This window comes from Neolamprologus brichardi, chromosome 1 (assembly GCF_056152115.1).
Source record: "Neolamprologus brichardi isolate AB-2024 chromosome 1, ASM5615211v1, whole genome shotgun sequence".
Lineage (NCBI taxonomy): Eukaryota > Metazoa > Chordata > Actinopteri > Cichliformes > Cichlidae > Neolamprologus > Neolamprologus brichardi.
In genome coordinates, this window is record NC_142104.1 from 23,326,059 (window position 1) to 23,392,574 (window position 66,516).

General features: G+C 39.8%; 4 protein-coding genes and 1 pseudogene across 4 annotated transcripts; 3 read left to right on the forward strand and 2 right to left on the reverse strand.

The window, feature by feature from the left end:
• The first annotated feature begins 1,164 nt into the window (after positions 1–1,164).
• On the forward strand, positions 1,165–4,491 carry LOC148106406 (sperm-associated antigen 4 protein-like). The gene is made up of 9 exons (XM_087844477.1): positions 1,165–1,346; positions 2,027–2,117; positions 2,240–2,472; positions 2,577–2,635; positions 2,746–2,881; positions 2,971–3,095; positions 3,210–3,383; positions 3,481–3,570; positions 3,759–4,491. The coding sequence occupies exons 1-9, from the start codon at positions 1,259–1,261 to the stop codon at positions 3,867–3,869; spliced, it is 1,107 nt and encodes a 368-aa protein (XP_087700603.1). The 5' UTR covers positions 1,165–1,258; the 3' UTR covers positions 3,870–4,491.
• Positions 4,492–14,159: 9,668 nt separating this feature from the next.
• Positions 14,160–17,213, forward strand: LOC102794698 (sperm-associated antigen 4 protein-like). The gene is made up of 9 exons (XM_087844480.1): positions 14,160–14,322; positions 15,010–15,100; positions 15,223–15,425; positions 15,530–15,588; positions 15,697–15,832; positions 15,922–16,046; positions 16,160–16,333; positions 16,431–16,520; positions 16,709–17,213. Exons 1-9 carry the CDS (start codon positions 14,160–14,162, stop codon positions 16,817–16,819), a joined length of 1,152 nt encoding a protein of 383 aa, XP_087700606.1. The 3' UTR covers positions 16,820–17,213.
• Positions 17,214–35,476: 18,263 nt separating this feature from the next.
• Positions 35,477–39,461, reverse strand: LOC148106407 (sperm-associated antigen 4 protein-like). The gene is made up of 9 exons (XM_087839555.1): positions 38,526–39,461; positions 37,818–37,908; positions 37,493–37,695; positions 37,330–37,388; positions 37,086–37,221; positions 36,872–36,996; positions 36,585–36,758; positions 36,398–36,487; positions 35,477–36,209 (listed from the first exon to the last, which is right to left on the reverse strand). Exons 1-9 carry the CDS (start codon positions 38,611–38,613, stop codon positions 36,099–36,101), a joined length of 1,077 nt encoding a protein of 358 aa, XP_087695681.1. The 5' UTR covers positions 38,614–39,461; the 3' UTR covers positions 35,477–36,098.
• Positions 39,462–45,216: 5,755 nt separating this feature from the next.
• Positions 45,217–47,976, forward strand: LOC148106408 (uncharacterized). Its single transcript, XM_087844488.1, has 2 exons — positions 45,217–45,372; positions 46,051–47,976. The coding sequence occupies exons 1-2, from the start codon at positions 45,217–45,219 to the stop codon at positions 47,974–47,976; spliced, it is 2,082 nt and encodes a 693-aa protein (XP_087700614.1).
• Positions 47,977–58,584: 10,608 nt separating this feature from the next.
• Positions 58,585–60,037, reverse strand: LOC148106409 (uncharacterized; annotated as a pseudogene).
• Between the last annotated feature and the right edge of the window lie 6,479 nt (positions 60,038–66,516).

A 66,516-nucleotide genomic window follows, 5' to 3' on the forward strand; every position in this document is an offset into this window, starting at 1 on the left:
CAGTGTAGGGGAGAAAGGTGCACGTGGAATACACATTATGGTATTCTACCAATTATGCAAGTGTTAAGAAAAAAAATGATATCTCTATGTTTTGATAATAGTTTTTCAACATCTAATATTTGAGATAATTCTGATCTTTTTGTCATTAATCTCTTTGATCACCCCCCGACTGTGCATGGCCCCCTGGGCAAGTGTCCAGCATGCCCTTGGGATGATCCCAGCCTGGATGGCAAAATGACTCTGGACCGGTGTTGTACCAAAAAGTGATTGTGGATTCATATTTAATCTGGTGTAAATGACTCGTTGAACAAAGAAAAAACAGTAATATTTCAGCAGATGGGGCGCCAAAATAATACCAGAAAATACCAGAAAATAACTTTCTCATAAAAATATGGTTATTTTCAATAATGACAATACAGTTTGTTGCCCTAATTTTACATGGGATTTTCAAGTGCTTTTAAACATTAAATTAGGAACATTTTAACGTGAATAAACAATGAAATTACCTATAAACAAGGTCAATGAATGCGGCAATATGAATAATAATACTTAAATGTACAGAAATATACAGTTAACAGTTGGTTTAAATAATAATAATGGATTGGCCATCACCAGTATGTGGTAGGTGAAGTGTCTTGCCCAAAGACACGACGACCGAGACTGTCGGAGCCGGGGCTCGAACCGGCAACCTTTGGATCGATTTGGATCGATCGCTTCCCAGCTCATCCGACCCGGATCCGCATTGGATCCGCTGTTGATTATAAGCTAGAATGATGCCCGCTAATGTTTGGCTCGAGTGTCCTAAAATCACACTTTCCCTCTGAGAAACAGTTTCATTACACTTTAATACCGTATTTAAATGACCGTGGTCTTCCCTCATTCTCATATACGTCACAATTTTCTCACAACAAAATCAAACAAATTAGTGACAGTGAATATGGAAAAGTTTTCTTCATTCACTGCAACACACCTTTGCACATGGGCTCGTGAGCGCATGTGTTGTGCTATATGAATCTGGACAATATGATGCGGTGTTTATAAAGGGACTGAGAAGGAAATAAGGTATTTAATTGAGAGCAAATTTGATTTTTTTTAAAAAAACAGAACTACACTCACACCTTTGCGCGTGCGCACACGAAGTGCTGCTCTTATGGAACGCGCGTGCGTCATATTCGATTTGTGCATGTATCTGTTTGTAACGTAACTGAAAAAGCTGCGGTTTGAAATTTTTCTTCTGCACCTAAATTGTCTGGTTCAGATGAGTTCAGTGAGAAGCGCTAAACGTCCAAATTTACGGAAAAGCACACTTAGTGATTCAGTTTCTTCAACTTTCGTTTTAAGTGAAGGTAAGTGCAATCTTTAGACTAAAAATCGACATGTTTTATCTTCACATTTTACATTTAATATATGTGTTTCAAATCTGAACATTTTAAAAATGATATCCAGTTGATTATGTCAGAAAAGCACTTTTTAGTGCATTCTACTGTAAAGGTGATTTTACTGCCTACCTGTTAGATGCAGCTTGTCTGATAAATATTGATTTCCTTTTGTATATTAACTATAAAAACAAAGAGTTTTTAATTCTTAAAACCTTTTGACAGGATTTTGGGCCAAATTCATTTAGTTGCTTTAAGCTTTTCTTTACTGCTGTGGTGATTTCCTCTTTTTCTGAATTTTAAAAACTACATTGTGAACAAACAAACTGACATGTGAAAGAGATTTTTTGCAAGAAAAGCAAGAAAATGTTGTGATCTGTTGCTATGATATGAATCATAACAATATGACGCTATGTTTTTGAAGACACTGGGAAAATAAAGTTCTTTATTAAGATTTTATAAATGGGTGTGATTCAAATATTATTCTGTTCATTAAAAACAAAACAAGCGTGAAGTTTATATATCAGAGAATCTGCACTGATTTGTACAGAGTTGCTTCTGATGGAAACATGCTCAAATCATAGTTATGAAGTCTGATAAGCTTTGTGTTAGAGACTCACTTAACCCCATGTTTCCCTTTCATTTTACAGCCATGTTGAGAAGAAGCCAAAGACTTCAGTCTAACGGCTATTACAGCAGCCAAGGAGAGCCGTTAATCTCCTACAAGGAGACTTTATACAGGTTAGTGCTGGTCTACATGTTCTTTGTTGTCATCCACTGACATAGATGCATGTTTTGTAATCATAATCCATTTGTTCTTCCATGTACATTTTTTCTTACATGATTTTGTTTTTTCTGTGCAGAGTTTTCAAAAGGCGACGGCCCCGTCCCCGTCCAGTCCCTGACAATATTGACCGAGACACAGTTGAATACAACACTGTTGACGGTGACACTGTGGACTACAACTACGATAACTGTGACACTGTGGACTACAATAACAATGATTTTGTTGACTACAGTAGTGGCAGCAGCAGAGGTCTCTTTAGAGCCATCAAGACATTGGGACTTTTGGTCCTCATGCTGGCCTTGTGTTTTGGTAAATGATCTCCTTCCACAAACAATTACAGTCTTTCTAGTACTATGTGCTTTTCTTCTGGATTAAGCTTCTCTTCTTATTCTGTGTTTCTCTTCATCCACCAGGATTGATTTTCAGTATTGGAGGGCAGAAAATGGACTTTTCCACCCCGTTAATGAGTGAGGTATGAAAAACATATGAGGCTCATAATATATTCCCTGAAAATTAATCAGATAATGAGAGTTTATTATTTTATATATATATTATAACATGAATGGTTCTTCTCAATTGCAGTACTTAATGAATGGACATGAACAGGTGGAAAGGAAGGTACAAGAGCTGCAAAGGGAGTTAATGGACTTAGGAAAAAGAATTGACTTCCTTCTTCCAGTTGGGGACAGGATGCCCAACTTTGCTCTGGAGGAACTGGGTAAGACATGAAATCGGATCAGAATTCACGTAAGAATTTCTTTGTTTTTTTTTTGCGATTCCTTTCTCACTCTGTGTTTTTGTCTACAGGAGCAAAGATTGTTAAAGAACAGTCTTCAGCATCCTACCTTTCAGAACAGGCTGGATTGAAGCTGTGGGGGTTTACACTGATACCCGCAAAACCACCCTGTGTAAGCCCAAGAGTCGTTATTCAGGTATAATCTACTTTCACAAAAAAAACAAGATACTATCTCACACATCTGCATGATTTAATAGTCAAACACTAGCGGTCCAAACTGAACTCTGTTTTTGTTTCTTTTTCTCTGTAGGGTCGAGCACCCATGGTCCCAGGAGTGTGTTGGAGTTTTGCGGGCTCCCAGGGACATTTAACCATTAAGCTGCCACACAGCATCGCCATCAGTCATGTGACACTGGGTCACATTTCTAAGATGATGTCACCATCGGGAAAGGTCTCCAGTGCTCCCAGGACGTTTTCAGTGTTTGTAAGTCACAGATTTCCACTGCACCACTGTTCAACTGTTGCATTTTACATGTGTATATAGAGAACAACTTTATCTGTATTTATTTCTGTCTTTTCAGGGAAAGAGAGCATTAGACGACAGTGGTGTCCACCTGGGAACATTCGTCTATGATGAAAATGGAGATCCACTCCAAACATTCAGGATACCCGTGAGTACTCTGTGCCATTAGACACATGCACATAGACTTTTCTATCCAGAGTACTTAGAGGTTAGCTCCCCTTGCTATCTGTATATCCTCCCTCATAATAATCACAGTATTCCTAAATTTACCATCCTTTCAAGAGTCAAGAAAACTATTATGCAACTAACCCATCTTGTTTTTGTTTTGTCTCTCAGGACGACAAAGTAGATGTCATCCGCTCCATTACGCTGCATGTGTTGAACAACTGGGGCAATCGTGAGTATTCCTGTTTGTACAAGTTCCGAGTTCATGGAAAGCTGGCATAACTAGCTTCCCATGAACTCCATCTATAAAAGAAAAGAGAGGAAAAATGTGAAAGTGAATCAGACTGCAACACATATTTAAATAATTGTATTTGAAAAAAATTGTCAATTTAACCCATGTTTTTTTCTCCAGCGAACCTCCATCCTACCAGGTAAGACATGTCTGATTAAGATGTTTGCAGTCTGATTCACCTCACCCCCAACCAGCCGTGGCAGAGGGCTTGCCCCTCCCTGAGCCTGGCTCTGCCAGAGGTTTCTTCCTGTTAAAAGGGAGTTTTTCCTCTCCACTGTTGCCAAGTGCTTGCTCAAAGGGGATCATCTGATTGTTGGGGTTTTTCTTCTCTTATATTGTAGGGTTTTTACTCTACATATACAGTGCTTAACAAATTTATTACATCACCTGTCATAGAAATAAGAACACCCCAAACGTCTTAAACCTGTCATTCTTACATTAGGTGATGTTCGACTAACTTTGTTAAGCACTGTGTTATTGTGAATTGGCCCTCAATTGGAACTCATTTGGACTGAATTAAATTTCTTGTAAAACATAAAAATTCTCTAAATTGTCTCCACTGGAAATTTAGAGATATTTTTAAAACAACAAGAATAAAATTTTAAGAAAATATTTTTCATGTCTTTTGGTATTCTTAATTGTCAGAGTATATTAAACAAGCGTGACAACACTATGGCCAGAGGATTTCAATTTTGAAAATGAACATTTAAACTCCCAAAAGTAAAGAAAGTAAAGTCCATGTTGCATGTGCTGTGATATGAGAAGCCTTCACTGTGATGCAGGCTTTGAGGTTTAGCGAGGTAACTTCAGGTTTAACCATGCGTTTGTAGTTGGGACACCAGCTGGACCAGGGGTCGGCAACCTGCGGCTCCGGAGCCGCATGCGGCTCTTTAGTCCTTTTAGTGCGGCTCCGTGTGGCTTGGGAAAATAAATTTGTTTTTTTTAAGTAATTAGCTGAAGTGTATTTTATTTATGTTAGTTATTTTTTAACTTGTAGTTCTAAATTGGAAGATTATTGTGATATTGAAATACAAACATAAAATTATATTCTATTATTTTTTGATCGCTCAAAATAAGCGTTACACTCGCGGAAGCCGGTGAACCCACCGAAACGCCGTGCATTTATCGAAACTTTCGACCCCAGGTAGGCCAATTATGGATCTTCGGATCCACATTATGTCAGCAGCTATTCTCTACCGTGAACTATGTTAAAAACAAACACCGCTTGCGCCTCATAGATGACAGCTTACAGTCCAGCGTAAAGATGAAAGTGACTTCATACAGCCCCGATTTCCAGACGCTGTGCGCAGAGGTTCAGGAGCAGAAGTCCCATTGTAAACATACCACGGCAGACTCGACGATGTTTCCATGAACATGCTTTTCAGCATCTCTTTATTGACCACTTTTCACACACAGTTGCTGTACAGCCGGCTGTAGCTTTTCAGCTCACAGCCCGACATACACCAACAACAACACAACAGCATAGATAGTACAGACGTTAAGGCGGCGAGGCATGATTGCAGGTGCCGCTCAGGTGCGTCCGCCTCCCCTGCAGCGGCGCTGCAGACCACGCCCCGCCACACACATTAACCAGGTAAAATACATATTTAGGCAGAATTTTGCAAATATCTATTTTTCATCTTTTAGCAGCATAGTGCTTTTTTTCCAATTATTTTTTTAAAAGTCAGGTCAAGGCTCCAAAAGCCCAAAGGCGATATAAGGGTGGCGACTCACAACAGTTTTTGTTTGCTACATGGATCATTTTAGTTCAGCTGGGTTCTTTCCTTTTGTTATATTTCTTTAAGAGTTCAAAATGTGTTAATTACATAAATAAAATGTAATTTTCTCTGTAGCACTTCATGGATTTCATAAGCAACACACCTTAGTTGTTCACACAAAGCATAAAGGTAAAAAAACAATATATAGACTGTTATCTTCATTTTAGATGTCAAAAAGTATTTGCGGCTCCCAGTGTTTTCTTTTGCGTGGAAATCGCGTCCAAAGGGCTCTTTGGGTGTTAAAGGTTGCTGACCCCTGAGATAGACCATTAAGCATATTGCATCTTGTTTTTTAACTTCATCAATTAGCAGATTTCACTGGAAATCTTTATTTAATAACCCCAAATTTGGACTTATTGATAACAGAAACAAGCTTCTACACTCATTTTATTTAGTTCTGTTAATTTCAAAACAAAGCTTATTTTCCTTTTTCTTGACTAATGGTGTCACCTCCTGTAAGTTGTCATGACTTTTGAGTCATGATATGTATAAATTCTAAATAAGTGAAAGTCAGGGACTGGGCCAGATCGGACGGTCTGAGGCAGCTTTGTTCTCGTCTCCACCTCTGTGTGGAGTTGCTTCCTTGAGCTCATCCACTCACATCTGCAGGTAGTTTGAAATCAAGAGGCTGTGCATTTAGGAGCTGTGGTGCTAGATCTCCACTAGTTTGTATTTCTGCCATGGTAGTAAATGGGCTCTGTCTCTTGTCTTCATTTCTCTGCGTTTACTCTTCAGTAACTTTTGTATATCATCTTCTCTGTAGAACTACACATCTGCTACTATATAACTCATCTGGAAATCTTACCTCTCCCATCTCGAGGAATTTCCATTTATTAGCAGGTTTTTGCCATTCTGCTTGCAGCTACGCCAGGGGTGTCCAACTCCAGGCCTCGAGGGCCGGTGTCCTGCAGGTTTTAGATCTCAACCTGGGTCAACACACCTGAACGAAATGATTAGTTCATTACCAGGCCTCTGAAGAACTTCAAGACATGTTGAGGAGGCCATTTAGCCATTTAAATCAGCTGTGCTGGATCAGGGACACATCGCAAACCTGCAGGACACCGGCCCTTAAGGCCTGGAGTTGGACACTCATGAGCTACGCCATGCCTCTCCAAAAAGCCCCCAAAATCACTGAAGACTCAGCTCCTCCCCCTCTACGCCACTGCCACACGCTTGGTTTGAAACCCGGCCAGCCCACTGATAACCACCCTCGCCATCATCACCAAGTGCATGCCAAGTAGGGCAAAGCAGAACAGTTATCCAAGCAACCATTCTCCATCTTCTCACCTACGAGTACTATCTTATATGATACCTGATATAGCTCATAGCTTCTGCCCACCCAGCTCCCCCTCTTCCCAGCAGCACTTTGAAAACAAATACTGAAAACACGAATCCCACCATCCGGCTCTGTTTTTGGGGCTCAGTAACAGTCGAATCATGGCACTGAAAATTCTTTTTTAATGGTATCCGTCATATTCTCTAGGAAGTGGTTGGAGAGCTCAACCTCACAGCTGTGTAAACTTTCATGTGCTCTTCTACTAAAAACACTTAAAGTGCTTTACACAACTTGCCTCATTCACCCAGAAGATCTATTAGAGCTGATTGAGGAGCATCAGGGTGCAGAAGTAAGCTTGACAGAAGGTGAGAAGGAGAAAAGACACAACAAACACGAACAAACTAGGGTCACACACAACTTTATACAAGTAAAGACACACATACATGTACAGTAGTGCAAAGAATATTATGTAAAGCCGCTCGACAATGTTCCTTCAGTGGGCTGGTTTCAGTCATTATGTAAATGTCCTGTTTATAAGATTGGGGAAACCTGCAGTCAGCTGAGACTGAAGAAGTCACTTGGATGAGTGACGAAACGTTTCTCCCAGAAAACGCTACGTCCAGATGAACAGAATCAACTTTTGGAGAGTGGAAAGAATACCAATAAAGTGTATCAATATGAGTCAAAGTGTGCATCTGCAGTTCAGCATCAACAAATGAAGTTAACAGGAGTTCATGTGACTAGTTCACATGACATAGAAATCAGCTTTTAAACAGAGTGCAGTTATGGGTTTCTTCAAATATCAACTAGGTGACAATAAATGTCACCCACAGATCCACCAATTAAACTGTAAACAAGACATGATCAGCGTTAATTGTTCACTGTTTCAAAAGAAAATAAAGTCCTTGTTATAACATGTCAGTGACACAGATGTTTTTGAAGCTGTTGTTAAAGTTGTTTACACCAACGTTTAAATGTAATACAACAGGAAGGAAGAACAAAAATGGTCACAACTATTACTAACAGTGTGACTCACAGTAGTAATTGCTTCATTCAATCTGCCACATCAGAGCACTCTACCTGAAAAGAGGACAGCAGGTGTGTTTTTGTAACTTTTTTTTTAAAGAAAAAAACTTAAATGAAATTAAACATGAATTGTTTTTGAGGTTTTTCAAAAAAAAAAAAAAAATAAAAAAAAAAAAATAAAAAAAAAAAAAAAAAAATCCATGTTATGCAAAAACACGCAGGCAGAAAATGCATTACTTCAAAAATCAATGAGGAGAGAAGCAGAGGCCCAGACTTCTGAATCAAAACAACAACACATGCAGATGTTTGACATCAACGCCAACAACAGCAGTGACTTAACAGCAGTGAATCTTTGCACTCTGATGTAGTAAATAACCGGATGCTTGGATGTGATCACTAATCTTACCACACATTTACAGATGATTAAATACACAACTTCCTAACCACAGAAATCTGTGTGAGGTGGCATACATGAGATAGTGGCTTCAGTCTTTCCTATTTGCTGTTTTTGTTACAGTGAAGGAGACACAGGGATGATGCCTTTGTTGTTTTGTCATAGATGATGTGAAGGTAATTATTTTCATCAAGGCCTCATTCTTAGAACAGATTACAAATGGTAAAGATGAATTACACTGGACTCACTGTTTCTTATACGAAGTAATTTTGATTGTTAATTACATTATTGATTAACAACTGACTGAAAATCAGTATCAGATAATTAAAGGTAATTACAGGTTTATCTGGCTTTTATACATCACATATACAGCTTCAGCCAAAGTGCCCACTAGAGGGCACACTTGTTCAAAAGTCTACAAATATTCAAAATCACAAAACGAATGAGTCATAATTCTGGTTTGTTTTTGTCAGATGTCAAACAAATCCAGATGCAGCCTGAGAAGGGAACATGAAAGAGCCTGTGCATCAATCATCCAGGGATGAGGGAAATCTCAGATGGTTGATTCTGTTTGTTGCGGCTCCTCCAACCAATGGCCGCGGCAGGCTAAACACGATGACACAGATGACGCGCAACAGTAAACGCATAAAATACACTTCTGTACCATTTGCTCCTTTTATTCCACATGCAGCTGTCCAATATACAAATCAGTGCCTGGGATTAACTATTAAACAAATGCACAGATTGCACAAACAAATAACTGCAATTCACCAATAACTGCACTAATTACAATGCCAACTTACAACTTGGCCTATGGCATCAATTATTGCACAAATATACATAAACCATCAAGTTCTTCACCCCCCCCCCCCCGTTCTCTACTAGCCATCGGGGCGGGGGGGCTGGGAGGAGATGTTGGCTGTCCGATTGGCCTCCCTGCTGCTGCAGAGCCTGGGACAGTCTGCTTGCCTCCACCCCGGAGGGAAGGGTAACATCTCTTGGGTCTGGGGGCGAGGGTACCTGGACCCGGGGTATAGAGTATGTTTGGGGAGTGTGATTGTGTGTACATGTCCATTTATGTCAATCCTTACGTTGGGTGAGTGCTGAGTGTTTGTATATGTGTGCATGAGGGTGGGAATGCATGTCTGTGTCTGTGTGTGCCTGTTTGTCTGTGTCTGTATGTCAGGTCAGGTCTTAGACTCCACCTGTCTGGGAACTCTCAGGCCCTCCAAAGTGTGGAGGCCTATCTCCCCTCACCACACTCCCTGCCGGTGACTGATGCCCTCAGGGGTCGGTGCATTGGTGGTTCTTGGTGTCCGGGGCTGGGCGCTCAGGTATGTACCAGCTCACTCCCGGTGGCTACTTGGCGGGGCCTGGCGCCTGTTGCTCGGTCAGGCCTCTTCCGGGGCGCGGGGGGCCCTCGGGCCTCTGTGCCTGCGGCTTGGTTCACTGTGGCACAGCTGGCTGCCGGCGGAGCCGGCGGGCACGCCGGTGCAGGCCCCTCTAGCTTCTGCTCGGTGGCTACTGGGTGACCCTTCGTCTGGGGATCCTCAGCCCTTCCCATGAGGGTGGCACGGATGCCCCTCCGGTGGTCCTCCTTGGGCTCTCGCACTCTGGGGCCTCTGGATGTCTGGGGCCTGGATCTCCTCCATGCCTGCTTCATGCCCTGGGGGACAGGGCTATGGCTCTCTACATCCTCTTGCAGACCATTACATGGGGAAACCATTTGGATACAAGCGCGCTGATCCACACAGGTGTGCACACCTGTGTTCACTGTTCGTAGACTTAAATCACACCTTTCTTGGCTGCTACTTCAAAGCACATTGTGCGCTGTCTGTCCTGCGTGCTGCACAACAACATTCAATATTTAGTATTTACTGCTGTTTACACTTTAGATTAATGCGATGGTGTTGTGTTTAGTATGTTGCTCTGTTTTTTTGCTTGTTTTCTATTCTTTTTCTCTCAACAGGTGATCCAGGAGATTTTTTCCCCCCCTTTCTCACTGTCCCTCTCCCCTTCTGTTTTTCTTTTCCTTCCTCTTTCTTTCTCCCTTTCCTATCCCTCACTCATGTCTGTCCCGTCTGTAACTACTGAAAATAAAATACAATAAATAATAAAAACAAAGGTCGATCAAATGGACCAATACGGCAATGCCATAATGATCCATTTGGCAAAATAAATCCATTGGGTATCCTTGTTGGTCTTCAGACAACAATTCTGACGGCTAAAGAACCAAATGGGACAGGCAAAAAAAAAAAAAAAAAAAAAAAACCCCATCAAGTTCCAGTCAAAATACATCAAAATAATTCAAGCTGCGCTCGAGCTGTGGTCAACAGAAAGTTTTGCCTCATGCTCACCCTACCTTTCTGCTCATCAACATCAGGTGCGGTGAACAGGTGAGTGCAACCACATTTATCATCTACCACACCCATGAGACACGCCCCACACCTGTGCACCAATACAGTGAGTCCATTTAAACCAACCCACTTAGTCAAAATAGGAACAACTCATATGGCTCCTACACTGTTCATCGTTACATTTATCACTGAGGCATAACTTTCAGCATACTGGTTACTTAACGGCCTTTTGGAAATGATTTTCATACTTTCATGTAACAGTAAAAAAGAAATAATCCCCCTTTTTGCAAATGCGTAGTATTAGATGGTGGGCTCAAGCCTGAAGCCATCAAATTGAAGAGGTGGAGGTGGAAGGACATCTGGTTGATGTACTACAACCCTCCTAGCTGGCTGTGGGTGCTGGGAGGAGACAGCACTGTCTTATGAAGCCAAGTCAACCAGTGATACATGCAAACTTGTATCCTGGTGATAATTGGAGCGATGTCTGCCAATAAGTCTTTTGTGCAATATGAGGACATCTGAATAAGCAGCTCCCCCTACAGCCTCCTGTAAGGTATACACCTTTAAAGGTCATGAGCTGCTAACCTCTGGATTAGCTCACATGTCATCGCACTGAAGATCTCAACAACTTTAACGTCAATGTTAATGTTTTCATCCTGAATTGATTGAATAAAAATGGCATTTTGATGCATTCTCAATCATCCAGGAAAATAAATCTCCAAAAGTTGATTCTGTTCATCTGGACGTAGCGTTTTTTGGGAGAAACTTCTTCAGTCTCTGAAGAAGTCACTTGGATGAGTGACGAAACTTCTTGTCACTTGGATGAGTGACGAAACGTTTCTCCCAAAAAATGCTACGTCCAGATGAACAGAATCAACTTTTGGAGGAATAAAAATGGCAGTTTTATAAAAGTTACACATCCCCATTTTTGCCGTTTCCTGTCTTGGCTGCTTCATTCATGTTGCAAATATCATATCCACTAGCAAGCTGACTCTGAGGGAGACCATCAGCCTCACCAGTGTAGGGGAGAAAGGTGCACGTGGAATACACATTATGGTATTCTACCAATTATGCAAGTGTTAAGGAAAAAAATGATATCTCTATGTTTTGATAATAGTTTTTCAACATCTAATATTTGAGATAATTCTGATCTTTTTGTCATTAATCTCTTTGATCAGCCCCCGACTGTGCATGGCTCCCTGGGCAAGTGTCCAGCATGCCCTTGGGATGATCCCAGCCTGGATGGCAAAATGACTCTGGACCGGTGTTGTACCAAAAAGTGATTGTGGATTCATATTTAATCTGGTGTAAATGACTCGTTGAACAAAGAAAAAACAGTAATATTTCGGCAGATGGGGCGCCAAAATAATACCAGAAAATACCAGAAAATAACTTTCTCATAAAAATATGGTTATTTTCAATAATGACAATACAGTTTGTTGCCCTAATTTTACATGGGATTTTCAAGTGCTTTTAAACATTAAATTAGGAACATTTTAACGTGAATAAACAATGAAATTACCTATAAACAAGGTCAATGAATGCGGCAATATGAATAATAATACTTAAATGTACAGAAATATACAGTTAACAGTTGGTTTAAATAATAATAATGGATTGCATTTATATAGCGCTATTCAAGACCCTCAAAGCACTTTACAATTCCACTATTCATTCACTCTGACATTCACACACTGGTGGAGGCAAGCTACAGTTGTAGCCACAGCTGCCCTGGGGCAGACTGACAGAGGCGAGGCTGCCATATCGCACCATCAGCCCCTCTGGCCATCACCAGTATGTGGTAGGTGAAGTGTCTTGCCCAAAGACACGACGACCGAGACTGTCGGAGCCGGGGCTCGAACCGGCAACCTTTGGATCGATTTGGATCGATCGCTTCCCAGCTCATCCGACCTGGATCCGCATTGGATCCGCTGTTGATTATAAGCTAGAATGATGCCCGCTAATGTTTGGCTCGAGTGTCCTAAAATCACACTTTCCCTCTGAGAAACAGTTTCATTTAGTGATGGGTCGTTAGCGAACGAAATGGCTCTTAGAGCCGGGTCTTTGACGTGAACGACGCGAGCCGGCTCCTTATCACGAGCCGTCACGTGGGTTTTTTTTTCTTTCTTTCTCTCAGCCGCTCTCTCGCGGTAGTTACACTCAGTAGCACAGGAACAGAGCCAGAGGGAGAGAAAGAAAGCCAGGGACAACAACGTCACATTAGAAAGGTATAGTAATCATCCAAAACTATTTTCAGTTGCAGATGATAAAGGATTCAGAAAGTTTATTCATGCGGGCCTATATGACAGAGAATATGCATCTTCTTTTTTTTCATGTTTTAATTTATATTTAATTGTGTTGTGGTTTGCAGTGTTTTGTGTTGTTTCACTTTAAATTTGTAAAAGGAAATAAATAAAAGTTTATTTACGGTGGTCCCTAGAGACAAAGCACATACAAACTTCAAATCACGTACAAACCCTGAAGCACGTACAAACTCCAAAACACGTAAAAACACGTACAAACTCCAAAACACGTAAAAACACGTACAAACTCCAAAGCACGTAAAAACTCAGAAGCACCTAAAAACTCAGAAGCACATAAAAACTCAAAAACACGTACAAAAGACAACAGAAGTGCTCCAGGATGCTAGGTGCAGTGTTGAGCTTTTGTTACCTAGTGGCTACACAAGCCAGCAAGTACCAACGACCGGATTTGGTGTGTGGTAGTAACAGGTAAATGAACATTTTTTTTAAAATTATTTGAATATATATGAGTGCCTGTGTATAAATACACAAACAATACACACATGCTTTCAATTGTGTAATTTAAGAGATCTAGTAGCTCTGCTTTGGAAGTTCAGTTCATGCTAGAAATGTGTTTTGGAGTTTGTACGTGTTTTGTCTCTAGGGGCCACCGCATATATTTATATATAAACATATATAAATAAAACCACTTTTTTTCAATATTAGTAATTCCTTTTGTGCATAATTTAATATTATTGTTAATAATAAATTAATTAAAGCAACAAAACAACCTGAAGAGCCGGTTCAGAGCCGAAAGAGCCGGTTCTCTAAAAAGAGCCGGAAATCCCATCACTAGTTTCATTACACTTTAATACCGTATTTAAATGACCGTGGTCTTCCCTCATTCTCATATACGTCACAATTTTCTCACAACAAAATCAAACAAATTAGTGACAGTGAATATGGAAAAGTTTTCTTCATTCACTGCAACACACCTTTGCACATGGGCTCGTGAGCGCATGTGTTGTGCTATATGAATTTTGACAATATGATGCGGTGTTTATAAAGGGACTGAGAAGGAAATAAGGTATTTAATTGAGAGCAAATTTGATTTATAAAAAAAACCCAGAACTACACTCACACCTTTGCGCGTGCACACACGAAGTGCTGCTCTTATGGAACGCCAACGTCATATTCGATTTGTGCATGTATCTGTTTGAAACGTCACTGAAAAAGCTGCGGTTTGAAATTTTTCTTCTGCACCTAAATTGTCTGGTTCAGATGAGTTCAGTGAGAATCGCTAAACGTCCAAATTTACGGAAAAGCACACTTAGTGATTCAGTTTCTTCAACTTTCGTTTTAAGTGAAGGTAAGTGCAATCTTTAGACTAAAAATCGACATGTTTTATCTTCACATTTTACATTTAATATATGTGTTTCAAATCTGAACATTTTAAAAATGATATCCAGTTGATTATGTCAGAAAAGCACTTTTTAGTGCATTCTACTGTAAAGGTGATTTTACTGCCTACCTGTTAGATGCAGCTTGTCTGATAAATATTGATTTCCTTTTGTATATTAACTATAAAAACAAAGAGTTTTTAATTCTTAAAACCTTTTGACAGGATTTTGGGCCAAATTCATTTAGTTGCTTTAAGCTTTTCTTTACTGCTGTGGTGATTTCCTCTTTTTCTGAATTTTAAAAACTACATTGTGAACAAACAAACTGACATGTGAAAGAGATTTTTTGCAAGAAAAGCAAGAAAATGTTGTGATCTGTTGCTATGATATGAATCATAACAATATGACGCTATGTTTTTGAAGACACTGGGAAAATAAAGTTCTTTATTAAGATTTCATAAATGGGTGTGATTCAAATATTATTCTGTTCATTAAAATCAAAACAAGCTGGCACCGTGAAGTTTATATATCAGAGAATCTGCACTGATTTGTACAGAGTTGCTTCTGATGGAAACATGCTCAAATCATAGTTATGAAGTCTGATAAGCTTTGTGTTAGAGACTCACTTAACCCCATGTTTCCCTTTCATTTTACAGCCATGTTGAGAAGAAGCCAAAGACTTCAGTCTAACGGCTATTACGGCAGCCAAGGAGAGCCGTTAATCTCCTACAAGGAGACTTTATACAGGTTAGTGCTGGTCTACATGTTCTTTGTTGTCATCCACTGACATAGATTCATGTTTTGTAATCATAATCCATTTGTTCTTCCATGTACATTTTTTCTTACATGATTTTGTTTTTTCTGTGCAGAGTTTTCAAAAGGCGACGGCCCCGTCCCCGTCCAGTCCCTGACAATATTGACCGAGACACAGTTGAATACAACACTGTGGACTGTGACACTGTGGACTACAATAACAATGATTTTGTTGACTACAGTAGTGGCAGCAGCAGAGGTCTCTTTAGAGCCATCAAGGCATTGGGACTTTTGGTCCTCATGCTGGCCTTGTGTTTTGGTAAATGATCTCCTTCCACAAACAATTACAGTCTTTCTAGTACTATGTGCTTTTCTTCTGGATTAAGCTTCTCTTCCTATTCTGTGTTTCTCTTCATCCACCAGGATTGATTTTCAGTATTGGAGGGCAGAAAATGGACTTTTCCACCCCGTTCATGAGTGAGGTATGAAAAACATATGAGGCTCATAATATATTCCCTGAAAATTAATCAGATAATGACAGTTTATTATTATATATATATTATAACATGAATGGTTCTTCTCAATTGCAGTACTTAATGAATGGACATGAACAGGTGGAAAGGAAGGTACAAGAGCTGCAAAGGGAGTTAATGGACTTAGGAAAAAGAATTGACTTCCTTCTTCCAGTTGGGGACAGGATGCCCAACTTTGCTCTGGAGGAACTGGGTAAGACATGAAATCGGATCAGAATTCACGTAAGAATTTCTTTGTTGTTGTTTTGCGATTCCTTTCTCACTCTGTGTTTTTGTCTACAGGAGCAAAGATTGTTAAAGAACAGTCTTCAGCATCCTACCTTTCAGAACAGGCTGGATTGAAGCTGTGGGGGCTTACATTGATACCCGCAAAACCACCCTGTGTAAGCCCAAGAGTCGTTATTCAGGTATAATCTACTTTCACAAAAAAACAAGATACTATCTCACACATCTGCATGATTTAATAGTCAAACACTAGCGGTCCAAACTGAACTCTGTTTTTGTTTCTTTTTCTCTGTAGGGTCGAGCACCCATGGTCCCAGGAGTGTGTTGGAGTTTTGCGGGCTCCCAGGGACATTTAACCATTAAGCTGCCACACAGCATCGCCATCAGTCATGTGACACTGGGTCACATTTCTAAGATGATGTCACCATCTGGAAAGGTCTCCAGTGCTCCCAGGATGTTTTCAGTGTTTGTAAGTCACAGATTTCCACTGCACCACTGTTCAACTGTTGCATTTTACATGTGTATATAGAGAACAACTTTATCTGTATTTATTTCTGTCTTTTCAGGGAAAGAGAGCATTAGACGACAGTGGTGTCCACCTGGGAACATTCGTCTATGATGAAAATGGAGATCCACTCCAAACATTCAGGATACCCGTGAGTACTCTGTGCCATTAGACACATGCACATAGACTTTTCTATCCAGAGTACTTAGAGGTTAGCTCCCCTTGCTATCTGTATATCCTCCCTCATAATAATCACAGTATTCCTAAATTTACCATCCTTTCAAGAGTTAAGAAAACTATTATGCAACTAACCCATCTTGTTTTTGTTTTGTCTCTCAGGACGACAAAGTAGATGTCATCCGCTCCATTACGCTGCATGTGTTGAACAACTGGGGCAATCGTGAGTATTCCTGTTTGTACAAGTTCCGAGTTCATGGAAAGCTGGCATAACTAGCTTCCCATGAACTCCATCTATAAAAGAAAAGAGAGGAAAAATGTGAAAGTGAATCAGACTGCAACACATATTTAAATAATTGCATTTGAAAAAAATTGTCAATTTAACCAATGTTTTTTTCTCCAGCAAACGTCCATCCTACCAGGTAAGACATGTCTGATTAAGATGTTTGCAGTCTGATTCACCTCACCCCCAACCAGCCGTGGCAGAGGGCTTGCCCCTCCCTGAGCCTGGCTCTGCCAGAGGTTTCTTCCTGTTAAAAGGGAGTTTTTCCTCTCCACTGTTGCCAAGTGCTTGCTCAAAGGGGATCATCTGATTGTTGGGGTTTTTCTTCTCTTATATTGTAGGGTTTTTACTCTACATATACAGTGCTTAACAAATTTATTACATCACCTGTAATAGAAATAACAACACCCCACATTTCTTAAAATAAAGAAGACATTGCAGGCTCTTTAACAGATCCGCGAACCGGGTCCGGATCGGAGTCCACTTGCACAGCGAGTCTGGAACTTGATTTGGATCCGGTCGTTTCCCAGATCATCCGACCAAGATCCGCTGTTGATTATAAGCTAGAATGATGCCCGCTAATGTTTGGCTCGAGTGTCCTAACGGCTATTACGGCAGCCAAGGAGAGCCCTTAATCTCCTACAAGGAGACTTTATACAGGTTAGTGCTGGCCTACATGTTCTTTGTTGTCATCCACTGACATAGATGCATGTTTTGTAATCATAATCCATTTGTTCTTCCATGTACATTTTTTCTTACATGATTTTGTTTTTTCTGTGCAGAATTTTCAAAAGGCGACGGCCCCGTCCCCGTCCAGTCCCTGACAATATTGACCAAGACACAGTTGAATACAACACTGACGACCGTGACACTGTGGACTACAACACTGATGATTTTGTTGACTACAGTAGTGACAGCAGCAGAGGTGTCTTTAGAGCCATCAAGGCATTTGGGACTTTTGGTCCTCCTGCTGGCCTTGTGGTAGTACTATGTGCTTTTCTTCTGGATTAAGCTTCTCTTCTTATTCTGTGTTTCTCTTCATCCACCAGGATTGATTTTCAGTATTGGAGGGCAGAAAATGGACTTTTCCACCCCGTTCATGAGTGAGGTATGAAAAACATATGAAGCTCATAATATATTCCCTGAAAATTACTCAGATAATGCCGGTTTATTATATATTATTATTATTATTAAATAGACTTTTCAATCCAGAGTACTTCAAGATTAGCACCCGCTGCTATCTGTATATCCTCCCTCATAGTAATCACAGTATTCCTAAATTTACCATCCTTTCAAGAGTTAAAAAATTTTTGTCCAACTAACCCATCTTGGTTTTTTTTGTCTCTCAGGACCACAAAGTAGATGTCATCCACTCCGTCACACTGCATGTGTTGAACAGCTGGGGCAATTATAATCTGTTGTTGTTGTTGTTGTTGACTGAAATAAAAATTTCAATTCAACTCAAATTCAATCGCGAGTATTCTTGTCTGTACAGCTTCCGAGTTCATTCTTTATGTATAAAAGAAAAGAGAGGAAAAATATGAAAGTGAATCAGACTCCAAAACATATTTAAATAATTGTATTAGATACAAAACATCCGGAAGCATAAACACAAATAACCACACACACAGAGACGGGGGAAGCAGAGAAAACAACAAAACACTACACTTGGAAAATAAACATATTTATAATGACCTCCCGAGGAGGACGACCCATGAGGATCGCCAGCCCGAGGTAAGTACAAAAAGACATAAGTCCTGGGTCCCCAGATCCAGGCCATGATATAAAGTGGTCAGTGTAACTGTTCTCCCAGGCAGTATTATAAAGGGTAGTATCCAGGCATCCATGAAAAAGAAGATTTATAAGGTTGAGGTGAGTTAGAAGTAAGCTAGCCAGCTGACATGATATATTTTGTACCGGCTAATGTATTTAATAAAACGCACATACAACACTGCTAAAACAGTGGAAGTAAACAAAATTGAAAATCTCCATAACAGAGTTTTTTGGAGAGTTAGTTATGTTAGCCTAGTTGAGATTATCTATCTGCTGGGTGACTAGCTACAGTGGTGCCAGTACACACAGCAGCACTGCAAGTGTTTGTTAGAATGTTTAGGGTAAGCATTAACTTTCTTTCAATGTACGTGCATGTTGAGGGTCAGTCAGTGAGGTTCAGATCCTGTGAGTGCCTGATTGGCAAAGATAAGTGCCATCATATGGCTGCATTGTTGATTTGGGTGGAGAAGAATGTGTATCGCACTGATGTGGAATGTGTATAGAAGAGCGTGAAATTATCCAAAGCAGAAGAAATTACTGCCAAGAGAGTGTCTGACATGACACCATCAACAACACAAGGTCAGTTATTCATTTAAAATTCACTCTTTGTTCTAATTATTCTCTTAATTTTACTTAAAGCATTGTGTTTAATATTGAGACACACATGTAGAGTACATCAAAAAATTAAAAATGTTCTTTAAGTGAAGAGTCCTATATAAATGCTCGATAGTATCTGATCTTAAAATTACTACTTGTTAAAAGTATTTTTTGTTTTATTTTATTTCAGCTGGAATCGAAAGACCTGTCACCCAGGAGGACAAAGAATGGGCAGTGGCACCTCTCTCAAAACTTCAGCGTTTTACAGGGATGGGGTGGATTTTGAGTCCAGAAGGCCCTCAGGGAATTTGATATTTACTTTAACACATGGTATAAATTATACATTTATGTAAACACCTGTAAACTACAGATCATAGTGTTTGCCTCCACTGTCCCCACTTTAATTTTATATGTATTTTGTGTACTCTACACCCGACTTTGTCTACTCTGTGGTCAAGTTTGCTTGGTCCCATTAAAACCTTTAAAATCCTTTTGCTTTAAATCTAGACTCTACCAACAAAGACATTTGATGGAGTGCTAAGGAACCTGCGATTTGCCCAAGCAGAAGACAAGGCTAATTATTTACTGGCATCACTGGCTGTGTCTAAGGAAGAGGAGAAACAGGTCAAGGAAGCAACAGTTGGGCAAATGAAGAATGCATTGAAATAAGAAAGTGCCTTGAAATTAAGTCTGTTAGGTGTTAAGCAAGAAATTTTAGTTAACTGTGTCTCTTAATTTGTCTTTGCTTATAAAAGTTCAGTATATCACAAGAGGAGAATTGCAGCCAGCAACTTCGGTTTGGTCCTGGGTGCAGTCCAGCGGTGCTCATACCCTCCTTTCTTATTTAAGACTCTGCTTGGCCAGTGCAACCTGACAGAAGGATCTAATGTAAGCTGTTAGTAAATAGGGTCTGTGCTTCTGTAGCTGAGATATAATGTACTGAGTGAGTCACAGTGAACATTCTCAAAAATGCATTGTATATAATTTATTTTTTATTATGTGAATTTTTAATTTTTTTTGTAATATTAAGGTTCCACATGTCACTGTTGTAGTGGGGCTTTATTCAGTGAGACACCGCATGTAGACTGGGGCCCTGGCCCTGTCTCAATGGCTGTGTCCCATTTGAGGGTCTGCACGCTTGAAGTACGCGCACTACGCGCACTACGCGTACTACGTACGGTGCGTACTATAAGTACGAGAAGTGCAGAAGTGAGAGGCGTGTGAAATGGGACGGTATATGCTTCGTCGCGCTGTTCAGGTTGCCTAGCAACCATGATACTAACCGCGAGACACATTACATACAGCTTTGTGTGACATAAATGAAGGAGAAAATTGTTTTGTTGGTCAATCATTTTTGTCATGACATCACTTTGATTAGTTGAGTATCTGAGGCTGAGACCACAGGACTGTAAAACATGATTGTTGGGCTTCATTTCTGTACTGAACAGTCATTTAAGATTAGCTAGTAAATAATAATTAGTTAATGTTGTTCATGAGACTAAAGTCATCTCACTGTGGTAATGTAAATATAATATGGCCAATATTATAGTATTGTCAGATTATTATGATATATATATATATATAAATATATATATATATATGTATATATATATATATATGTATATATATATATATATATATATATATATATATATATATCACTGACTTTCAGCTTGTTGTGTTTGTTGATATATGACTGACTTTAATTATCCATAAAATCATCAGATTCTCTGTAAGATTAAGGTCGACTATATATATATTTAGAATTAGAAGTAGAGGCTTTAAAACCAAGTTAATGCTGAAAGTACAAACATCACTAGTGTCACATAACTTTGCTGACATGTGGCCAACAGCAATGTTTTTATGTTCTTCATTATTAAACATTCGCACATAAATAAGTGACGTCATATTCAGTACTTACTTTTGACAGTTCACTCTTCGGCAGCTCCCTTCTGCCGTATTTTGCAGCAAAATTATCCACACCCACCGCCGCGCTATGAATTGTGGGATATATGGGACCACGAAGCGTGCACCGGACCACGCTTGATATTTGGGGAAATCGACGGCGCATTTGAAGTATGCATTTGAAGTACACTTCGAATTGGGACAGCCGTAGTCGCGTGGCGGTGACGTAACCGCACTTAAAATGCGTACTTCAAGCGTGCAGACCCTGAATTGGGACACAGCCAATATGCGTACTTGTTGTCACTACCCGATCCGTACTGGAAACCCAATCGGTACCCCGCATGCGCAAATCTTACGTCACTTCCTCTCTTTGCCAACATTGCGACATTCAATATATTTGAATGATATGGTTAGCGCCCAGTTAGCTCCTAGCATTTCTCAGCAGCTCTGCCTCCTTTTCGACTACCGGGACATTTAAACAATGGATAATCCGTATCCGCAACAAATTTTTGCTTTTCTCCTCAACAGAGAGCGTCCCCCGATTGAACACGTTTGTAATGACGCTAATTCAGTTTACAATAGGGTTCATTCGCTCAGTGAGCAGGTGACGGTATCCTCGTACACTGGGGAGTACACTGCCATTAAAACCAGAAAACCCCTGCACATGCGCGGTACGGATCGGGTAGACCCGATTTGTACGGTCCGACTTTGCACATGCGCAGTAAGGATCGGGAGTCCCGATCTGTCACTATCTTTTTATTTTTTTGTTTTTGTCTACATTATATTAAATGTTTCATTATCGGAAACATTTTAAGAGATACTTGTTATTCTTAACATCTTAACAGATACTCTGAGCTGTAACTATCGTAAAATGCTTTGACCGGAAGTAGACACCTTTCGCGCATGCGGGGTACTGATCGGGTTTCCGGTACGGATCGGGTAGTGACAGGGCCTTTCTCAATATACGTACTTGTGCGTACTTGCGTTCTCGTGTACTCGTGATACGTCATCAGTCGGAGACCAAGTACTGTTCCAATTTGAAGTACGCATCAAGCTGAGAACGCGAAAAAGTCCCGGATGTGTTCTCGCTCCGCCCGTTTTATTGAGCATGCATCGGTGGTGATTTGTGTGGACTTGGTACAGCTAAATATCCCAGAATGCATTTCGTCCAAAACTCAAACGCGGCAATGGCGGACGAGCGGGGCTAAAAACTTTTAAATATTACTCTTTCTGGGTCACAAAATAAACTTTTAAGTTCTTTTCAAGCGAGAATGTAGCTGTGTAAACTTCAAATATCTGCTCGATTTATCAAGATATCATATATTTCCAAACGAGCTCCGACGTTTTCAGAGACGTCTGTGACCCGCCAGCTCTATAGCAGACAGCAAGGATTATTACAGCCGGCGAGAACAGCGGACTCCCGGCACATCATTTTCAACCCCCCTGCGGTCTATTCGCTACTCAGGTTAAACAAACCCCAAACCCCAGTAGCTGTCTATTGTATTGAGTGTCCACTAAAATAAAAATAAAAGCGTTCTAACATCTCACCTGCTTGTTTTTATTAAGGTATGTACACGTATGTACATGTACACTATTTTTATTAATAAGAGATTTCACTACTGAGGTTAAACATGATATATAAGTCACTTAGATCACTTCTAAATGTTAATGTTTGGTGTATTTCAGTGTTTTATTTGTTCCTGAGTAAACCGGTTTGGCTGTGATTAAAGTTAAGCTTCATAACATATTACTCACAGTTAAATTAAGAGGGGATGGCAGTAAAAACTCTGGACCTGTGACATCATCAAGTACGCTGGTGTTCCAATTGTACAAATCGCGAGTCCGTACTCCCGTGCGTTCTCGGCGAGTACGTACTTGCGTACTTGAGAATTGAGAAAGGGCCACAGACTATGGTCGTGTCCAAATTCATGGGCTGCATCCTCCTGAGGCCGCATTTGCAGACCGATTACGTCACAGCGTCGCGCCGAAGGCTGTCCAAATTCGTAGACTCCTCCGAATGCAGCCGACAAATGCGTCCTCCTTTTCCCCGAATTTGAAGGATCGGGTCGGGTGTGTCCTTCATGGCCTACGATATCCCAGAATTCATAGCGCGGCCCAGCCAAACTCCAGTTTCCAACAATGGCGGCCGCTACTAAGTTTTAAAATTACTCATACTAATCTTTCTGGGTCACAAAATAAACTTTTAACATATTTTCAGGCGAGAAAGTAGCTTTGTAAACATCAAATATCTGCTCGGTTTATCAAGATATCGCATATTTGCAAAAGTGCTTCGACGTTCTCTGAGACGTCTGCTATCCACCAGCTCGACAGCTAGCCGGGAGCTCGAGGGTTACTGATGCGGCCGAGAACGGCACAACTCCCGGCACATCATTTTCAGATCACCGCGGACTTTCGCTACTCGGGTTAAAAGTCACTTAGACAACCTAAAAATGTTATTGTTGGGCTTTTTTCAGTGTTTTGTTTGTTCGTGAGTAAATCGGTTTGGCTGAGATTAAAGTTATTAGATTAGATTAGATAAAATAAAACTTTATTAGGTTCCTCCTTGATTTTTACACAGCTGACTAAACGTCAAATAGAAAACTGATTAAACAGAAGCATGACACGGTCGAGAATTTACGCCAGTGTCCTGTTATATTTTAGATAGCAAGGAGCAGACGGCTGAGTTTATTAAACTCCACAGAGACAGCGGTGACGCTAATCAGAAGGCTAGACCGTCCAATTTCCCCAGCCGTTTACTTCCGGCCTACCCGACCTTCTGAGGACCCGGCCCACGTAGACCGCGAAGGCCGGGTCCTCAGGAGGATGCAGCCCATGAATTTGGACACGACTTATATCGCTCTATCGAGATAGCGCATGTTGATGATGTCATCAAGCTGCGCCTGTTTTGGTCGAAAGCATCGCAGCGGCTACAACCGTTATCATCTTCAAATTATGCCAAGCGACAGTCATAGCAAAGAGATGAAGCACTGTTGAAATATGGGGAAGGCCAAAAACTGCGCTTCCTCCACTTCCGTAACATTGATTCATTAATGTAGAATTCTCTCGCAGCTGTTCTATTCCCATGTTGTTGCAGTATATTAATAACTAACCTCGTATTGTGGATGAATAAACTCAGTTGTTCTCCTGACTGAAGTTTGCCCCGTGTATAGCATCCTGCTATGCGAATGCATTTGTCCCTGACCACCAGAATCTCTCACGTTAACTTTTATCGAGTGGGAAAAAAATTGGCGATCATCCTCCACTGTGCTAATGTTATGCTAACATAGCCGTGTCGCTAGCAGTCACGTAGCACAACATTATATCCCAGGTAGTCCAACTTCAGTAACCCTGCAAACGCCACTGCTGTTTAGTTGTCTGTCTTCATTTATGTTGGAAGTGGTAGCAGAGCTGTACGTTCTAATTAGTTTCAAAAATCTCTCAGTCAGGACATGGTATGAAATGTTTAGGTGTAAACTAGCGAGCTAACTTCCTGTTAACTTCTAACTCCGTTAAATTTAATAAATTCTGTTTTCATGGATGCCTGGATGTAAAACTTAATTGTTACACCCGATAAAGCAGCAACGCTGATGATTTAATTAAAGATGAAAGAATTTAGACCGTTTTTAACTCTTAGTGTTCGTTTGACTTTGGGACCTGAACAGGATGGAGTTTTGGACCCAGATTACTCCGCGAAGCTCCTCACCACAGCAGCCGTAATTCTCTGACAATCCATCAAGCAGTGTGGCTTACCAAAGTTGTATTAAAACATTTTTTAACAGATTTCTACACGCCCAAATCAGTTCGAGGTCAGTAAGCACAACCAGAATTCATACATAAGGCACACTCTCGATTTTTGAGAAAATTAAAGGATTTTAAGTGTGCCTTATAGTGTGGAAAATACGTTATACAGAAGAAAAGAATATATCGTGATATATATCGTTACCGCACATGCTTCAAATCATATCGCGATATGAATTTTAGGCCATATTGCCCAGCCCTACATCTTAGCTAGCTAGGTCTCAGGACCTAGCTAAGGACGGTAGTTACGGAGTAGCTTACAAACACATTTAACTTACCGAAACAGTGCAGCGGGGTCTCGGGTCCTTCTGTCGGGTAGTCCAGTTTACTGAAGAACACCTCAGGCTGTCAGGTTAAAACACTCGGTCTTGTTTTCAAAGCGTAAACACTGGTCTTCCTCTCAGAGCCTACGCTCTATCTGCTATTCCCGAACAGAGATACGCAAGTTTCTCCGTGACTGCAGCTGTCACTACAGTCATTGGTGGGACATGACAACAGCGCCACCTGCAGGAAGATTTTCTCTCTGTCTGATAGCTCGTGTTCTGAGACCTGACATTTTTTCGTCTGAGTCTGAGACCTGACATTTTTACGTCTGAGACTGAGACCTGACATTTTTTCGTCTGAGACCTGACATTTTTTCGTCTGAGACTGATACCTGACAACTTTTTTCCTGAGACCTGACGATGTCCTAAAATGTACACCGTACTAGAGCCCTGCTCTTGGCCAGATCACTCTTAAAAAACACTCTTTAATGTCAATGACACTTTTTAACTGGATGAATATAAGATATGTAACTCTGGCAAAAGGTGATTGCAGCTTCTGCCTTGTGACAGGAATGATGTTTGCTGATTCAGTAAAAAGGACTAGATGTTACAGTCCCTGATAATGCATCGATTTAAATCGAGAGACTCTTGAGGGATGGCTGTTATGAGGAAAGGTAGCCCAGAAACTTTCCCAGCAGCACACATTGTTGTGTGCCTCACAATATGACCTCAAAGTCTGACCAAATTTAAATGAAGGAGCCAGGCTGCCCTCATCAGTACACGCCCTGCTGCACCTCACTACCATAGAAGCAAAAATCCAGGAAATATTTCTGTTTTACCTGCATTATTACTTTATTTCTCACTTTTGTTTTTAAACAAGAAAAAAGTGCCTTTTATTAGTGGACACATCCCAAATGTACTTTTTTGTGATAAAAGCTTCCTTTGTTCTACTTCATTGTTGTTTCATCCAAGAGTGGGACTGTGGTACTGTCGGGAGGTGCTGAAATAAGGAAAAAGAGGAGGAAATCGTCAGGAGAGAAGACAAAGAGAGAATGAGAGAGGAAGAAGACGACAGCGGCCATGTTCATGTACGAATGTGTGCTAAAACTGACATTAAACATTATTTTCAATTTAAAGTACATGAAAAACACAGCGTTAATATTATTTAATATAGGGTACTTTAGAAGTTTTAGTTAAATACTACTGTTATGGTTTCATTTCATTCAAGCTATTCTGTGTACATGTATGCACACATTGCAGTATGATATGTCTGATTACTGAAGAAAAAAGCAAAAACAAAAAAGTCTGATCCTCCAAACATGGTGGTTAGGGTTTCCTGTGTTTCTCTGTTTCTTCCTCTCTATGTGTTTGATTATTGTTTGGTTGAAATTGTTCTTAAACTCTGAAATATGAGAGTATATTCTTTAAAGGTGTATACCTTACAGGAGGCTGTAGGGGGAGCTGCTTATTCAGATGTCCTCATATTGCACAAAAGACTTATTGGCAGACATCTCTCCAATTATCACCAGGATACAAGTTTGCATGTATCACTGGTTGACTTGGCTTCATAAGACAGTGCTGACTCCTCCCAGCATCCACAGCCAACTAGGAGGGTTGTAGTACATCAACCAGACGTCCTTCCACCTCCACCTCTTCAATTTGATGGCTTCAGGCTTGAGCCCACCATCTAATACTACGCATCTGCAACAAAAGGGGGGATTATTTCTTTTTTACTGTTACATGAAAGTATGAAAATCATTTCCAAACGGCTGTTAAGTAACCAGTATGCTGAAAGTTATGCCTCAGTGATAAATGTAACGATGAACAGAATCAACCATCTGAGATTTCCCTCATCCCTGGATGATTGATGCACAGGCTCTTTCATGTTCCCTTCTCAGGCTGCATCTGGATTTGCTTGACATCTGACAAAAACAAACCAGAATTATGACTCATTCGTTTTGTGATTTAGAATATTTGTAGACTTTTGAACAAGTGTGCCCTCTAGTGGGCACTTTGGCTGAAGCTGTATATGTGATGTATAAAAGTCAGATAAACCTGTAATTACCTTTAATTATCTGATACTGATTTTCAGTCAGTTGTTAATCAATAATGTAATTAATAATCAAAATTACTTTGTATAAGAAACAGTGAGTCCAGTGTTTGTTTATTTGTTTATTTATAAGGAACCCCATTAGCTTCCACAACAGTGGTTGCTAGTCTTCCTGGGGCCCAAACCATCAAATACCATCGAATAAAATGTTACACAATGAGTTGGATGCAAAATATCCACATAATTTGGCTCTTACTTCCACAATAAGGTTTTACAATTCTGAAAATATAAGCATGCAAATATTAAAAAAAATATAAAAAACACTCAAACAAAATACACAATTTCCATTACAAGTGACATTACCCTCTTACAATATTTACAAATAAATTAAAAACTGCCTAAATAGGCTTTTAGGTGATTTTTAAAATTATGAATAGAAGCCAATTCTGTAATTGCATAAGGCAACTTATTCCACTGAAAAGATGCTCTAAATATAACAGAGTTTTTCAAAAAGTTACTTTTAACTCGAGGAGTTACTAAATTGTGGTTAGTTGAGAATCGTGTAGCATGATTATGTATTTCATCTGGATACTGCAACTGAGCATAAAAAAAGTGTGGTGTGTTTACCAGTATTGCTTTCTTTAAAAATACAAGTAAGCCATAGTATAATTTAGCTTGTACCGAAAGCCAAGAAAGTTTATCGTGCATTTTATCAATATTTGTATAATATGAACACCTTAACACTAATCTTGCCGCCCTATTTTGGACTAACTGAAGTCTGTTCAGATCTGTCTTATTAGCTGCTGACCAAATGATTGAGCCGTACTCTAGATGAGATAATACTAGTGCATTAATGACATCTTTCATAATTGAAGAAGTAATATAAAAGGAGCATTTCCTAGCTATAGCTATGCCATGTCCCATTTTCTTAATAACAGAGTTGATGTGCTGAGACCATGAAAGGTGGTGGTTTATGGTAACACCAAGTAATTTAATCTGGGTGACCTGTTCTAATACCGATCCAGCTATGGAAAGATTTAGTTGTGGGCTGTTGACTAAGCGTACTCTACTTCCTATTAACATGGCTTTGGATTTAGACACGTTTAAAATCATGTTGTTTTTACTTATCCAGTCAAACACGTTCAGCAAATCTTGTTGTAATACGCTTGTCAATTCAAAAATGCCACTGGCTGAATAAAACATGGTGGAATCATCAGCATACATTACAAGATGAGATTTATCCAGGACGTACGGCAAATCATTCGTGAAGGCTGAATAGAGAAGTGGACCGAGGCAGCTGCCTTGGGGTAGACCACAGTTCATTTCACAGCCCTCCGAGAAATAACCATTATAATAAACCTTTTGCCTTCTTCCAGACAAATAACTTTCCATCCAGCATAAAGCAGCTGGTGAAAATCCATAACATTTTAGTTTATCTATCAAAAGATCATGATTTATCAAATCAAATGCAGCACTAAAATCTAAAAATACCACCCCGGCCAAATTCCCATTATCTAGATATTTATACCAGTTATCTGTCATGTGAATGAGAGCTGAACTGGTGGAATAACCAGGTTTGTAAGCATGTTGAAACTGAGTGAGTAACTGATTTTCTGTTAGGTAATGTTGAATTTGTTCATAGACAATCCTCTCCATAATTTTACTTAGAACGGGGAGTAGACTAATAGGTCTGCTATTGACACCATTAAAAACGTCATTCTTGTTTTTAGGAATGGGAATTATTTTCGATTCTTTCCACTGCAATGGAAATAAGCTGCATGCCAAAGATCTATTAAATATGTGACATATAGGAAGGGACACAAACTTGGCTGCAACTTTGAGCAGTTTACTGTCTATGTTATCAGAGCCGGAGGATGTATCATCAGGAAGTGACATCAATAAGCGCTCTACCATCTCCACATTCACTGCCTCAAACTTAAATTGGCATTGCTTATTATTCATGATAACATCCTGTATAAGACGACGTGATAAGGTGGAATCGCCTCTGCTCATATTAGATTTTAAATTTGTTATTTTATTGCTGTAGAAATTCACAAAATAATTGGCTATGTCCTTAGCTTTACTTATAAACGTAACACCTGTGTAGATGTGAGACACCACCGGAGCAAGATCTCTACCCATTATATTATTTAAAACTTTCCACACCTTCTTGCTGTCCTTACTGGCCTCCTTGAGCTTAAGTTGATAATATTCTTTCTTCTTGCGCCTATTCGATTTAGTTACTTGATTTCTTAACTCGCGATATCTTGCCCACTCTTGTGGACTGACAGACTTTTTTGCTTTTGCTATATCCCTTTCTGACATTGCAGCCTTAAGTTCATTATCTAGCCAAGGTGCGTAGATCTTTTTAACAGTAAATCTTTTTAAGGGGGCATGTTTGTCAGCCAGGTAGCAAAAGTTTTCAATAAACATAGATAATGCCATATCAGGGTCACGCTCGAGGCAGATGTCAGTCCAGTGAATTTCTTTTACGTCATTAATATACTTATCTGCATTGAAATTTTTGTATGACCTATGAAAAATAATCTTTTGTGCAGTTTTCAGTTGTTTCATTTTCTTGGTCAAATCTACAAGATTATGGTCACTATAACCAACTGGAATAGAAACAATATTAGAGCAATGCTCAGGAACATTTGCATATATGTGATCAATACATGATGATGACCTATGACCTCCTGCGTTGACTGTGACCCGGGTGGGAATGGTGATCATCTGAGACAGGCAACAAGCCGACGCTGATGAACTTATCTTTTTCCTTAAAGGAAAAGAAGGAGCTGACCAATTTATATTAAAGTCTCCTAATAAGAACATGTCTTTGTTTTCCTCAGTTACTCTTTCCAGCATTTCACAGATTCGTTCTACATACAACATATTAGTACTTGGGGGTCTATAACAGCAACCTGCTAATACAGGCCTGCCATAGAGCGGGTGTAACTGAACCCACACAATATCCAGATCGTCAAACATTAAGTCCATACGTAGTTTATACGCCATATTATCATTAATGTATAGGGCTACGCCCCCTCCAAATCTGTTTCTGTCTTTCCTATACAACTTATAACCGTTTATTTCAAATTTATTATTCTCAAAGGCAGCATCTAAATGTGTCTCGGAAATAGCCAGCACACTTATCATATTTGTTGACAACAGTGACTGAATTTCCTGAATCTTAATATTTAAGGCTACAAATATTGACATGAGCTACTGAAAAATCTTTATCGGAGAATCCGGGAATAAGTATAGGGTCAGACATTTGCAGACCGATCGATCTCAACAGCTACAAATGACAACATTGCTGAAGTCTAAATATTAATTCCGGCATTCTGTGACCTCGGTTTAACAATTAATTTGTCATAATTCAGGACGGCAATATCACCTCTGTCTCTGGCCGCTCTCAGCTGTGGTAACAGTTCTTTCCTCTTCTTCCTGATGGACTCTGAAAAATCCTCGTTGATGTAAAGATTGGTACCTTTCAGTTTTTTGGCAGATGAGAAAAGTAATTGTTTATCTTTAAATCTTTGTAGTCTGACCACAATCTGCCTGGCTCGTCCATTTTCCTTGTATGGACCGACTCTGTGAGCGCATTCAATTTGAATGCTGTCACTATCCAGGCCCAGCTTGTTCTTCAGCATGTGTCGGACTTTCTCCTCTGATCCTTCCCACGTTTCTGCTTTTTCATCTATTAATCCATCCACCACAATGTTGTTCCTTCTCGATTTATTTTCTAAATAATCTATCTTGGTTGTTAATTCTCTGTGTTCCTCGCATATGCTGCTGACCGCCGATCCAAACTCTTTTAGTTTGCTTTTAATGCACCTCTCTTCAGTTTGCAGCTCGGTGACAACCCCATCCGTGAATTGCAGACTGGATTTAACATCCTGTACATCCCTTAGAATGCTGTCCAACCTTTTGTTAGTTCCATCCATGAATAATTGGACAAATGTCTTAAAGTTATCTTGCTGTTGGTGAATCAGATCTTTGTAAAACTCCCGTTGCTGTTCCAGCATAGCGTTCAGCGTGCTAACACTGACATAGCTGTCATCCTCTGCCAGTAGCGCCTTAACGGCCTTCGGGGGCATATCGACCAGATCGTTTTGCCCCCCCCACCCGTGAAGATCGCTTCGTGTACAATGGAGTTTACAAAAACGTATACGTGAATCAAAAAATGTGAATCAAATTATACGTGATACGGTGCGACGTTCTTTCCACGTGTAATTCATCTTTACCATTTGTAATCTGTTCTAAGAATGAGGCCTTGATGAAAATGATTACCTTCACATCATCTATGACAAAACAACAAAGGCATCATCCCTGTGTCTCCATCACTGTAACAAAAACAGCAAATAGGAAAGACTGAAGCCACTATCTCATGTATGCCACCTCACACAGATTTCTGTGGTTAGGAAGTTGTGTATTTAATCATCTGTAAATGTGTGGTAAGATTAGTGATCACATCCAAGCATCCGGTTATTTACTACATCAGAGTGCAAAGATTCACTGCTGTTAAGTCACTTCTGTTGTTGGCGTTGATGTCAAACATCTGCATGTGTTGTTGTTTTGATTCAGAAGTCTGGGCCTCTGCTTCTCTCCTCATTGATTTTTGAAGTAATGCATTTTCTGCCTGCATGTTTTTGCATAACATGGATTTTTTTTTTTTTTTTTTGAAAAACCTCAAAAACAATTCATGTTTAATTTCATTTAAGTTTTTTTCTTTAAAAAAAAAGTTACAAAAACACACCTGCTGTCCTCTTTTCAGGTAGAGTGCTCTGATGTGGCAGATTGAATGAAGCAATTACTACTGTGAGTCACACTGTTAGTAATAGTTGTGACCATTTTTGTTCTTCCTTCCTGTTGTATTACATTTAAACGTTGGTGTAAACAACTTTAACAACAGCTTCAAAAACATCTGTGTCATTGACATGTTATAACAAGGACTTTATTTTCTTTCAAACAGTGAACAATTAACGCTGATCATGTCTTGTTTACAGTTTAATTGGTGGATCTGTGGGTGACATTTATTGTCACCTAGTTAATATTTGAAGAAACCCATAACTGCACTCTGTTTAAAAGCTGATTTCTATGTCATGTGAACTAGTCACATGAACTCCTGTTAACTTCATTTGTTGATGCTGAACTGCAGATGCACACTTTGACTCATATTGATACACTTTATTGGTATTCTTTCCACTCTCCAAAAGTTGATTCTGTTCATCTGGACGTAGCGTTTTCTGGGAGAAACGTTTCGTCACTCATCCAAGTGACTTCTTCAGTCTCAGCTGACTGCAGGTTTCCCCAATCTTATAAACAGGACATTTACATAATGACTGAAACCAGCCCACTGAAGGAACAGTGGGCTGACAATTCTTTCCACTATTGTCGAGCGGCTTTACATAATATTCTTTGCACTACTGTACATGTATGTGTGTCTTTACTTGTATAAAGTTGTGTGTGACCCTAGTTTGTCCTTGTGTTCGTGTTTGTTGTGTCTTTTCTCCTTCTCACCTTCTCTCAAGCTTACTTCTGCACCCTGATGCTCCTCAATCAGCTCTAATGGATCTTCTGGGTGAATGAGGCAAGTTGTGTAAAGCACTTTAAGTGTTTTTAGTAGAAGAGCACATGAAAGTTTACACAGCTGTGAGGTTGAGCTCTCCAACCACTTCCTAGAGAATATGACGGATACCATTAAAAAAGAATTTTCAGTGCCATGATTCGACTGTTACTGAGCCCCAAAAACAGAGCCGGATGGTGGGATTCGTGTTTTCAGTATTTGTTTTCAAAGTGCTGCTGGGAAGAGGGGGAGCTGGGTGGGCAGAAGCTATGAGCTATATCAGGTATCATATAAGATAGTACTCGTAGGTGAGAAGATGGAGAATGGTTGCTTGGATAACTGTTCTGCTTTGCCCTACTTGGCATGCACTTGGTGATGATGGCGAGGGTGGTTATCAGTGGGCTGGCCGGGTTTCAAACCAAGCGTGTGGCAGTGGCGTAGAAGGGGAGGAGCTGAGTCTTCAGTGATTTTGGGGGCTTTTTGGAGAGGCATGGCGTAGCTCATGAGTGTCCAACTCCAGGCCTTAAGGGCCGGTGTCCTGCAGGTTTGAGATGTGTCCCTGATCCAGCACAGCTGATTTAAATGGCTAAATGGCCTCCTCAACATGTCTTGAAGTTCTTCAGAGGCCTGGTAATGAACTAATCATTTCGTTCAGGTGTGTTGACCCAGGTTGAGATCTAAAACCTGCAGGACACCGGCCTTCGAGGCCTGGAGTTGGACACCCCTGGCGTAGCTGCAAGCAGAATGGCAAAAACCTGCTAATAAATGGAAATTCCTCAAGATGGGAGATAAGATTTCCAGATGAGTTATATAGTAGCAAATGTGTAGTTCTACAGAGAAGATGATATACAAAAGTTACTGAAGAGTAAACGCAGAGAAATGAAGACAAGAGACAGAGCCCATTTACTACCATGGCAGAAATACAAACTGGTGGAGATCTAGCACCACAGCTCCTAAATGCACAGCCTCTTGATTTCAAACTACCTGCAGATGTGAGTGGATGAACTCAAGGAAGCAACTCCACACAGAGGTGGAGACCAGAACAAAGCTGCCTCAGACCGTCCGATCTGGCCCAGTCCCTGACTTTCACTCATTTAGAATTTATACATATCATGACTCAAAAGTCATGACAACTTACAGGAGGTGACACCATTAGTCAAGATAAAGGAAAAGAAGCTTTGTTTTGAAATTAACAGAACTAAATAAAATGAGTGTAGAAGCTTGTTTCTGTTATCAGTAAGTCCAAATTTGGGGTTATTAAATAAAAATTTCCAGTGAAATCTGCTAATTGATGAAGTTAAAAAACAAGATGGACGCAATTTCCACGCAAAAGAAAACACTGGGAGCCGCAAATACTTTTTGACATCTAAAATGAAGATAACAGTCTATATATTGTTTTTTTACCTTTATGATTTGTGTGAACAACTAAGGTGTGTTGCTTATGAAATCCATGAAGTGCTACAGAGAAAATTACATTTTATTTATGTAATTAACACATTTTGAACTCTTAAAGAAATATAACAAAAGGAAAGAACCCAGCTGAACTAAAATGATCCATGTAGCAAACAAAAACTGTTGTGAGTCGCCACCCTTATATCGCCTTTGGGCTTTTGGAGCCTTGACCTGACTTTTAAAAAAATAATTGGAAAAAAAGCACTATGCTGCTAAAAACTGTATAACAGATATTTGCAAAATTCTGCCTAAATATGTATTTTACCTGGTTAATGTGTGTGGCGGGGCGTGGTCTGCAGCGCCGCTGCAGGGGAGGCGGACGCACCTGAGCGGCACCTGCAATCACGCCTCGCCGCCTTAACGTCTGTACTATCTATGCTGTTGTGTTGTTGTTGGTGTATGTCGAGCTGTGAGCTGAAAAGCTACAGCCGGCTGTACAGCAACTGTGTGTGAAAAGTGGTCAATAAAGAGATGCTGAAAAGCTTGTTCATGGAAACATCGTCGAGTCTGCCGTGGTATGTTTACAATGGGACTTCTGCTCCTGAACCTCTGCGCACAGCGTCTGGAAATCGGGGCTGTATGAAGTCACTTTCATCTTTACGCAGGACTGTAAGCTGTCATCTGTGAGGCGCGAGCGGTGTTTGTTTTTAACATAGTTCACGGTAGAGAATAGCTGCTGACATAATGTGGATCCGAAGATCCATAATTGGCCTACCTGGGGTCGAAAGTCTCGATAAATGCACGGTGTTTCGGTGGGTACACCGGCTTCCGCGAGTGTAACGCTTATTTTGAGCGATCAAAAAATAATAGAATATAATTTTAGGTTTGTATTTCAATATCACAATAATCTTCCAATTTAGAACTACAAGTTAAAAAATAACTAACATAAATAAAATACACTTCAGCTAATTACTTAAAAAAAACAAATTTATTTTCCCAAGCCACACGGAGCCGCACTGAAAGGACTAAAGAGCCGCTCCGGAGCCGCAGGTTGCCGACCCCTGGTCTATCTGGTGTCCCAACTACAAACACATGGTTAAACCTGAAGTTACCTCGCTAAACCTCGAAGCCTGCATCACAGTGAAGGCTTCTCATATCACAGCACATGCAACATGGACTTTACTTTCTTTACTTTTGGGAGTTTAAATGTTCATTTTCAAAATTGAAATCCTCTGGCCATAGTGTTATCACGCTTGTTTAATATACTCTGACAATTAAGAATACCAAAAGACATGAAAAATATTTTCTTAAAATTTTATTCTTGTTGTTTTAAAAATATCTCTAAATTTCCAGTGGAGACAATTTAGAGAATTTTTATGTTTTACAAGAAATTTAATTCAGTCCAAATGAGTTCCAATTGAGGGCCAATTCACAATAACACAGTGCTTAACAAAGTTAGTCGAACATCACCTAATGTAAGAATGACAGGTTTAAGACGTTTGGGGTGTTCTTATTTCTATGACAGGTGATGTAATAAATTTGTTAAGCACTGTATATGTAGAGTAAAAACCCTACAATATAAGAGAAGAAAAACCCCAACAATCAGATGATCCCCTTTGAGCAAGCACTTGGCAACAGTGGAGAGGAAAAACTCCCTTTTAACAGGAAGAAACCTCTGGCAGAGCCAGGCTCAGGGAGGGGCAAGCCCTCTGCCACGGCTGGTTGGGGGTGAGGTGAATCAGACTGCAAACATCTTAATCAGACATGTCTTACCTGGTAGGATGGAGGTTCGCTGGAGAAAAAAACATGGGTTAAATTGACAATTTTTTTCAAATACAATTATTTAAATATGTGTTGCAGTCTGATTCACTTTCACATTTTTCCTCTCTTTTCTTTTATAGATGGAGTTCATGGGAAGCTAGTTATGCCAGCTTTCCATGAACTCGGAACTTGTACAAACAGGAATACTCACGATTGCCCCAGTTGTTCAACACATGCAGCGTAATGGAGCGGATGACATCTACTTTGTCGTCCTGAGAGACAAAACAAAAACAAGATGGGTTAGTTGCATAATAGTTTTCTTGACTCTTGAAAGGATGGTAAATTTAGGAATACTGTGATTATTATGAGGGAGGATATACAGATAGCAAGGGGAGCTAACCTCTAAGTACTCTGGATAGAAAAGTCTATGTGCATGTGTCTAATGGCACAGAGTACTCACGGGTATCCTGAATGTTTGGAGTGGATCTCCATTTTCATCATAGACGAATGTTCCCAGGTGGACACCACTGTCGTCTAATGCTCTCTTTCCCTGAAAAGACAGAAATAAATACAGATAAAGTTGTTCTCTATATACACATGTAAAATGCAACAGTTGAACAGTGGTGCAGTGGAAATCTGTGACTTACAAACACTGAAAACATCCTGGGAGCACTGGAGACCTTTCCCGATGGTGACATCATCTTAGAAATGTGACCCAGTGTCACATGACTGATGGCGATGCTGTGTGGCAGCTTAATTGTTAAATGTCCCTGGGAGCCCGCAAAACTCCAACACACTCCTGGGACCATGGGTGCTCGACCCTACAGAGAAAAAGAAACAAAAACAGAGTTCAGTTTGGACCGCTAGTGTTTGACTATTAAATCATGCAGATGTGTGAGATAGTATCTTGTTTTTTTGTGAAAGTAGATTATACCTGAATAACGACTCTTGGGCTTACACAAGGTGGTTTTGCGGGTATCAATGTAAGCCCCCACAGCTTCAATCCAGCCTGTTCTGAAAGGTAGGATGCTGAAGACTGTTCTTTAACAATCTTTGCTCCTGTAGACAAAAACACAGAGTGAGAAAGGAATCGCAAAACAACAACAAAGAAATTCTTACGTGAATTCTGATCCGATTTCATGTCTTACCCAGTTCCACCAGAGCAAAGTTGGGCATCCTGTCCCCAACTGGAAGAAGGAAGTCAATTCTTTTTCCTAAGTCCATTAACTCCCTTTGCAGCTCTTGTACCTTCCTTTCCACCTGTTCATGTCCATTCATTAAGTACTGCAATTGAGAAGAACCATTCATGTTATAATATATATATAATAATAAACTGTCATTATCTGATTAATTTTCAGGGAATATATTATGAGCTTCATATGTTTTTCATACCTCACTCATGAACGGGGTGGAAAAGTCCATTTTCTGCCCTCCAATACTGAAAATCAATCCTGGTGGATGAAGAGAAACACAGAATAAGAAGAGAAGCTTAATCCAGAAGAAAAGCACATAGTACTAGAAAGACTGTAATTGTTTGTGGAAGGAGATCATTTACCAAAACACGAGGCCAGCATGAGGACCAAAAGTCCCAATGCCTTGATGGCTCTAAAGAGACCTCTGCTGCTGCCACTACTGTAGTCAACAAAATCATTGTTATTGTAGTCCACAGTGTCACAGTCCACAGTGTTGTATTCAACTGTGTCTCGGTCAATATTGTCAGGGACTGGACGGGGACGGGGCCGTCGCCTTTTGAAAACTCTGCACAGAAAAAACAAAATCATGTAAGAAAAAATGTACATGGAAGAACAAATGGATTATGATTACAAAACATGGATCTATGTCAGTGGATGACAACAAAGAACATGTAGACCAGCACTAACCTGTATAAAGTCTCCTTGTAGGAGATTAACGGCTCTCCTTGGCTGCCGTAATAGCCGTTAGACTGAAGTCTTTGGCTTCTTCTCAACATGGCTGTAAAATGAAAGGGAAACATGGGGTTAAGTGAGTCTCTAACACAAAGCTTATCAGACTTCATAACTATGATTTGAGCATGTTTCCATCAGAAGCAACTCTGTACAAATCAGTGCAAATTCTCTTATATATAAACTTCACGGTGCCAGCTTGTTTTGATTTTAATGAACAGAATAATATTTGAATCACATCCATTTATGAAATCTGCTCTTAATAAAGAACATTTTCTTGCTTTTCTTGCAACAAAATCTCTTTCAAATATCAGTTTGTTTGTTCACCATGTAGTTTTTAAAATTCAGAAAAAGAGTAAATCACCACAGCGGTAAAGACTCAAGGCAACTAAATGAATTTGGCCCAAAATCCTGTCAAAAGGTTTTAAGAATTAAAAACTCTTTGTTTTTATTGTTAATATACAAAAGGAAATCAATATTTATCAGACAAGATGCGTCTAACAAGTAAGCAGTAAAATCACCTTTACAGTAGAATGCACTAAAAAGTGCTTTTCTGACATAATCAACTGGATATCATTTTTAAAATGTTCCGATTTGAAACACATATATTAAATGTAAGATGTGAAGATAAAACATGTCGATTTTTAGTCTAAAGATTGCACTTACCTTCACTTAAAACGAAAGTTGAAGAAACTGAATCACTAAGTGTGCTTTTCCGTAAATTTGGACGTTTAGCGCTTCTCACTGAACTCATCTGAACCAGAAAATTTAGGTGCAGAAGAAAAATTTCAAACCGCAGCTTTTTCAGTTACGTTACAAACAGATACATGCACAAATCGAATATGACACGCGCGCGTTCCATAAGAGCAGCACTTCGTGTGCGCACGCGCAAAGGTGTGCGTGTAGTTCTGTTTTTTTTTAAAAAATTAAATTTGCTCTCAATTAAATACCTTTCCTTCTCAGTCCCTTTATAAACACCGCATCATATTGTCCAAATTCATATAGCACAACACATGCGCTCACGAGCCCATGTGCAAAGGTGTGTTGCAGTGAATGAAGAAAACTTTTCCATATTCACTGTCACTAATTTGTTTGATTTTGTTGTGAGAAAATTGTGACGTATATGAGAATGAGGGAAGACCACGGTCATTTAAATACGGTATTAAAGTGTAATGAAACTGTTTCTCAGAGGGAAAGTGTGATTTTAGGACACTCGAGCCAAACATTAGCGGGCATCATTCTAGCTTATAATCAACAGCGGATCCAATGCGGATCCGCGTCGGATGAGCTGGGAAACGACCGATCCAAATCGATCCAAAGGTTGCCGGTTCGAGCCCCGGCTCCGACAGTCTCGGTCGTTGTGTCTTTGGGCAAGACACTTCAGCTACCACGTACTGGTGATGACCAGAGGGGCCGATGGTACGATATGGCAGCCTCGCCTCTGTCAGTCTGCCCCAGGGCAGCTGTGGCTACAACTGTAGCTTGCCTCCACCAGTGTGTGAATGTGAGAGTGAATGAATAGTGGAATTGTAAAGTGCTTTGAGGGTCTTGAATAGCGCTATAAAAATGCAATCCATTATTATTATTTAAACCAACTGTTAACTATACAATAGCGGTTTTAGATACGGGCGACATTAAGGGCATCGGCAAAAAAAAAAAAATGCTCGTACTCATGCTGCCCCGACGTCAGCCGGCGCATATTGGGAATGGCATAGGCACCGATCGGTTTTCTATCGCCCATTTGCTGGGAGTAAGGGCGCCCTTCGTTTGCGAGGTGCGCCTGTTGCTTGCGACGCACAGAGGAGAGGGCGGGGCGGGGGGAGATTCTCTGACTGGCTGGAGCAGCATCTAACCAACCAACAAACAAAAACACCAGACATTATAATGCAGACTTATAATTTGCACCAATGTTTTTATCGAAATTCTATACACGAAAAGTGAGCGTGAGAGCCCTCGGTGCACCTGCTCGCTGCTCAAGTCAAAGTAAACTTTATTGTCATCTCCGCTACATAGGTCCAGTATATAGAGAGACGAGACGACGAGGCTCCAGTTACAGCAGTGCAAGTAAACAAACAATATATATAAGAAGAGTAAGAAAATAAATATACACTTTAGGGCTAGGTGTAAAGGGATCAATAACAATTTAAAATTTACAGTTTGATGATTCAAAGTCTCACACACAACCCGTCGAAAGGGGAGGGGGGCGGCTGTTTCCAAATAGAGCACATTTCATTTATTATGATGTAAACCCAAGCCCATTATGTATTCTTGATTTGAATCCTGGGTTGTGTGAAATCTCAGAAATGCACCCTAGACAAATCGAATCTGTGAACTAAGATGTAGGTGTGTTAGATCATGTTGTGGTGATCCTCGGGTTGAGCGATGGGTGTTCATACTGGAGTGCAAAATTAAAACCAATGGAAGATGGACAAGAAGAGTTCAAAGCCATCAGGTCCTCAGTTTAGAAAAAAGAGAAAAGAAGAGGAGGAGAAACGAGCAAAAGATACAGGTAAGCAGATGTGTCATTGGATAATGGCAGGTCATCCTGAAACAATCAGAATCTGAATACTTTATTAATCCCTAAGGAAATTATGTGTGTTACAGTTGCTCCAAGAAGAAATGGTAAAAATAGTAACAGTAACAGACTAAACTGCAAACAATACATTATGTTACAGATTTTAATATTAATTAGTCATTGTCAATTGTTGATTTGTCCTGTTCTCATTGTATGACGAATTATGATGGCTGTTTGGTAGCCGTTTGCTCTCTCTGTCTCTTCATATGTGTGTGTGTACAACAGTTTTATGTTAATATACAATATGTTTTGTGTGTGTGTGTGTGTGTGTGGGGGGGGGTCGCCAGAGGGAGTGTTCGCCCAGGGTACCAAGAGATAAGATAAGATAAGACTTTATTGATCCCACAACGGGGAAATTTTTGCGTCACCTCAGCTCAGGTACAGATATCAGAAGGAAATACAAAAATACAAATAAGTACAATCAACGAAAAAAAGTAAGATAATACACTATATACAATGGTAGCATACACAGTATGTGATTATGGATATAGTTGGAAATATGGAAGACATAAACTATATAGCTTGATATAGCTATTGTACCATTACTATTCCTATTTATAGACATGTACACACACACATGTACACACTAAATATACATATACATATACAGACATATATACCTGCACATGTCCATACACGTGGAAGGTCCATTATGCATGAAGTGGTGACCGTGGATGTTCACAGTGTCCAGTGACTTATGACATCGTGATTGAGGAGTTATAGAGTCTAACTGCTGTTGGGATGAATGATCTGCGAAAGCGCTCCTTCCTGCAGCGAGGGTGTTTCAGTCTCTGACTAAAGGAGCTGCTCAGCCCACTCACATACTCATGCAGTGGGTGATGTGGGTTGTTCATGATGGATGTCAGCTTTACTAACATCCTCCCCTCACCAACCACCTCCACAGACTCCAGGGGACATCCCACCACGGAGCTAGACCTCCGCACCAGTTTGTCAATCCTGCTCCTGTCCCTGTCCGTGCATCCACTCCCCCAGCAGGCCACTGCATAGAAAAGGGCAGATGCTACTACAGTGTCATAGAATGTCCTTAATAGAGTCCTGCAGACTCCGAAGGACCTCAGTCTCCTCAGCAGGTGGAGTCGACTCTGGCCCTTCTTATACAGGACGTCCAAACAGGCTAGGACTGCCACTGTCTACAGCAATCACAACGCACAAAACAATTTGCTGTTAAAAAAAAAAAAAAAAAAAATCAGCGAAACAGCGAGTCCGTGAAAGGTGAACCGCGTTATAGCGAGGGACCACTGTACACTAATTTCCAGTAGCACTGCTGATATATGAAATGGTGAGTTTTGAGGTTGTCTTCAAACAAGTGCATTGTACTAGAAAAGGGTGTTTGAAGGATTAAAAAATGTAAAAAGTAATGACTATTTTACATTTGTAAAAAAAACTTTATGCAGAAAAAGTAGCAAAGAAACAAAAACACAACAAACGGACACTTTTGGCCACGAAAAAGCTGGAGGGATGGTGATTTTTTAAATAAACCCAGATTGTGTAAAAAAAACAATTAGAAACAAATTTATTTATCAGCAGCATCAATAGTAACAAAAATACAATTTAGTTTTCGCTGTCAAAGTCTATTTAACTGAAGTTATGTGTTTCCGGTTAGTGTGGAGGTCGCAATACGGCGCTCCCCAGTGGCTGCAGCCAGATGCTCTTGGTGCTCTTTCGTCCACTTTTGTGTCTACGCGGCGTTATTCTGCCTCGCCTCTCTTTCACTGAACTCAACTCCCCCTCCCCCATCGCTTCACCTGCAGGCAACGACAAGATGGACACGGCAGCTATCAAAGAGGAGCTGGTCGTTAAAAAGAAAACATTTGTTGATTACTATTTTAGTGCTGCAGCATTAGTCTCGTTAAAATGACGTTAACGCCATAACTGTATTAACGCGGGAAATCTCCGTTAACGAGTTACCGCGGATCGGCCCGTGCGTGGGGCTGCTCGGCGTCAAAGTGTTGCGGTTAGCGTTAGCGGTTACCTTGTTAACGTGTTGACGCTGTGCAGCTGGCACTACTAGTATTTTCACCATTTACAATAGCGCCATAAAGTGCAAAATGAAGAGTGTGTGAAACTGTGCTGTATCCCAGACCGCAAAGTCTCCCAGCCTCCTGCCCCGAAACAAACTACCTTACAAAACTCATATACCGTATTTTTCGGACTTTAACGTTACACTAAAATCCTTTCGTTTTCTCAAAAATCGACAGCACGCCTTATGTATGAGTTCTGGTTGTGCTTACTGACCGCGAACTGATTTTATGTGGTACACAGCGCTCAGCAATCTGTCAAAAATGCTTGTTTTGGAGTTTTTATGTGCTTCTGAGTTTTTACGTGTTTTAGACTTTGTACATTTGTACACTGAAGAGAGCCATGATATTATGTTCTTTACAAGTGTACGTAAACTTTTGACCACAACTATATGTTTATTTGAGCAGTGTGGTGCTTTACATAGATTCCTCTGCCAATGTGACTAACCAGAATCACTACTTCATGATAGTGCTTATCCAGTGAATGAGGAATTTAACTCACTTATGTTGCAGAAGAAGGAACTCACAGGGGATAAAGGCAGGGGAAAGCAAATCACGAAGCTAATTAAATTAATTGCCTCATTATTAAGACTGAGAAATAATGATATTGCACAGAAATGCGTGGAGATGTAAATGTCTGAATAAAATGCTTAAAATTCCTGCTTTAAGCATGTTTAGGTGTATGTTTTATTTCATCAGGGGCAGATATGATGCATCACAGATTATCTTGCAGTATTAGACTATGTTTCACTTAATTCTTGTATCATTATTGCTACTGTGCAAAATGTATTTTGATAGCAGTGCACTGTAAGTTGTTTTCCGCTGTGTGGCATTCTGTGTATGTTCACGTCTTTGTTTTTGTTTTTACTGACAGCCCAGATGTGCAGAGCAGATTCTCGAGGCTTTGGATTCTGGCAATCGAAACAGGACGCAGCACCCAACTGATATGAACGCCACCTCTTCTCATTCCCATGCTGTATTTCAAGTAATCTAAATAACCAGAAATCATAAACAAATTAAGATATAAATCCTAATGTTAAATATAAATAGAAAAGTTTTGTCTTTTTAAAGTCTCCTTGTTGCTCTAATCATGTAACAATGGATCAGACTTCAGTTCTTGATAACCTTGAATGAACTTTGTTCTATTGTTTTCCTCCAGATATATTTGAGACAGCAGGACAAAACTGCCAGCCTCAATCATAATGTCTGTGTCAAATAGACCATTACGGCAAGGCTGGGATGGTCCATTTGGTAAAGTAAATCCGTTGGGCATCTTTCTTCGCCTTTAGACAATAATTCTGATGGCAAAAGAGCCAAACGGGACAGGCAAAAAAAAAAAAATAATAATGTATGTGTTGCCAAAATGAGCCTGATTGACTTGGCAGGCTCAGAGAGAGCCAGTGCCACCAACGCTAAAGGGGCACGCTTACGAGAAGGCGCTAACATCAACCGTTCACTCCTCGCCCTGGGAAATGTCATCAATGCTCCTGCTGACCCAAAGGTGAGTGAAAGTGAATGTATAAGGGACTACTTTACAATCACAACTGTTTCTAAGAGACGTTTAAAACCTTTTAAAAACATTATAACCACTTTGTAATAGGGCTGCTCAATTAATCGAATTTTAATCACGATTACGATCTGGGCTTTCAACGATCATTAAAAATGACTGAGCCGATTATTAGCCCCTCCCTCGTGCTTTACTCTCGCGCTGCTCCGTGAGGCAAATCGAGCGCACCTCTCTGCATTTCGAACACGTGTCACAACAATTAAGAGCAGCGGTCCCCAACCTTTTTTGCGCCGCGGACCGGCCTTTAAGGTGTCGCGGATAAATACAACAAAATAAAACTAGTACCGGTACAGAAAAAAAGAAAATTTATTCATAACACACGTGAAAAGACCCAGGAAAACCGAGTAAACGATAAAAATGATAACAAAATAACGCTGAAAACCGATAAAAACCCTGAAAACTATACATTTTACACCTGAGCCTCAACTCTCGTGGCCCGGTACCAAACGACTCACGGACCGGTACCGGTCCGAGGCCAGGGGGTTGGGGACCGCTGATTAAGAGGACCCGAGGGAAGCTCGGAAAGCTACGGTAAGCAGAAGTTATTTGGAGAGGAGAGTGACTGCTGTTGGTTGAAAGGAGAGGTAAAAAAAACTTCAGTGGTGTGGAAACATTATGGGTTCGCGGAGTCAGACGTGGATCAAGTAGACATAGTGTGTAAACTTCGGTACGGCGTCGTAGCTGCACCACAGAGCATCACTGCAAAGTTCACTAAACATAGATGTTTACATTTTTCATTTATTTTTTATATTGCAAACATTTGCACTGTTATCTACGGAAGCGTAGAGCTGCCACCCAGGCAAAAGAAAAATACAAGTGTATCACGTTATAACGTGAAAAGTTTATTGTTCTAACAAGATACTTTTCCTGTTTGTACAATATACTATCATGTTTGTACAATATACCTTTCACGTTTGTACAATATACCTTTCACGTTTGAACAACATAATATCACGTTATTACAATATACATAATTATCACGTTCGTACAATATAATTATCACGTTCGTACAATATAATTATCACGTTCGTACAATATAATTATCACGTTCGTACAATATAAATATTATATTGTACGAACGTGATCATATATTGTACAAACGTTATAAAAAATACCATTACAATAACATTTTTATTGTAAGAACGTAAAACGTGTTGCGTTCGGAAACCCAAATCCATGGTAGGTGTGGAGAGCTCACGCTCTTCAGAACTGGCACTTAACTTTGAATGCCCTGCTTTCAACATGGACACAAACACTGATAGCCCACTTCTGAGATTTCTTCGGAATCGTGGTGTACCTGAGGACTGTCTCTTACGAATGCTACACGAACGCGTAAGTGCTCTCCTGAGGGGGAAATTTGTAAAACTCGCTTTTTACGAAGTTACAGCGTCTAAAAATATGACATATTGCTAAGTTAGCAACCACAGCGGTTTTCGCTTCTCTCGCTTTGACTGCGTAAGGACGTAAAGGTAAACTGCATTGGTGTGGATCTATATGGAATGGAGAATGTAAAACAAATTAACCCGCTGTATAAAACTGGGTCGTTGTATGACCACGTTACTACTTAACCCATATGCAGATTCCAGGTTTCTTAAATATATCGCTATATTATGTGATGCACTATGTTTCCTTGTTTATCTAAAAACAAATGAATTAAACTGTGTTTATATAGATATTTGGCTTCAATTTAAAAAACCAGTGAGTTCAACCCTTTGTGCTCTGTGCAACTGAAAGATACGTGAATACTAATTTACTTTTTCAAAAGTGGGCGTTGTATATACTGTAATATTTCTATTAATAACATGTTAGATAATCTCATTAATGTTGCTGGCATAGAGAGATGAAAAGAATAAATGCTAAATATTGATGGCTGCCACTAAAATAATAACAGACAATTATCAAAACACATGTGAAATGTACATACATTTTTTTTAGTGAGGTACCTCATGTGGTGTGGCAGCAGGTATACCTTGTACTTCTGTATAGTAATAAATATCTCTGTTATTACAGATTGATGCCACAGTGATTGATTTCATGGATGACAAGACCCTGTCTGGTTACATCCCAACATATGGCGATCGGATAGCTGCCAGGCGGTTCTGCTTGGAAAACAGTGGTGCAAGTACTAAGGAATCAAGAAAAAACTCATTGCTTGAAAAATTGAAGGAAAAGATGGGAATCAATGAAAATGAGAAGAAACCTGATCATGAGGAGGCATTTGTTTCTAAGAGAAAAAGAACATATGCAAAAAACAACAAATGGGCTGAGAAAAAGACTCGAAAAATTGAGTTAGGGTGGATCCATGAAGGTAAGCAAGTGAGAAAGCGCAGAGGAGGAGGAACAAGGACCTTTGATGTGCCCAAAGACTCCAAAAAAGCTGACATATTACAGTGTGCTAAAGATCTTTTCTTTCCAAGTGGAAAAAGCAAATTTGGAAGATGGGAGGTGTTCAGTCATAACATATTAGACTATCAGGAAGAGGCCGTATTTGATGAAAATGTCACAGTTGGAGAACTCTACTCAGCACTTAAAATGGGAATGTTGAGATTTTACTTGTGCACAAGAAGATTTTCCAATGATGAAGATGATGAAGAAGTTTATGATAGAGGGAAAACACATGTAAACAATGTTACACAACTGACTGACTCACATCAAGGAGATGAAGAAGCTTCTCACACTGTTGTGATCTCATCATCAGAATCTAGGAATGCTGATGAAGATGTATTATTCAACACATCTGAGGTAATGATTGGACCCTACCTTGGAGAGCCTCTGCCTTGTCAACTTGATGACACTGTAATAGATGAACCATTCCTGCAGTTTGAGGAAGATGATCTGGTCATCACATCCATTACACTTCCTCCAACAAACACAGCAGTCAGTAGTCCAGATACATCTATAAGCAATGAAGCAATAAACTCTGCAGGATCATATGATGTTGTCTGTGTTACCATCAAACTTCACAGGGTTACTATTCTGGAGGAGATGATCAGCCAGTTCAAAGATCCGGCACTCCTCATACACCCTCTAAAATACACCTACATTGATGAAAAAGGAGCTGATGCAGATGGTGTATCAAGAGATGTGTATGCTGCATTTTGGTCAGAGTTTGTGGACAACACAGCTGAAGGAGAGGAGTTCAGAGTGCCATCACTGTCTCCTAAATGGCAGGAAGAAGAGTGGAAATCCATGGGTAGAATTTTACTGAAGGGATTTCAAGACCATGGATATTTCCCTTGTCGCCTTGCTCCTGTTTTCACAGTGGCACTCATCTTCGGTGAGAATCAAGTATCAGATGATCTGCTGTTTGAAAGTCTTCTCTTTTACCTAAGTCAATCAGATAGAGATCTGATAACAAGGGCACTAAAAGAAGATCTTTCAGATGAAGACAGGGATGAAGTGCTGGATCTCATGGATCTCCTGGATGTATCAGTGCTTCCAACCAAAGAGAACTTAAAAGGCCTTCTTCTGAAAGTCGCACACAAACAATTAATCCAAAAACCAGCATATGCCGCAGAGAAAATGTCCTTAGTTGCAAGCCACTTCCTAAAAGAAGCTTTTCAAAGCCCACAAGATGTCCTACAAATGTATGAAGATAAAAAGCCAACAACGAGAAAGCTTTTGAAGTTGCTTACTGCCTCTCCCACCACTCAAGCAGAAAAGCAAAGCTTCAGATTTCTGCACCAGTACATCAGAGGACTTGACAATACAGGGCTCAGAAGGATGTTCAGGTTTCTTACTGGGTCAGATGTCATCTGTGTTGACAAGGTTGAGGTACTGTTCACGCCTGTGGATGGACTGGCACGACGACCTGTGGCACACACATGCGGCCCTCTTCTGGAACTACCATGGACATACACGTCCTACCCAGAACTACGAAATGAACTGGACAATGTTTTGGCTGCTAAAAGCTCTTATGAGTTCAGCATAGCTTGATTAAAGTCCATCATGTTTAAACCAAGAATGAAAGGTTTGCACTAACAATGACTGGCTATGAAGCTCTAAAGTTTGTTAAACCCACAAACAGGGAACACATCATTGTATAAAAAAAGAAAGAGCTTAAATTTCAGGGATATTTGAATTTATTTTCAAAAAATTGTGGATAACATCAATTTGTTTCCACCATGAAAAATGTAAATTTCAGTTTAAAATTTCATACTTAAAAGTTTTACTAGTTTAAATGTTAAATAATTATGTTTAATAAGTTCATATGGTTAGCAGCAAGAGGTGAACTATGCTTATTATTAGTTCTATCTATCATGTGTCAAGGTCCTTTTCCACAGGTCTGTGGTACAGTTTTGTAGGATACAACATGTCTGCTAGAGGGGATGTTTTGTTTAGTAATAATTCAAAAGACTTAATATTAATTATTTTCAAGTATATATTTTTTTTACCTTTCCACCAGTCATTTGTTTAGAACATATTTAAAGGGAATAACTTTGGAAGGCAATGTGTTTGATGCAATAGTTGACTGGAATAAAAGACAGAAAATTGGCACATAAGTTAAGTTTTGTAGTGTTTATCAAGAGTCTGTGTTTTCTTCTCCTTGAACACAAATAAAAGGGAGGCTAACATCTAACAGTGTTTGTTAATTATTAAATAATGCAGAATTTTTACATTTACCAGTTTACAAGAAACTGTTCGTGGATGAATAGCAGTTGCACAGTGTGTTCAGTAAAATTGAAAACAATATTTCATGAATGAGAATGTATAGGATCAGCAGTTTAAAAAATGTTTTTTCGACAGTCTTAAAACAGAAATCAGATATAATAGAAATTCAGTTAAAAAATAATTGGAAATGCCAAAAGGTTGAGATTATTCAATGCAAGTCTTTCTACTGATTTATTTTTAAAACATTTTGCGTATTCAAGCATTTACTTCAATGTTCTCATTTCAATTAATAAACAGGTGTCAGATGTTTTCTTTAGATGGGAAGCAAACGCCTGTTTTTTGCATAAATGCCTCAGTCAAAATATTAAAAAAAAGAAAAGCAATACAAATACAAGGACCTGCTTTAATTTTGATTCTTCACTGGAGTACGCAGATTTGGTTAAATAAATTTAGACATGCTTGCTTGCTACTATCTTCAACCGAAAATCCAAACAAAATAATAATGATTGTCTTTTCTATTGTTTATTGCACAAATAAAACATTGTACCAAAAAATATGTGCATAAAAATTCCCAAAGCCCAATTATATTTAGGTTTATAAGTCCTTCAGTATATAGGTTCTCAGGAAGAGATACAGTTCAATGGATTCATCTGCTGTGCTTGGTGGAAGTAAGAAGTTCTCTGACATTATGAGGCAACACAAGCTGAAAACGGTTTCATCACAGGTATAAGGTCCTCTCTGTTGACATTCTTGCTTACAAGCATCCACTGCCTCCCGAGAAACCTCTTTCAGATGATCCTGTCCTCCAAAGAGATGAGGGATGGTGTACATGAGAATCGGACGTCCACTTGGAGCAACTGCATTTCTGCTTCTGCGTATTATGTGGGTGTTCCACATATGTGCAACTTGCTGCAGCTCCTCCTATTAAATATTAAAAATTAAAAATCTCATATCAGTAAAAGAACACATTTCTCTTGGCTCAACATGTTACCCAAAACGGCGCTGGCACAGCTGGCAGCCTTAACCCAATTTCCCTCGGGATGAATAAAGTACGATCAATCAATCAAAAGCACCACACAGTGACAGTCAGAAAAACAGAGTTTATCAAAAATAAGACAACAACAACAACAAGAATAACAGTGGTAGACACGTGATACTGTGTAAAATTTAAAGTAATTATTAAACGTGAATTGTTTTAGACAGTGTGATTTTATGTTTCTGGCCAGTGAAATATGCATTTTTTCATATCCTGAACGCAGTGATAATAGGGACGGTGCATGGTGGGTGTTAAAGCAAACTTTTTATTCTCTCTCCGTGTCTCTCTTTCTCTCTAACACACACACACACACACACACACACAATGACTCATTAAAAGAATATAAACATGGTTACATACCTCGATGACGTTCAGGCACGTAAACAATATGAGCTGCTTGTCCAAAAAAACATCCAGAAAAGCAGTCATGGTCTTTTAGTTCCTGGAGACGATTTATCCAGTGCTGAGCATGATGTCGTCTCAGAAAGGCCCACCAGCCTTCAATACGCTGATTGTGATTGCTGGATCCAGTAATAAAACAGTTTCTGACGTTCGGATCCATAGTCCAGCGCAAGAATCGTTGTATCTCGGCCATTATGACATTTTCTGTTCCCAAATCAGAGCGAATCCTAGCAGGTGTTCCCATCCTCTTTTCAACTTCTGCTATGAAATATCCAGCAATGACTTTGGGATCATTGTTTGTTGAATAGGCATGAAGCCAAATCATAACTCTTGAAAAGCCATCAATAGCTCCATTTATACAGATTCCAAAAGGCTTCAGTTTGTCATAGGAGTCAACATGCCACATGAAATTTGGTCCAGGATTTACATACGTGCGTCGCATTAGGCGATTTCTGCGTCGTTGCTCAACACCGTAAGGGTCAAGATATTTCAGTAAATGTCTCACAGTACTCTGCGTGACAACATAACCTGCCTGAATGCAGTTCAGGTGGTGTAGTTTGTATCCATGGAGCCTCCCGTGTCCCTCCAGTTGATCAATAAGAAATCGTGGCACCTCAATCGGATCGGACTCATTCTTTCTCCTGTACAGTCCCATGCGTTTTAGGTTTCTTCTAAGTGTCCGCATGCTTATCACAATACTGTCCAAACTGCTCAATAACAGCAAAATCTCCCCATGCCTCAATCCAAGCATAAAATAGAACTTAATTAATTCCAATAAACGAGCCATTTTCTCGCACTTTGATCTGCACTGTCACCCACTTCACTATGTTTTACGCTTCCGTAGTTTTACGGCAATATATCATGCTCGAACAATAAAATATATGTTATAACGTGAAAACTTTATTGTTCAAACAATATAATTATCACATTCGTACAATATAATATTTATATTGTACGAACGTGATAATTATATTGTACGAACGTGATAATTATGTATATTGTAATAACGTGATATTATGTTGTTCAAACGTGAAAGGTATATTGTACAAACGTGAAAGGTATATTGTACAAACATGATAGTATATTGTACAAACAGGAAAAGTATCTTGTTAGAACAATAAACTTTTCACGTTATAACGTGATACACTTGTATTTTTCTTTTGCCTGGGTGGCAGCTCTACGCTTCCGTAGTTATCAGTATTTGCACACTATTTTATATTATTTTTTGACAATCTTTAAAGTCATTATTCAATACATTGTTATTGTTAAATAAATATCGTCAAATAATCGAGTGGCTTAAGTGGCTGCCATATTGCCCAGTGTAAGGGCCCATTATGTTTGCTATGAAAAGAGCCATTTTTAACCAATTCTCAACCCCCAAAATCTATAAAACCATAAAAGATATTTGGCCATGAATTACATTTGTGTGTTTTCACAGATATATTGTAATGTTTTCGGGCATGTAAATTTCAATCGGGAACCTCAGAAACACACTTAGGGTTGAGGAAGTTAATGATGTGTTTGTTTTATATCAAAATGTGAAGAGACAGCATGAAAGCAACAGGTGTTATTGCGTTATATCAGAACGCAGTTTCAGAATGGCCTTAATGAAGTTAACCAGTAACCGGCCTGAGACGCCATACGTCCGGCCCCCACCCATACACATCTGGGTGTTAAAATTTGGCGACCAGCTCAGGGTGATCAGCTGGGATCTCCAAGATGGAGTGATTAAACCACTGCTAACCAAAAGAAATAAGATGGCAGCCATCACTGATGGAGAGACAGTGATGAAAATTACTCTGTTTTACTTTAGACGAGAATTCTTCAAAGAAGGCACGTCTTACATGATGAGGGGGCATGAGCTGAGGAGCCAAGCTCCCCATTATCTGACCAATATTACAGCAAGGACCCAGTTTTTTAAGGCACCTGCCCTTACAGTAACAGAGGCCCTCATGAAAAAAGCAGAGGAGCTTCTTCATTCACCTGTCCCTGCAACACCACTGAAAATGAGCGTAACGTTTGGAGGGCTTATGACAGTGGAAGGGGAGGTTGTGGAGGTAAATATTTGTGGTTCCATCAAAATTGGTATTTCTTTAGGTTTTCAAAGTAACCATTACTTTTTTATGTCTTTAAAAGTAAAAATAATAATTTTTGTTGTTGTTGTTGTCAAACAAACACTAAATTGTGAGAACAAGATCAACCGCTGTTATTTTGTAAATGGTTGTAGATTTATCATTAACAACAATAATAAAATAATAGATGTAGTAAGTCAAAAAAAAAAGAAACGCCTAGATCTACGCACACAGGTTTATGCAATCACTATAACTGACATTAGATTTTAATTGAATTTTCAGTGTTCGGCAGTGAGGAAAGTTGTTGCAGGCAAACAACAAGTGCCTATAAGAAAGCTGCAGCTAAAGCAGGTAATGGTGCAACTAAAGTGTAATATTGAAAATGGGGAAATTTAGCATTTGGCATATTTGAGATTGGTGTTAGATGAGCAGATTGTATTAGCTTGCAGGCTTTTTTTTTGGTAGTTAGTGACTTTTTGTATTAGTTAATGAATAAATCTTTCATTCTGTCATGTTTGTGATATCAGGATGGGCACGACACCATGACAGTCTCCTTGTGGAGGGAGGCATCAATTCATGATGTTCATGTAGGAGATCACATAAAGGTCTCCCACATCAAGCTCAGCTTATGGTCTACAGCTGCAGACGACCTGATATACAAAGACTGAGGTATGAAGAAGCCATATGTTTGTACCAACATGTAATAGCAATGTCATTTACCAAAATGTTTAGAGTTATAGCTGTTCCAAAAGATTGACTCTGTTCATCTGGATGTAGCGTTTTCAGTGGGAAACACTCATCCAAGTGACTTCTTCAGTCTCAGCTGACTGCAGGTCTCAGTGGTCTTTGATCAGTGGTTGTTGATCAATGGTCATGACAATTTGCATATTATTGATCAAGAAACTGACCTCCCAGCCCATTGTTCTTTCAGTGGTGCTAGTTTCAGTCATTGTGCAAATGTATTGTTTATAAAATTGGGGAAACGTGCAGTGAGCTGAGACTGAAGAAGTCATTTGAATGAGTGATGAAATGCTTCTCCCACTTGAAAATGCTACGTCCAGATGAACAGAATCAATCTTTTGGGATTTACTTACCTGGATGATTGACTGTGCATCAAGACACGTGATTACCATATTTTTGTAGTTTTTATATGAAAAAAGGTCAAACTTGCAAGGTTAAATATATGCTTATTGTGTATCGACACACAAAGGAAGATGACAGAACAGAGGTACATATAGTTGGTGTGAGCAGAGCAGTGCAGTGCAGTGCACTGCAGTCCAACCAACTAGAGGTACTCCTACAAACTGGAGAAACCCTGTTCATCGATGGTGAAACGTGGAAGCCCTATGAGGAAGACTTTGAGAAGGCCACGGTCACCGTCAGTGTGAAAATCAGAGGAAAACAAATTCTTGACATCAAAAAAAGAGAATAAAAAAAAAAATGTATATAGTTCCTTTATTTTGTTCATACGGATTAAAATGTTCAAATATGCAAAATTATATTTTATAAAGAATTAATTGTTTTTAATTAGATTTTATTTATATATATTTATACTTTTTTATTACTTGTTATTTTCATTAATTTAAACGATATTTAAAAGTTATAGTCTCAAGTGTATTCCTGTGCTAAGTGTTTAATTTTTTTTCTTAAATCTAATAAATAGCTGGAAATGCATAAAACCGCCGTGTTTATTAAATGAAACAGAAAGCATGGTTAATAAAACACTCTTTAATCCTTAGGGTTTACAGACTTTTTAAGCACTTAAACATTCCATAAAGAACATTCCTCCACTAGGTCAACAACTGCCTATCTGTATGGTCAGCATCATATGCTACGGTTTTTAATTTATTTTTTATTTTTTAGAAGGCTAAAAGGTTATATATGTTTTTCTTAAACAGTTTAAACATTAATAACACACCTAGAAATTAAGATCAAAGGTTAATATTAGATTTTGTAGGTATTAAAGGGGGCAGGTCCATAAACAATATTTCATTCGGTACCTTTGAAGAAGCCAACAAATTTATTTCATTATTCATTTTAACATTCCTACTGTTTTAATGCTATTTTATTTATTATAATATATTATATTTTATATATATATATATTATATTTTCATGCGAGAATGGTGCTGTGTAAACTTCAAATATCTGCTTGATTTATCAAGACATCACATATTTGTATAAGTGCTTTAACGTTTTCGGTGATGTATGGAGAGAGAGATATGGATTTTATTGTGTTTTCTTACTACAGAGCCATATCTTAAACTTGGCTAGCTTTTTATGCTTGGAGGAATAAAAATGACACCTGAAAAGCGATGTTTGTGTAAGAAAATACATTTAAATGCATAGCCTATGTGTGAGTAAATGACCAAAATAGAGACCTAACTGACAAATAGCAAAATTTGTCAGGACTAGTCTGCACTAACTAATATTTTTACAACAATTGTTAGTGCACTGTATGAGGTTTTCTATGCTGGCATGCTGGAAGGCAATACAACTGCTGAATAAGTTTACTTTTATTGTTTATAACTTCTAAGTATTCTGGATTGTTTTATGTATATACTTGGGATTTTACATCATAAAAAAAACAACTTATTTGTTTTAAAACTAACTATAAACAGTTTGAATGATGCATTTCTCATGCAGATATGAATTCATAGCTATGAGGCAAAACAACAACCGGTAGAACATTTCCAAAGTTTCAGTGTTAACAGCCCAAGTTTGGTCTCTATCGCCAGGGAAGATTAAAAAGTGACATGGAGTCCAAACAATGAAGTGACAGCTGTTCGCCCCTGTGAGATATAGGTTGCAACATCACATTAGAAAGGTATAGTAATCATCCACAACAAAGGATTCAGAAAGTTTATTCATGCAGGTCCATATGACAGAGAATGTGCATCTTCTTTTAATTTTAATTTATATTTAATTGTGTTGCAGTTTGCATTGTTTTGTGTTGTTTCACTTTAAATTTGTTTAAAAGGAAAAAGCTGAAAATTTAAATAGTTAAAAGTTGAAATGTAAATAGTTGGTTTTTGTATTTTATTTATTACATTTTATCTGGAGTGAATAAATAAAAGTATATTTGCGGTGGCCGCAAGGGACAAAGCACGTTCAAACTCCGAAGCACGTAAAAACTCCATAACACGTACAAACTCCAAAGCACGTAAAAACTCCAAAACACGTACAAACTCCGAAGCACGTAAAAACTCCGAAGCACGTAAAAGCTCCATAACACGTACAAACTCCAAAGCACGTAAAAACTCCGAAGCACGTAAAAACTCCAAAACACGTACAAACTCCGAAGCACGTAAAAACTCCGAAGCACGTAAAAACTCCATAGCTCGTAAAAGCTCCATAACACGTACAAACTCCAAAGCACGTAAAAATTCCAAAACATGTACAAAACAAAAGTGCTCCAGGATGCTAGGCGCAATGTCTAGCTTTTGTTACCTAGTGGCTACACAAGCCAGGAAGTACAGGAAGTACCAACAACCGGATTTGGTATGTGGTAGTAACAGGTAAATGAACTTTTTTTTTTTTAAATTATTTGAATATATGAGTGCTTGTGTATAAATACACAAACAATACACATATGCTTTGAATTGTGTAATTTAAGTGATCTAGGTAGCTCTGTTTTCCAAGTTCAGTTAACGCTAGAAATGTGTTTTGGAGTTTGTACGTGCTTTTTGGAGTTTGTACGTGCTTTGTCTCTAGGGGCCACCGTATATATTTATATATAAACCTATATAAATAAAACCATGTTGTTGTTTTTTTTTACATTAGTAATTCCTTTTGTACATAATTTCATATTGTTGTTAATAATAAATTAATTAAAGCAACAAAACAACCTGAAGAGCTGGTTGGGAGTAGTGATGTGCGATACCACTGATTTCCTTTCCGATCCGATACCAAGTAATATTCAGGGTGGTATCGACGATACTGATCCGATACCGATACTTTATGCAAAAACGTATTTTATTTATTGTATGTCAAATTATAGCATCATAATGATTACAAGACATCAGATTGCTTGTTCTTATTATTTAATAATGCAGAGTTCATCATATAGAAATAAAAAAAAGTTGTGCGCTATTTTAACACCTTGCCTGCCTGCAGCACTAAAGGACTCCGTGAGAGACGTCTGTCTCGCTCTAGCAGCACCTGTCCCTGTCCTCCTCTTCAGGTCGCCTCAACATATGCTCGTCATATTATGTGATATGATTTACTCTGAGGTGTTTGACAAGGTTAGTGATGTTGCCACAACCATACATGCCAACCCTCCCGATTTTTCCGGGAGAATACCGAATTTCAGTGCACCTCCTGAAAATCTCCCGGAGCCACCATTCTCCCGAATTTTTTCCGATTTTTCACCCGGACAACAAAATTGAAAAACCATATCGCAGAATTTATAGCGCGGCCCAGCCAATTCCAGTTTCCAACAATGGCTACTACTACTGCAGCTACTTAGTTTTAATATTACTCTTATTTCTCTTTCTGGGTTGCAAAAAAAACGTTTAACATATTTTCAGGTGAGAATGTAGCTGTGTAAACTTCAAATATCTGAGCCGATCGACACATTGTTTTCAAACCCCCGCGATCTTTCGCTACTCGGGTTAAACATGATACATAAGTCACTTTGATTACTTAAAAATGTTATTGTTCAGCTTTTTCAGTGTTTTATTTGTTCGTGAGTAAATCGGTTTGGCTGAGATTAAAGTTATTAGATTAGATTAAATTAAATTTAACTTTATTAATCCCTCGGGTGGGTTCCTCGGGTTTTCACACAGCTGAATAAACGTCAAACAGAAAACTGATTAAACAGAAGTGTGAGAGTTTAAGTCAGTGCCCGGTTATATTGTAGATAGCAAGGAGCAGACGGCAGAGTTTCACTCCACCGAGGGAACCTGTGACGTACTACCCGGCTTTCTTTAGACCGCGAAGGCCGGGTCCTCAGGTGGAAGCAGCCTCTGAATTTGGACACCCCCGCTGTTTCCGGGCCAGCCAATAATAACGGTGACATTTAACGTATTTTATCCGATAAATAAACCCTGAAAAATGTATTTATCACACACACCCCCAACAGCCCTTTTGAATGTCTCCCTAGTATGGCCACAACACCTCACTCTTGGAGCATACATATATGCCACATATATCGCAAACCACGTCTCAGCTGTTTGTGGAGGTAAAATACGTCCGCACATGACTCCAATTACACTCAGCCATTGTTGTGGGTGCGCACGCCAAGGAGCTGCGAGACATTTATACAACCGTATTTCGCACATGACTATGAAAGGCGGAAGAGGAAGTAGTTCCTTTGAATGTAGACAATCCGAATGTTATAGTTTCTTTCCACTGTGTTCCTGTTAATGATAAACTACAAATTTACTCTAAATTACTAAAATATCGATATTTTAATGTGAGAATCGATTCTAGAACATAAATGATTGGTATCGGAGGAATCGATATTTCAGGATCGATCGCACATCATTAGTTGGGAGCCAAAAGATCCGGCTCCCTTTAGATCTTTCGGCTCCCATCACTAGCAGCATGGCCCTTTCTCAATTCTAAGTACGCGAGTACATACTCGCGTTCTCGGTGAGACCGGACTTGCCGAGAACGCGAGCAAGGCCTTGCAATTTGTACAATTGGAACACCAGCGTACTTGATGATGTCACATGTCCGGAGTTTTTACTGTGAGTAATATGTTATGAAGCTTAACTTTAATCACAGCCAAACCGATTTACTCAGGAACAAATAAAACACTGAAATAAACCAAACTTAACATTTAGAAGTTATCTAAGTGACTTATATATCATGTTTAACCTCAGTAGCGAAATATCTATTAATAAAAATAGTGTACATGTATGCCTTAATAAAAACAAGCAAGTGAGATGTTAGAACGCTTTTATTTTAATTTTAGTGGACACTCAATACAATAGACAGCTGCTGGGGTTTGGGGTTTGTTTAACCTGAGTAGCGAAAAGCAGTAATTTCTTCTGCTTTGGATAATTTCACGCTCTTCTATACACATTCCACATCAGTGCGATACACATTCTTCTCCACCCAAATCAACAATGCAGCCATATGATGGCACTTATCTTTGCCAATCAGGCACTCACAGGAGCTGAACCTCACTGACTGACCCTCAACATGCACGTACATTGAAAGAAAGTTAATGCTTACCCTAAACATTCTAACAAACACTTGCAGTGCTGCTGTGTGTACTGGTACCACTGTAGCTAGTCACCCAGCAGATAGATAATCTCAACTAGGCTAACATAACTAACTCTCCAAAAAACTCTGTTATGGAGATTTTCAATTTTGTTTACTTCCACTGTTTTAGCAGTGTTGTATGTGCATGTGTGCGTTTTATTAAATACATTAGCCGGTACAAAATATATCATGTCAGCTGGCTAGCTTACTTCTAACTCACCTCAACCTTATAAATCTTCTTTTTCATGGATGCCTGGATACTACCCTTTATAATGCTGCCTGGGAGAACAGTAACACTGACCACTTTATATCATGGCTTGGATCTGGGGACCCAGGCCTTATGTCTTTTTGTACCTCGGGCTGGCGATCCTCATGGGTCGTCCTCCTCGTGAGGTCATTATAAATATGTTTATTTTCCATGTGTAGTGTTTTGTTGTTTTCTCTGCTTTCCCCCGTCTCTGTGTGTGTGGTTATTTGTGTTTATGCTTCCGGATGTTTTGTATCTAATACAATTATTTAAATATGTTTTGGAGTCTTTCACATTTTTCCTCTCTTTTCTTTTATACATAAAGAATGAACTCGGAAGCTGTACAGACAAGAATACTCGCGATTGCCCCAGTTGTTCAACACATGCAGTGTGACGGAGTGGATGACATCTACTTTGTGGTCCTGAGACACAAAAAAAACCAAGATGGGTTAGTCGGACAAAAGTTTTTTAACTCTTGAAAGGATGGTAAATTTAGGAATACTGTGATTACTATGAGGGAGGATATACAGATAGCAGCGGGTGCTAATCTCGAAGTACTCTGGATTGAAAAGTCTATTATATGTCTTACCCAGTTCCTCCAGAGCAAAGTTGGGCATCCTGTCCCCAACTGGAAGAAGGAAGTCAATTCTTTTTCCTAAGTCCATTAACTCCCTTTGCAGCTCTTGTACCTTCCTTTCCACCTGTTCATGTCCATTCATTAAGTAATGCAATTGAGAAGAACCATTCATGTTATAATATATATATATATATATATATATATATATATATATATATATATATATATATATATATAATAGTAAACCGGCATTATCTGATTAACTTTCAGGGAATATATTATGAGCTTCATATGTTTTTCATACCTCACTCATGAACAGGGTGGAAAAGTCCATCTTCAGCCCTCCAATACTGAAAATCAATCCTGGTGGATGAAGAGAAACACAGAATAAGAAGAGAAGCTTAATCCAGAAGAAAAGCACATAGTACTACCACAAGGCCAGCAGGAGGACCAAAAGTCCCAATGCCTTGATGGCTCTAAAGACACCTCTGCTGCTGTCACTACTGTAGTCAACAAAACCATCAGTGTTGTAGTCCACAGTGTCACAGTCCACAGTGTTGTATTCAACTGTGTCTTGGTCAATATTGTCAGGGACTGGACGGGGACGGGGCCGTCGCCTTTTGAAAATTCTGCACAGAAAAAACAAAATCATGGAAGAAAAAATGTACATGGAAGAACAAATGGATTATGATTACAAAACATGCATCTATGTCAGTGGATGACAACTAAGAACATGTAGACCAATACTAACCTGTGTAAAGTCTCCTTGTAGGAGATTAAGGGCTCTCCTTGGCTGCCGTAATAGCCGTTAGGACACTCGAGCCAAACATTAGCGGGCATCATTCTAGGTTATAATCAACAGCGGATCCGGGTCGGATGATCTGGGAAACGACCGGATCCAAATCAAGTTCCAGACTCGCTGTGCAAGTGGACTCCGATCCGGACTCGGATCTGTTAACGAGCCTGTAATGTCTTCTTTATTTTGGTAAAACACATTAGTCCTACGCCAACTAAAATATCTTTATTGTTATATTTGTTGCCATTTCTGCTATCCTCTTGCAGGGCTCTAGAGTGCGACCAATTTGGTCGCAAATCTGACTAAAAAAAATATTATCAAAGGATTGATCTTAAGTGTGCCGTATTTTCCAAAAAACACGGTAATAACGACAGCCCGCTAGCATTCGCTATCAAAATAGTGCTTTGTTGTGTATCTGACGGACGAAAGGTAAGCCAGTTCCACACCACTGAAGTTGCAGCATTTTTACAAACCAATTCTGGTTCATCTGTTTCATTCAATGATCTACTTTCGCTCTTCTCATTCCGCGTCGCCGCCATGTGCGTATGTAAACAAAGGCACTGGGCATGCGCGTTTTACCCATATTCCATCGCGATATTTCATTTTCTTATCATTGCCCAACATTACACCCGTATTATCGTGAACGGTATGATATAGCCCAGCCCTACCCTGGAGTGTCACCGGTTTATGTTAAATTGTTATTTCTCTTCTTCTTTCTTTTGTTTATTTTTCTACAGTTTATTTTCTATTCATTGCAACTGAGAAATAATACTTACCTCTTTAGCATTTATGGAGCCTCGCGTCTTCAAAGGGATAGAAGGGATGATATCATTCATGAGGAAACATTTGACATATGTTTCATATATTCTATACCAACAAGTCATTTACAGTAGAATAAATATGAACAGACAATCACTTTTTGGTACAACACCGGTCCAGAGTCATTTTGCTATCCAGGCTGGGCTGGATCACCCAAAGGGCATGCTGGACACTTGCCCAGGGGGCCATGCACAGTTGGGGGCTGATCCAAGAGATTAATGACAAAAAGATCAGAATTATCTCAAATATTAGATGTTGAAAAACTATTATCAAAACATAGAGATATCTTTTTTTTTTTAACACTTGCATAATTGGTAGAATACCATAATGTGTATTCCACGTGCACCTTTCTCCCCTACACTGCTGAGGCTGAGTCTCCCTCAGAGTCAGCTTGCTAGTGGATATGATATTTGCAACATGAATGAAGCAGCCAAGACAGGAAACGGCAAAAATGGGGATGTGTAACATTTATAAAACTGCCATTTTTATTCAATCAATTCAGGATGAAAACATTAACATTGACGTTAAAGTTGTTGAGATCTTCGGTGCGATGACATGTGAGCTAATCCAGAGGTTAGCAGCTCATGACCTTTAAAGGTGTATACCTTACAGGAGGCTGTAGGGGGAGCTGCTTATTCAGATGTCCTCATATTGCACAAAAGACTTATTGGCAGACATCTCTCCAATTATCACCAGGATACAAGTTTGCATGTATCACTGGTTGACTTGGCTTCATAAGACAGTGCTGTCTCCTCCCAGCATCCACAGCCAGCTAGGAAGGTTGTAGTACATCAACCAGACGTCCTTCCACCTCCACCTCTTCAATTTGATGGTTTCAGGCTTGAGCCCACCATCTAATACTACGCATCTGCAAAAGGGGGATTATTTCTTTTTTACTGTTACATGAAAGTATGAAAATCATTTCCAAAAGGCCGTTAAGTAACCAGTATGCTGAAAGTTATGCCTCAGTGATAAATGTAACGATGAACAGTGTAGGAGCCATATGAGTTGTTCCTATTTTGACTAAGTGGGTTGGTTTAAATGGACTCACTGTATTGGTGCACGGGTGTGGGGCGTGTCTCATGGGTGTGGTAGATGATAAATGTGGTTGCACTCACCTGTTCACCGCACCTGATGTTGATGAGCAGAAAGGTACGGTGAGCATGAGGCAAAACTTTCTGTTGACCGCAGCTCGAGCGCAGCTTGAATTATTTTGATGTATTTTGACTGGAACTTGATGTTTTTGTTTTTTTTTTGTTTTTTTTTTTTGCCTGTCCCATTTGGTTCTTTAGCCGTCAGAATTGTTGTCTGAAGACCAACAAGGATACCCAATGGATTTATTTTGCCAAATGGATCATCATGGCATTGCCGTATTGGTCCATTTGATCGACCTTTGTTTTTATTATTTATTGTATTTTATTTTCAGTGGTTACAGACGGGACAGACATGAGTGAGGGATAGGAAAGGGAGAAAGAAAGAGGAAGGAAAAGAAAAACAGAAGGGGAGAGGGACAGTGAGAAAGGGGGGAAAAAAATCTCCTGGATCACCTGTTGAGAGAAAAAGAATAGAAAACAAGCAAAAAAACAGAGCAACATACTAAACACAACACCATCGCATTAATCTAAAGTGTAAACAGCAGTAAATACTAAATATTGAATGTTGTTGTGCAGCACGCAGGACAGACAGCGCACAATGTGCTTTGAAGTAGCAGCCAAGAAAGGTGTGATTTAAGTCTACGAACAGTGAACACCCGTGTGCACACCTGTGTGGATCAGCGCGCTTGTATCCAAATGGTTTCCCCATGTAATGGTCTGCAAGAGGATGTAGACGGCGTGCCCGCCGGCAGCCAGCTGTGCCAGAGTGAACCAAGCCGCAGGCACAGAGGCCCGAGGGCCCCCCGCGCCCCGGAAGAGGTCTGACCGAGCAACAGGTGCCAGGCCCCGCCAAGTAGCCACCGGGAGTGAGCTGGTACATACCTGAGCGCCCAGCCCCAGACACCAAGAACCACCAATGCACCGACCCCTGAGGGCATCAGTCACCGGCAGGGAGTGTGGTGAGGGGAGATAGGCCTCCACACTTTGGAGGGCCTGAGAGTTCCCAGACAGGTGGAGTCTAAGACCTGACCTGACATACAGACACAGACAAACAGGCACACACAGACACAAACATGCATTCCCACCCACATGCACACATATACAAACACTCAGCACTCACCCAACGTAAGGATTGACATAAATGGACATGTACACACAATCACACTCCCCAAACATACTCTATACCCCGGGTCCAGGTACCCTCGCCCCCAGAGGGGGAAACGGCACCCAGACCCAAGAGATGTTACCCTTCCCTCCGGGGTGGAGGCAAGCAGACTGTCCCAGGCTCCGCAGCAACAGGGAGGCCAATCGGAAAGCTAAAATCTCCTCCCAGCCCCCCCGCCCCGATGGCTAGTAGAGAACGGGGGGGGGGGGGGGGGGGGGGTGCACAGATTTGTGCACCCCCACAAACAGTTATTTGTTTGTGCAATCTGTGCATTTGTTTAATAGTTAATCCCAGGCACTGATTTGTATATTGGACAGCTGCATGTGGAATAAAAGGAGCAAATGGTACAGAAGTGTATTTTATGCGTTTACTGTTGCGCGTCATCTGTGTCATCGTGTTTAGCCTGCCGCGGCCATTGGTTGGAGGAGCCGCAACAAACAGAATCAACCATCTGAGATTTCCCTCATCCCTGGATGATTGATGCACAGGCTCTTTCATGTTCCCTTCTCAGGCTGCATCTGGATTTGTTTGACATCTGACAAAAACAAACCAGAATTATGACTCATTCGTTTTGTGATTTAGAATATTTGTAGACTTTTGAACAAGTGTGCCCTCTAGTGGGCACTTTGGCTGAAGCTGTATATGTGATGTATAAAAGTCAGATAAACCTGTAATTACCTTTAATTATCTGATACTGATTTTCAGTCAGTTGTTAATCAATAATGTAATTAACAATCAAAATTACTTCGTATAAGAAACAGTGAGTCCAGTGTAATTCATCTTTACCATTTGTAATCTGTTCTAAGAATAAGGCCTTGATGAAAATGATTACCTTCACATCATCTATGACAAAACAACAAAGGCATCATCCCTGTGTCTCCTTCACTGTAACAAAAACAGCAAATAGGAAAGACTGAAGCCACTATCTCATGTATGCCACCTCACACAGATTTCTGTGGTTAGGAAGTTGTGTATTTAATCATCTGTAAATGTGTGGTAAGATTAGTGATCACATCCAAGCATCCGGTTATTTACTACATCAGAGTGCAAAGATTCACTGCTGTTAAGTCACTTCTGTAGTTGCCGTTGATGTCAAACATCTGCATGTGTTGTTGTTTTGATTCAGAAGTCTGGGCCTCTGCTTCTCTCCTCATTGATTTTTGAAGTAATGCATTTTCTGCCTGCGTGTTTTTGCATAACATGGATTTTTTTTTTTTTTGAAAAACCTCAAAAACAATTCATGTTTAATTTCATTTAAGTTTTTTTCTTTAAAAAAAAAAGTTACAAAAACACACCTGCTGTCCTCTTTTCAGGTAGAGTGCTCTGATGTGGCAGATTGAATGAAGCAATTACTACTGTGAGTCACACTGTTAGTAATAGTTGTGACCATTTTTGTTCTTCCTTCAATTCAATTCAATTCAATTCAATTTTATTTATATAGCGCCAAATCACAACAAATGTCGCCTCAAGGCGCTTCATAGATACAGAGAAAAGCCCAACAATCATATGACCCCCTATGAGCAAGCACTTTGGCGACAGTGGGAAGGAAAAACTCCCTTTTAACAGGAAGAAACCTCCGGCAGAACCAGGCTCAGGGAGGGGCGGCCATCTGCTGCGACCGGTTGGGGTGAGAGAAGGAAGACAGGATAAAGACATGCTGTGGAAGAGAGACAGAGATTAATAACAGATACGATTCAATACAGAGAGGTCTGTTAATACATAGTGAGTGAGAAAGGTGACTGGAAAGGAAAAACTCAATGCATCATGGGAATCCCCCGGCAGCCTACATCTATTGCAGCATAACTAAGGGAGGATTCAGGGTCACCTGGTCCAGCCCTAACTATATGCTTTAGCAAAAAGGAAAGTTTTAAGCCTAATCTTAAAAGTAGAGATAGTGTCTGTCTCCCGAATCCAAACTGGAAGCTGGTTCCACAGAAGAGGGGCCTGAAAACTGAAGGCTCTCCCTCCCATTCTACTTTTAAATACTCTAGGAACAACAAGTATTCCTGTTGTATTACATTTAAACGTTGGTGTAAACAACTTTAACAACAGCTTCAAAAACATCTGTGTCACTGAAATGTTATAACAAGGACTTTATTTTCTTTTGAAACAGTGAACAATTAACGCTGATCATGTCTTGTTTACAGTTTAATTGGTGGATCTGTGGGTGACATTTATTGTCACCTAGTTCATATTTGAAGAAACCCATAACTGCACTCTGTTTAAAAGCTGATTTCTATGTCATGTGAACTAGTCACATGAACTCCTGTTAACTTCATTTGTTGATGCTGAACTGCAGATGCATACTTTGACTCATATTGATACACTTTATTGGTATTCTTTCCACTCTCCAAAAGTTGATTCTGTTCATCTGGACGTAGCGTTTTCTGGGAGAAACGTTTCGTCACTCATCCAAGTGACTTCTTCAGTCTCAGCTGACTGCAGGTTTCCCCAATCTTATAAACAGGACATTTACATAATGACTGAAACCAGCCCACTGAAGGAACAGTGGGCTGACAATTCTTTCCACTATTGTCGAGCGGCTTTACATAATATTCTTTGCACTACTGTACATGTATGTGTGTCTTTACTTGTATAAAGTTGTGTGTGACCCTAGTTTGTCCTTGTGTTCGTGTTTGTTGTGTCTTTTCTCCTTCTCACCTTCTCTCAAGCTTACTTCTGCACCCTGATGCTCCTCAATCAGCTCTAATAGATCTTCTGGGTGAATGAGGCAAGTTGTGTAAAGCACTTTAAGTGTTTTTAGTAGAAGAGCACATGAAAGTTTACACAGCTGTGAGGTTGAGCTCTCCAACCACTTCCTAGAGAATATGACGGATACCATTAAAAAAGAATTTTCAGTGCCATGATTCGACTGTTACTGAGCCCCAAAAACAGAGCCGGATGGTGGGATTCGTGTTTTCAGTATTTGTTTTCAAAGTGCTGCTGGGAAGAGGGGGAGCTGGGTGGGCAGAAGCTATGAGCTATATCAGGTATCATATAAGATAGTACTCGTAGGTGAGAAGATGGAGAATGGTTGCTTGGATAACTGTTCTGCTTTGCCTTACTTGGCATGCACTTGGTGATGATGGCGAGGGTGGTTATCAGTGGGCTGGCCGGGTTTCAAACCAAGCGTGTGGCAGTGGCGTAGAGGGGGAGGAGCTGAGTCTTCAGTGATTTTGGGGGCTTTTTGGAGAGGCATGGCGTAGCTCATGAGTGTCCAACTCCAGGCCTTAAGGGCCGGTGTCCTGCAGGTTTGCGATGTGTCCCTGATACAGCACAGCTGATTTAAATGGCTAAATGACCTCCTCAACATGTCTTGAAGTTCTCCAGAGGCCTGGTAATGAACTAATCATTTCATTCAGGTGTGTTGACCCAGGTTGAGATCTAAAACCTGCAGGACACCGGCCCTCGAGGCCTGGAGTTGGACACCCCTGGCGTAGCTGCA

Coding starts and splice junctions, on each gene's coding strand:
- LOC148106406 (XM_087844477.1), top strand. CDS start 1,259: ATGAGTTCAGTGAGAAGCGCTAAACGTCCAAATTTACGGAAAAGCACA. Junction 2,882..2,970: donor CTTTGCTCTGGAGGAACTGG/GTAAGACATGAA, acceptor TTTTGTCTACAG/GAGCAAAGATTGTTAAAGAA. Junction 3,571..3,758: donor TCCAAACATTCAGGATACCC/GTGAGTACTCTG, acceptor TTTGTCTCTCAG/GACGACAAAGTAGATGTCAT.
- LOC102794698 (XM_087844480.1), top strand. CDS start 14,160: ATGTATCTGTTTGAAACGTCACTGAAAAAGCTGCGGTTTGAAATTTTT. Junction 15,101..15,222: donor TACAAGGAGACTTTATACAG/GTTAGTGCTGGT, acceptor TTTTCTGTGCAG/AGTTTTCAAAAGGCGACGGC. Junction 15,426..15,529: donor CATGCTGGCCTTGTGTTTTG/GTAAATGATCTC, acceptor TTCATCCACCAG/GATTGATTTTCAGTATTGGA.
- LOC148106407 (XM_087839555.1), bottom strand. CDS start 38,613: ATGAGTTCAGTGAGAAGCGCTAAACGTCCAAATTTACGGAAAAGCACA. Junction 37,389..37,492: donor CATGCTGGCCTCGTGTTTTG/GTAAATGATCTC, acceptor TTCATCCACCAG/GATTGATTTTCAGTATTGGA. Junction 36,210..36,397: donor TCCAAACATTCAGGATACCC/GTGAGTACTCTG, acceptor TTTGTCTCTCAG/GACGACAAAGTAGATGTCAT.
- LOC148106408 (XM_087844488.1), top strand. CDS start 45,217: ATGGTAGGTGTGGAGAGCTCACGCTCTTCAGAACTGGCACTTAACTTT. Junction 45,373..46,050: donor TACGAATGCTACACGAACGC/GTAAGTGCTCTC, acceptor CTGTTATTACAG/ATTGATGCCACAGTGATTGA.